General features: G+C 43.2%; 2 protein-coding genes across 5 annotated transcripts in view; both read left to right on the forward strand.

Moving 5' to 3' along the window:
- Positions 1–13737: 13737 nt before the first annotated feature.
- DDX6 (DEAD-box helicase 6) lies at positions 13738–45209 on the forward strand. 4 transcript variants are annotated; one of them, XM_040631152.1, is made up of 14 exons: positions 13738–13819; positions 16640–17112; positions 20128–20191; positions 21095–21199; positions 29236–29365; positions 30246–30392; positions 31337–31431; positions 32473–32595; positions 33066–33194; positions 34288–34404; positions 36207–36270; positions 38929–39030; positions 39535–39717; positions 40824–45209. In XM_040631152.1, the coding sequence occupies exons 2-13, from the start codon at positions 16913–16915 to the stop codon at positions 39708–39710; spliced, it is 1452 nt and encodes a 483-aa protein (XP_040487086.1). In that variant the 5' UTR covers positions 13738–13819; positions 16640–16912; the 3' UTR covers positions 39711–39717; positions 40824–45209. The 4 variants fall into 4 exon arrangements, with proteins under 4 accessions (XP_040487086.1, XP_040487088.1, XP_040487085.1 ...); XM_040631154.1 differs by lacking the exon at positions 13738–13819 and adding an exon at positions 13933–14039 and having other exon boundaries at positions 39535–39741; XM_040631151.1 differs by lacking the exon at positions 13738–13819 and adding an exon at positions 13933–14039.
- Positions 45210–66141: 20932 nt separating this feature from the next.
- Positions 66142–71234, forward strand: part of TREH (trehalase) — a 23768-nt gene continuing 18675 nt past the window's right edge. The window contains exons 1-6 of the mRNA XM_008690006.2: positions 66142–66351; positions 66885–67152; positions 67422–67533; positions 67888–67984; positions 68230–68283; positions 68531–68699. The gene's annotated coding sequence lies outside the window, so the exon portion shown is untranslated. The remainder of the gene's footprint in view (positions 66352–66884; positions 67153–67421; positions 67534–67887; positions 67985–68229; positions 68284–68530; positions 68700–71234) is intronic.

Here is a 71234-nt window from a genome sequence, read left to right on the forward strand (position 1 = left end):
GATTAGTGTCCTTCCTTATAAAAAGATGCTAGCTTTCTTTCCCACCATGTGAGGATACGATGAGAAGTCAACTGTTGTCACAGCCCAGAGGAGAGCTGTCACCAGAATCTGACTATGCTGGCAGCCTGATCTCAGACTTCCGGTCTCCAGACTTGTGAGAAATAAATTTCTCTTGTTGATGAGTCACACAGTCTATGGCATTTTGTATTATAGCAGCCTGAACTGATTAAGACAATGCCCCAGGGGCATCTCAAACTCAGAACTCAATTTATGTATCTCTGAAGTACTACTTACCATCTCCACCTTGAAACCTGATCTGCCATTTAGATTCTAACCATGGGTGTTGCCTCCAACCTCTTCAGGTCCATAGACCTAGACACCTGGACATCATCCTTTCTCCCTTCTTCACTCTTCTTTCCCAAATCCAACCCATCTCTGTGTTCTGGCATTTAACTTACTATTGATCTTTCAAATCTGCTTTCTCTTCCTCAGCCCTTACACTAGGTAGAGGATGGATTAGAGGGACCAAGGAGACCAGTTAGGAGGTGTTTTCAACAGTCTAAGTGAGAAATGATGAGAGCCCTCCTAACTGATCTCCTTGGCCCCTCTAAAATCCATCTCTATTCAGCTTCCAGAGTTATAGCCCTAATGTCCCATTAAGTCACCCTCATCTTCAAAATCTTCAGTGGTTCCCCTTCACCTATAGAATAATGTGCAAACTTTAATGCCCGACATACAGGCTGTTTATAGAGTGACTCCTGACTGGCTCTCCAGCCTCAGTTATTGCCACTTGTCTCCCCAACACATGTGTACCCACCTAAGCTACTTGGGGGACCCCATTCCCCATCCTAGTCCACTTGTTATTGACTGTGCCAGTAACACTCTCCCATCTTGGCCCCTCTGATCAATCCCTACTCAACCTTCACAATGCTGCTCAGAATTTCATCTTGAAATCTTCCTTGAAATACCACACTCCTGCCCCCTTGCAGAATGAATTATTCCCTCCTCGTTAATCCTTCCAGGCTTAGTACATTCCTCCTCCTCCTCCTCCTCCTCCTTAGTACATATTTTCATTAGAATGCATCATTATGGGGCACCTGGGTGGCTCAGTCGTTAAGTATCTGCCTTCAGCTCAGGTCATGATCCCCAGGATCCTGGGATCAAGCTGCATCAGGTTCCCTGCTCAGCGGGAAGCCTGCTTCTCCCTCTCCCACTCCCCCTGCTTGTGTTCCCTCTCTCGCTGTCTCTCTCTAATAAATAAATAAAATCTTTAAAAAATATAGTGCATTATTATTTTATTAATATGTCTATCTTTGCTACTACTAGAGTGCGAACTCCTTGAGGTCAGCCATCTGCTTTCATTCATATTCACTCCCCAGAGACAGGTATCACTGCTGGCACGTGGTGGATGTCCGGTTATTGTTTATTAAACTGAGCTGCCGTTCTGCAGGTGAGGCATGAAGGAGGAGGGAGAGAGAATATTGATAGAATGAAGGTGGGAGCTGAGTTTGGAGAGGCTAGGAGAAGAAGGTACCTTGTATGCCAATCTATGAAGTTTGGATTTCACCCTGTGGGAAACTAGAAGTAGTAGGGTCTTCAAGCCGGAGAGTGACTTGGACAGATTTGTCTGAAGAAGCCAGTCTGGGGCACCTGGGTGGCTCAGTCAGTTGGGCGTCCAACTCTTCATTTCAGCTCGGGTCATGATCTCAGGGTCATGGGATTGAGCCCCATGTAGGGCTCCATGCTCAGTGTGGAGTCTGCTTGTCCCTCTCCCTCTGCTCCTCTCCTACTTGCGCACTCTTTCTCTCTCAAATAAATAAATAAAATATTGGGAAAAAAAAAGAAGCCAGTTCTAAGAGCAGGGTGAAGGGTAGATTGGAATGGGGAAAAGACTGGATATGAGAGGACATTCTGAGGACTGTTGCAGTAATGCAGGCAATGGATAATAAATGTGTACACTGAGATAATGGCAGTGGGTATAGACCAAAAAGCTAAGTTGTAAACAGTATTTCTTTTCTTTTTTTTTTTTTAAGATTTTATTTGTTTATTTGAGAGAGAGAAAGAGCATGGGCAGGCATGGTAGGGAGGGGCAGAGGGAGAAGCAGGCTCCCTGCTGAGCAGGGGGCCCAATGCCGGCTGGATCCCAGGCCCCTGAGATCATAACCTGAGCCGAAGGCAGATGTTTAACCAACTGAGCCATCCAGGTTCCCAACAGTATTTCTTTTTCTTTTTTTTTTTTTTTAAGATTTTATTTATTTATTTGACAGAGAGAGACAGCCAGTGAGAGAGGGAACACAAGCAGGGGGAGTGGGAGAGGAAGAAGCAGTCTCCTACCGGAGGAGCCTGATGTGGGGCTCGATCCCAGAACGCTGGGATCACGCCCTGAGCCGAAGGCAGACACTTAATGACTGCGCCACCCAGGCGCCCCCACCAACAGTATTTCTGCAATAAAGATGATCGATTTAATTCAGAGGAGTAAGATAATGGGAGGAATGAAGGGTAAGACTTCATTCTAAGTGTCTGGCTTAGATGGCTGGTAATACCATTAAACAAGATACACAAGACAACAGGGGCAGGACTGTTGAGGAGTTCAGACACAGCCAGAATGACGAGCTGATGAGACACCCAGAATAGTACAGACTGACTAGATGGGGACACAAGGCTGGGGGCTATGCATCTGAGTGCTTGTCCACACGCTAATGCCTGCTGACCTCGTGATTATGGGTGAAATCATCCTAAAAGGAAGAAAAAGGAGGAAAAGTAGAGTCCTGAGAGCCAAGAAAGGAAAATATTGAAAGAAAGGATTGAAATAGAAAGAAATTGAAAAAGAAAGAAATACTGAAATAAAGAAAGGAGAAATAGTGTGTAACAATATCCAATGCTGGAGAGCAACCCGTTCTAATGTGTGTTTTATAAAATCCCTCGGGAGGTTTGGTGGTATTCTGCTGGGAGTGAGAGAATAAAGAGAGCTATGGGCAATCCAGCTTGAAAAATCCTGTGCTGAACAAATTTGAACACATTTCTTTCATTCAAGGTTTTACATTTAATATATTAATCCACATTGCAAATTTCCCAAAGGGGAACACATTTATTCATTCATTTCGATAAAAATTAAGCATTTTTTATGTGCTGGAATTATGGGGCTAATGCAGTAATAGAGTAGACAGGATTCCTGTCCTCAAGAACTTACATTCCTCAGGAAAGTCAGACATTAACTAATTAAACAAATTAATTAACTGCCATTGCGCTAAATGCCATAGAGTTGAAGTACAGGGTAGTACAAAAGCGTCTAATAGGAGGACCATGACACACTTTTTCACCAGAGCAGTTCAAGGGACTAGTGTTTTGCAGAACAAAATTGAGGAAATGTGGCCACGGAAAGGTCAAGTAGGCTGAGAAGTGGAACGTATGTCCTTGGATTTAATGATAAAGGAGTCATTGATGATACTAATGAGAGCCGCTTCATCAAGTGGGAGTTGATGAAGCCTAGACAGACAATCTACTCTTTCGCAGGAAAGAAGAAACAGGGCAGCAGCTGCAGGGGGAAGACAAAGTCTAGGGTAGCCTGTCTTTAGTCTGGGGACCCTTACACCAATTTGCAAGTTGAAAGAAAGGAATCAGAAGAACTAGACAGTTTGCAATTAAAGATAATGAGGGTATTCATTCATGGATTCACTTGCAAATTCTGTTTGTTGTACTCTCTGCTCTAGGGACTATACCAGGCCCTTGCGGTACAAGGGGGAATAAAATATTACATGGTCCCTGCTCTCCTGAAGCTTATATTCTAAGAGGGAAGGTGACCAGTAAACAAGTCAGCCAATGAAGAAATAATGAACAGAGCTATGATAAGGATTGTGAAGAAAAGGGATCTGGTGGTCCTGTGATGGAGGATGGGGTTGTGTGAGGGGCGGAGGTCTTTAAGGAATGACATTTACTTGGAGATATGAAGAATAAGAAGGAGCCCACCGTGTGAGAAGGTGGGGGGAGAGCTTCAGATAGAGAAAATAGTAGGTACAGAAGTCTTGAGGTGGGAAAGAAGTTTAGGTTATCTAAGAAGTCCCAAGGGCCGCGGTGGCTACGGCAGTATGGGCCGAAGTAGGAGAGGTAGGCGGGATTCAGATCACGCTGGTTCTTGCCGACCAAGGGCTGGGACTGTGGAGCGCACTCTCAGCTCTTTGAGAAGCTATTAAAAATTGATGGTAGTGATGCTCTCACTTACGTTTAAAAATGTATCAGTAAGTCTGTGTGGAAAACAGATTAGGGTAATGCAAGAGGGGGTAAAGAAGGGGCCTAGGTTCGGCACTGCAACAGTCAACAGGCCAAGGAAAGGCAACTCTGTGGATGAAGACGGAGGCACTGGGTAATAAGGAGGAGACGGATACAGGAAATATTTTAAAGGTTGAACCCAGAGGCCTTGGTGATGGACTGGATACGGGAGATGAGGGGAAAATCTCAGATGAGGAAGCAGAGATTGAGATAATATGTGGGCCTTTGGGCAGGATTATTTTTGAGGAGGAGACAAAAGGGAAGGTGCCGTGGACTCAGGAGCCCATTTAATAACCATTTACTGAGCACCTCCCAGATGCCAGGCCATGTCCTAGGTGTTGGGCATACAGAGGACAGTAAGGCACAGGTACACCCAGTCCCTGTGGAAGGCGAGCCTACAGCCAAATTAACTCTGATACCGATTGATTTGCACAGTAATAGAAATTTGCGCGGTGTTGGCATCGAGGTGGGAGTGCTTCGCACCACCTGGGGTACTGGAGGGAAGAGGTGTCAGGGAAGAAGGTAAGGCTAGGTCTGTGGACGATGAGTCTAGAAATGGGGAAGGGAAACTGAGGAACACTGAGCGCCATGACCTTGATTTTTTTCCATGAAGAACGAGGCAGTCATCGGCCGTGCGTACGTAGCAGAGGACTTGAAGGAATGCTATGTATTTCTGGTTGTGCTCTCCATAGGTGAGGAGGCTGGATTTGCAGCTTCAGCCTCCAGTGTGATGTCCTGGGTCTAGTCCCAGGACGTTTTGTCATCCAGACTGATATCTTGGCCTGGGCATATCCCCGTCTACCAAATCTTTTTTTATTTTGTTTTATTTTATTTTATTTTATTTTATTTTATTTTATTTTATTATGTATTAGAGAGAGAGAAAGTGTGTGAGTGACAGGGAGGGGGAATCTGAAGCAGACTCCGCACTCAGCACAGAGCCCTACGCGGGGCTGGATCCCACAACCATGAGATCATGACCTGAGCCAAAACCAAGAGTCAGACCCTTCACCAACTGAGCCACCCAGGCACCCTGCCACCCCTCAAATCTGAATTTCCCCCAAGTTACTTATTATCACTCTATTATTTATTCAACAGCATTTCATAAGCATTTACTGCGTACCTGGCATAGAATAAATGAATGAATAATGAGTGAATGGACAAAAGAATAGTGGTTGAATGAATGGACAAGAATTATAGTTCATCATTGACATTCGAAACAAGGTTTAACTGAAAATTTGATAACAATTATATTTTTAGCCACCCTACCTTTAACATCGAAACAGGCCAGACAGCACACTATAAAAATAAATAGCACTGAGGCTTGCAATGAGTCATGCCCTATGCTAAGCATTTTACGTATGTTTCTCCTTTACTCTTCTTACAATCACCCCAGAGGCAGATGTATCATCCTGATTTTACAGATGAGAAAACAGGTTTCAGGAGGCTAAATGGCTTAGGAATTTAAACCCAGGTCTATTTATTCCGAAGTCAGATCTCAACACTATGTATAGTTTTCATTCTTCCTCACTTCCAAAAGACATTATGCTTTTGCATAAACACTACTTGATCATTTGAACCTACGCCCTTTTAGTTACTGAAAATGTTAGGAGTAAAGGAATCTGGAGCTCCTACTTTTGCTGGCTGGAGGAAGAGGCATGCATCTATAAGTTGGGACAACAATTTTTGATTTTAGGTCTACCGACTGTGGACACCTAACCTAATATTTCCTATCATTGTCATCCTTTCACTCTTTCCTGCAAAATAACACAATTAGTACTGAGCATGTCAATATCAAGCAATTTATACAGAAGACCTAGTTCTGCTATAAGACATGATACTTGTCTTCAAAGAGCTTCCAATCTAGCAGAAATCAGAAGTAAGACCACAAAAACTCAAAGCAAACTAGCCAGAGTGTGCTTGGGGACTAAACTGTGTGGCACAGTCTACAAACAAAGAGGTTGAAAGACATGACATGTGGCGTCATCTGGGGCAAGGAAAAGTAAGATCAATTGAATCTTTTTTTAACCTAACACACTTTGTGTTAGATACTGTACCAGACTCTTCACATACATGATCGCATTTTGATGTATCATCCAATCCGATTCAACAAACACTTTCTGTGCTCCTACTACATTTATACAAAGTGCCTTACTGGGTGTTACTGGTGAAAGAAATATGAACATGACTTTGTTCCTGTCCTCAATGAGTTTAGAAATTAGGCATGTGTACAAATGGCTATGATTCAGGGCTATAAATACAGCGGTTATATAACTTATTGTCCCAATTGTGATACTTTTGAGAATCAACAAGAGCACCATTAATAATTACTGAGGACAAACCCAAGCATAAACCCAAACTGTTCTGAACAACCCAGGTTGTATCACCTTAGCAGTGAAAGACCTTGAAGTGGTGGGAACACAAAAGAACAGTTGGGATGAATTAGAGAAGCCCCAGGGTAGAAGGGGATTTGAGCTGGGCTTGCTGCAAGGGAGGGCACAGGCAATAAGCACGTAAACAAAATAATTTCAGGTAGCTTAATGGGGTAAAGAAAGAGTGAGGTAGGGGGGACTACTTTAAAAAACATGGTCAGGGCGCCTGGGTGGCATAGCGGTTAAGCGTCTGCCTTCGGCTCAGGGCGTGATCCTGGCGTTATGGGATCGAGCCCCACATCAGGCTCCTCTGCTGTGAGCCTGCTTCTTCCTTTCCCACTCCCCCTGCTTGTGTTCCCTCTCTCACTGGCTGTCTCTATCTCTGTCGAATAAATAAATAAAATCTTTTAAAAATAAATAAATGAATAAATAAAAAGCACGGCCAGGGGAAGGCATGTCAAAGGAGGTAACATTTAATCTGAAACTTGAATGATAAGATGGACCAAGAAATTCAAAGACAAAAGAAAACAAAATCACAAGAGTAGTCTTATCCCAGCAGTGATCTGAAGGTCAGTAGGGCCAACCTCCCACTCGTGGGGTTTGGGATGAGCAGGCAGTCACAGCGGAAAAACAGAAACGGAAGTAATATTCTAGAGCGAGAACGGATGTCACCTAGCCTGATGCCTGTCCCTAGGAGGCCCTCAGTGAATGCTAGTTCCTCCCTGATCTCCCACGCTGCACGTAATAGGAGTGAGGGAAGATTGTTTTTGTTTGTTGTTTAGAATGGAGAAAATGTTGGGGGTGAATCCAGGTTAAAGGGAAGAACCAGCTGAGAGGGAGATATTAAAATGTAAGGGAAAGGTGGTAACCGATGGACTATGTTATTTAGAAAGGATAGATGTCAGGGCCCGGTTAGCTTGAGACAGGAGGTGTGATACTTCCTCTAAGATGGGACTAATCAGAAGTCTGTGTGAGGGAGGTGGAAAGTTAATGAAGCTTCTTTGGTAAGGCTTTGATTTGAAGGTGGGCTATGGATAGAAGAGATCTGGAATGCTGCTGTAGGGAAAAAAATGTCCTATAAGAGTTAGTGGTTCTCATCCTTGGCTGCACATTAGGATCTTTTTGGGAGCCTCAAGACAAGAAATGATGCTGGATCCCCAGCCCCAAGGAGTCTGATTTCATTCCTCTGGGCTGGGGCCCCAGCCCCAGTGTTTCCTAAAGTGCCTGTGTTGACGCTCATGAGTAGTCATGATTGGGAACCCCCAGTTAAGGCTTGCAGAGCTGCAGAAAGGGCTCAGCTGAGGTGTGGGGACAGGAATTCGTTGTGGAGCCAATCAGCTTGGTTACACGCCTCTCTCCAGCACCAACACTCCTGGAGAAGAAGCTGTGGGATTAGAGCTTGGTGCTTGTGTATCTGAGGTTGGTAAGGCTCTAAGCCTGGGATCGAGCCCTGTGTTGGGCTCCCTGCTCAGTGGGGAGTCTGCTTCTCCCTCTGCCCCTCTCCCCCACTCATGTTTGCTCTCTCTCTCTCAGATGAATAAATAAAATCTTAAAAAAGAAAGAATAAGAACAGATTCAGACAAAATCTAATAAAATAATAATAGCAATACCAAGTAAGTTTTTAAGTGCTATCTACCAACTACTAAAATAAGGGATTTATACAAATTCTCAGTCACTCTTACATAGCTCTGGGTCCTATTATCCCCATCTTATAAATGGCGAAGATGAAGCTTAGAAGCTCAGAAAAGTTTCCTGGGGAACCTGGCTGGCTCAGTCAGAAGAGCATGTGATTCTTGATTTCGGGGTTGTGAATTGGAGGCCCATGTTGGGTGTAGCGATGACTTAAATAAATATATATTTAAAAAAAAAAGGTTCCCAAGTTTATGGAGTTAATAAGTGGCAGAACTGGGATTTGAACCCATATCTGACTGACTCTGGAACCTGAGGTCTGGTTGGGTAGGAGCAAGGGAGTGGGAAGGTTGGAAGGGTAGGAGTTTGTGGTAATCTACTGGGTTTTGAATGGGTTTTAGATAGGCTCAGAGGAAAGAAAATGGGAGGGTTTCTCAAGGGAAGGTGAGGGGATGGGTCTCCAATCAAGAGACCAGAGCCCCAAATGGATTGGAGGAAGAGTGGGAAATCAAATTGGGTGGGCACATTTCTGGCAGTCCCAATCTGTCAATGGAGTACAGACTCCAGGTGGAAAAAGGAACCAGGAGACATTAAAGGGTTATGTAGGGGGTGCCTGACATGATGAAGAGTAATGGTTCTACTTCATCAAGCAGGTAAAGTCACCAGGGAGACTTCCACACTGATATGCTGTTTTCTCCCCGTGTTCCCTGTCTTGTCCTGGTAGCCACAGATGGTACTTAATCCAACCTTGGCACTCAGGACTGAGGAGATTACCCACTCTTTCACTATCAGGTATCTTTCCAGAGCTCATACCTAAGATCACAATCTATTTTCAAAGACCAATAAAAGGTTCTGCAAGTTGACTAGTGGCAGGAAATCACGGTGGGACACTTGTCATGATTGTTGCTACCCCTGCAAGAGAAGGTTATTCAGGGGCGCCTCATGGTACAGTCAGTTGGACGTCTGGCACAGGCCCTGAGCTCATAGGTCATGGGATCGAGCCTCGTGTTGGGCTCCTTGCTCAGTGGGGAGTCTGCTTGAGGATTCTCTCTCTCTCTGCCCCTCTCCCCACACGTGCAAGCTCTAACTCTAAAATAAATAGATAAATTTAAAAAAGAGAGAGAAGGTTATTCAGAAACATAATTTTGGGGGCGCCTGGGTGGCTCAGCGGTTAAGCGTCTGCCTTTAGCTCAGGGCGTGATCCCGGCGTTACGAGATCGAGCCCCACATCAGGCTCTTCTGCTATGAGCCTGCTTCTTCCTCTCCCACTCCCCCTGCTTGTGTTCCCTCTCTCGCTGGCCATCTCTATCTCTGTCAAATAAATAAATAAAATCTTTAAAAAAAAAAAAAGAAACATAATTTTGTTACAAGGTCCTGGGTACAAAGGAGACATTGTACACATACCAATATCGTGACAATTCCACAGTTTGCCATGGACCCCCGCATCAACGTTACCTGTCCGCGATCACCCCTGCACTAATTCAGAAAGTACCCAAGGGGATCAAGGCATCATAGATGGAATGGTGTAAGTTCTTTCTTTGATCTGAGTCGACCAAATTAAATTTATACCTAAAGAACTGGTCTTCAGATTTCAGTGTCTTCCTAGCCACACATTATTTTCAAATTAATCAGTAAGTTAAAATTGTTGGTGCACCGTAATTTTAGGAGAACCGTAGAGGCAAAATGAATAGCTAGGATTCTCTGGGTGGTGACCAGAACAATGCTGGAACCTAACGAGACCAAAAGAAATCTGGTGAGCTGAGCTAGCTGGTGGTGGTACCCTGGGAATGGAGAGATTTTTTCTGTCAAAGGGAATATGAATTCTGCAACTAAAGCTGGCAGTTTGGGGAAAATGTGTTTAACCCACCCACTTCCCTCTCTGTTTGTAATATTGCTTTCCTACTTTTCAACTTCAGTTTATTCTGGAAGTGGAACATTTATTCCAACAAAATGTGCCTGGTGTGGTCTCTCGGTGATTAAAGACATCTGCTTAGTATGCATTAACTTCTGTGTAGTACTTGTGCCTCTCTGAGGATCGCTTTGCTGAGCCCTCAGTAGGCTGATGCTGCTTCATTTCCTTCAGGTGTATACATTAAAGCAGCAATTTTTACCTGCGATGGGTCCAAAGAAAATGGTACTTGGCATCTTGGGCTCATTAGCTTTTAGTCTTGGTTAGCGAATACCAGATGTTGCTTTAAGCATATTTGGAGAAGTTTATCTGTTGAACCTTCTTTTGGAAAATCAAAATATTATCCTGCAAACCATGAAAGAGAGAAACGCTGTACTATAAAGCTTGGGCAGGTGTGATATAAACATGTTATTGAGGATATGGTATGGACAAATCTTTTTCCTTCTAAGGAATGAAGTAGTTTGAGTTAAAAAAAAACCCCAACTATCATGTTTCCTTTAAAAAAAAAAACTCATAGAAAGCTAAAAGTGTGAAATCCATTTTAGCATGTTGAAAACATTTGGGGTTTTTAAGATAGTATCACAGATGTATATATTCCAGGTTGAAATTACTTGGAATTCTAGATTCTAAATATTTTAAATGGAAGTTTAAATGAAATCAAGTATAAATTAACCTGTGATTTTTTTCCCTTCTGGTTATTTTTAGGTAAATGAGGACAGGACATGAGACTGGCAAACAATATTTGCTGGGAGGACCCATTATTGTGATCAAATTCCAAATAGCATTTTCTAGTCGCAGTTCAGGACTTACCAAAAAAAAAAAAATTCTGTTGTATTTTAAACAGAGATGCTGAAAACCTCAATTCTATGCATGAATCTTTTTTCTTTTTAAAAATATCTTTCCTACAGACCAGTTCTCTAGGAGCCTGCCAGCAATGCAGGCCCAACATTTTAGCTAACAGCTTCATAGTTCAAAACCCAAAAAGTAGGGTACCAGGGAAGAGCGGGTGACTAAAAACAAAATAGAAATGACCAATACATCTTGGGAAGTGCTTTACTACAATTAATAGGTGACCTCCCTGGGAACAACACACCCTCCAGAAGCCATATTTACCACAGATCACCCAAACTATTATATTCAATATTAACTAAAAAGCCAAAGGATTAGAATTGTGTGATTTTTTTTAAAGAGAGGGGCAGAGCAGGGGTGGGGGGAAAAGTGGGGCAGAGGGAGAGGGAGAATCCTAAGCAGGCTCCGCACCCAGCACGGAGCCCAATGCAGGGCTCCATCTCATAACGCTGATATCATGACCTGAGCCAAAATCAAGAGTCGGTGCCCCTGTGTGATATTTTTAAATATAATTCATAAATATAAAGATACTGTGTACATTATCAAAGAATTCATCTGTATTCCTAAAGTGTCATATTTTCTATGATCCTCGTTAATCTGTTTGAACTAAGAAGGAAAAACATGTATTGAGATACTGGGATTGAACATACCAACCACTTAAGTTGAACCCCATAGAAAGATCTGAGGATTCATAGCTTAATTCTGCACCATCTATGCTTCTCACCAGAAAACTGCAAAGGGCTAAGTTGTAAGGATATCTGAGTGTCTTGCAAGAACATTATGCGGGATTAAAGGTTTTAGCCCTGGCAGGATTCCTAGGTGAGAGTGGGAACCGATATTTCATATTTCCTCCTTCCTTTTGTTTTTGGTCATGATTTCAATCAGGCCCCTTTTGAAGATATTCACTTATTTGTGAACGCAAACCCCTTTCCTCTGCCTCGTCTCATTTCTTCAGTGGCCTAGGCAAAGAAACCCACCACCAGGCAGTGGCCCGCTTTAAATCCTTAGGCTCCTCTCCCTCCCACTTACTTCCTACCCTCCTTCCCCTCACATTCCTACTACTTGGAAAGACTGAGGCAAACAAGGCCTCACATTTTAACAATTTGTTAACAACAGCCATCCTCTCTCTAGGATGCGCACAAGGTGCAGGGTTATTCCCTTACGTGAGTGGTGGTGTAAAAAAATCCGGGTGGGCGATGACATGCTACAAGTTTAGAATTTAAAAAATTGTAAGCGGAACCTTCTTGATAGTCTCAAAAACAGGCTTTTCACACTTTTCTACCACCTTTCCATTGGCTGTGTGGAAACAAACGAAGACGACCAAGCAAGAACAGGCTGTTTATTCAGAGCTCGCGAAGCAAGGGAGCCGGCCACCTTCACTTAGTTTGGTTAGAGACTCCAAAGGCAGGCGGTGCGAACAGGAAGTCTCGAGGCACGCTCTGATTGGAGGTTGTTGGCATGAGGAAGCAGGAGGCAGGCTAACTAAAAGCGGGGCGTGTGATGTGATTGGTTTGGGCAACATATTTGGCTTTCTCTGATTGGCCCCGCGTTGGAAGCAGGGGCAAAAATTGGGGAAGCTGGCAGTCAATGAGCAGAGTGTTGCTCCTTCTGGGCCGAGCCCCGCGGAGGCCGTGGTCTGGCTGCCCCGGGCCGGTTGCCGCAGAGATTGGGGGGTCGGAGTTGTGTTGTCACACACGGTGTGGCCATTGTCCTGTACAGTCAGTCTCTCAGCTGGGTGAGATCCAGGTTTTTCTTTTCCCTTGACCTGGCCAGCTTCCTAGCTTCGGATTTTTTGTCTTACCTGGGACCAAACAGCGCTCCCGATACTTCTGTTAAGGATAGCGGAGACTTTAGGACATGACAAGTACTTAATGGGGACAGATTACAGATACACACAGAAGTAGCTTTCTAGTGAGTATCAGGCCGGAGAAAGAATCGCCCTCGGCTGCCTTCTGGTTCCTATTTCCATGAGAAGTGACTCCTCAGCAGCTTTCCCTTCCTGTCGGGGAGGCCGGCTCCCCCCGCCTTGTCTGGGAGGCTGGTCCTCCAGGGCCGGGAAGGTCGCAGCCCCGGGCCCCCACCCTCCCGTCCCGTCGCCCCTCTTCCGGCCCCCACTCCTGGGCGCGCGCCGGCGCCTCCGGGCCACTAGTTCCGCGCCTTCCAGGACCGAGGCCCGCCCGGAGGGGCTCGGCCGCGCCCCCCCCCGCCCCCCCGCGGTCCTGCAGCAGCCTCCGCGGCCCGCGGGGGACGTCAGGTCAGCTCTTCCCGTCCCCGAGCCGCGACCCGGACGCCTCGTTCTCGGAACGCGTCCTTGCTCGGGAGCAAGCAGCTCTTCCTCTGGTCACAACCCCCGCTTTCCACTTGCGGGGATCGAAGGCAGGGTGGACTCTTCCAGGCCACCATTCCCCACTCATTTCTCCTCAGCTGTGAAAAAGCTCGCCCTTCTCCCCACTCAGAAAGGAACCCGTATTTCCCCTTCGAGTCTCCGTCACTGGGGGCCCCCGTCGATGTGAGAGTACGGCCGTCCATTTTCTCCTCAGGGAGGCTCCCCGGCCCACATTCCTCCGGCCGCGAAGCCGGGAGGCCGTGACGCCGCAGCGAGAGCGGCGGCGGCCGCGGCGGAGCTCTCGCCATCTTGCATGGAGGAGGAGCCGCGGCCGCCGCCATGCGGACAGGCAGGGGGAGGGGGAGAAGAGGGGGAGGGGGCGGCGGGCGGGCGGGGGAGGGGCAGAGCAGCCGAGTTAGCTCAGCCCGGGCGGCGACTCCGGCGGCGCCATGAGAGCGGGCAGTGGCGGAGGTAGGGCCGGGCGGCCGGGAGAGCCAGCGGGTGCAGGCGGCCCTGCGGAGCGTTCCCCGGAGTGGGGCGGAGGCGGGGGCGGGGGCGGGAGGAGGAGGCAGAAGCTAGGGGCCGGGTGGGGGCGGGCGGAGGTTTCCGAGGAGGAAGGAGCCGCCGCCATTTTGGGAGCTTCGAGTCAACAATAAAGGACCGAGGGTGCCGAGCGGGAGTGGCCTCGGTGGTAGGACTCGGGCCCGAGCCGCGGGGAGTGGGGTGAGGTGGTGGGGTCGAGGTCAGCAGTGCGGTCGGGGCCGCGGGAAGCCCCTCGGCCGGCGGGGAGGGGTGCTCTCGGAGGTGGAGGCCTGAGGCCTGTCCGGGCCGGGCCCCGAGGAGGAAGGCGGGCGGCGGGCGGCAGCCGTGTGGGGTGGGGGCGCCTGAGAAGACTCGAATATGGGAATGTCGTGTGCGGCGGGGTCCGGAGAAGGAGCGGGCGAAGTACTCAGAGGAGCTTTGTGGAAGATGAGGGGATGTGGGACCACAGAGGCGGCAAGGACTTAGGGGGATGGTGGAGGTTATAGGGTACGAGGCGGCCCTATAGGGGGCGGCAGGGATATGCAGTGTCGGAGGGCTCGTTTTGGAAGAGGACCCACTGCTGCTAGCTTGGAATAAGGCCTCGTAGGTCGGTAACAAGAGGGTGATTTTGGAGCCCCCGAGTCGTGAAGGAAACGGAGGGGCTTTCTGACTTAAGGGTTTCTCTTTGGGGCCTTATAGGGGGAGTCCCTATTGTTTCCTGCCCGCGGAGTTGGTTCCCTGCTGTTGTGGCGCAGCTGCGATTGTAGGGCCCCAACCCTTTTGTGTTTATGGTCACAGGGGTTTGACGAGAAGTGTGTGGTTCGGGGTGGGGGGCGTATTGGGGGAGCAAGAAATTATTGCCCCACAGTTACGGGGCTCAGATCATTGGCTTGTTTCTTTCCCTCATCGCTCACTCCCTTTTCTCGACCACACTCCCCTTTTCCCTTCAGAATAAAACAGTCCCTCCAACTTGCAGACCAAGCTTAGAGAAACTGCGCTGCATTTGCAAACAAAAGCTCTCGTCTGAGATGACGATAGTGCTTTGGGTGTGAAACTGTCAATTGCTAACTACAATCTGGGAAGTGCTGTAATTAACTCCGCAAGGGGCTCCTCCCAACTAGTCTACGTTTCGTTCGTATTTTTGAAAATGTAGAATTTAACTTGCATGTCTAAATTGGGAAGGGGTAGGAGGAATATTTCCCTCTCAGAGACATAAAGCTGCAGTGCAGGTTTCGGTTCAAGTAAGAAGGGAGTAATAGTCACATTTTGGATCTAGGGAGATAGGAGATATGTTAAGAGCTCGAGGGACAATAATGATGTCATTTAATCTTTAGAGGTTGCCCTCTTCATCCTCTTAGTGCTTGGCAAACAAACAAGTCTTGTGCGAACTCCGTGATACTGTTGATCGTAATATAAACATGTCAATACAGGAAACCATTTACCACCTTGAACTGAAATTAGGTGGCTGTTAACCACGGTCTGTGTAAGGCATCAGATTCTAAGAGACTTAGAAATATACAGCTTCGTGTATGTGATAATCAGGATTTGCATCTGAGCAACTATATTTTCAGTTTTTAAAAAAAAGACATAACCAGTTGTCTTTTTGAAAAGATTTATTGCTTTGGAATCCTTGGTGTTTGGGGGGGAAAATTATCATTAATTAAGAAACTAGTGTATTTTTTGGTAAGAAATATAAAGGAGTTAAAAAAGAACAAACCCAACGGAGGAAGAGTAGTCCTTCATTTTGTGGTCTTTGTAAATTATTTTTATTTACATTTCAAAATAAGAATGTGATTTGGGGAATAATTAAAAATGGCGGAGATTGGCCAGTTCTTTTTTAAAACAACTATTAATTAGTACTCTGAGTTTCTTGGAAAGTTTGGTTAAAGTTACTATTGTGTTTTAGTCTTTCACAGATTTTTTTTTTAAACACAGGCAATTTCCTTTTTGTTTTCTTATAGATATTTTTAATAACAGCAAATATAAGTGAGGATACACTTTAGTGTTATTGAAATGTATGTAGCTAATACTTTTTTAGTATTCAAATTTTATTAAGGTAGCTAAAGGTTTTCATGGCTGCTTCTCAAGAGAAAGATTTTGATATGTAGACATGTCTGTATCTCGACTGCTTCAGTTTTAAGGGGCAAAATTTAAGAGAGAAAACAATTTATTTTTCTTCATAAAGTTGAACCTCTATGGTTGAAATTCATAAAGGCACAAATGTGGTTTTTTTTCCTGAAAGCATAAAGTTAAGTCAGAAGCTTACTTAATTTCAAGAATTCTCAGTTGCTGTCAGAAATAGAAGAAAAAAAAAAATAATGAATTGCCTTGTTCCAAGATAGGTAGATTTACATTAATAAAATTGTGTGATACTTCATTGAGTTGTAATGCAATTAAGTGTAATGAATCATTGACTTTTAGAGGTGGCAGGGACTTTGAGAGAATTCATCAGGGAGGAAACTGAAAGGAAGAGATTGCTATTTGACAGCTAATGCTAATTTAATCACAATATCTTTCTACCTCATCTTCTCTGGGTTACTTTGAACTGACAATTTAAAATGTTTGAGATTGGTCTCAGTTGGCTTGGTGTTTTTTTTTTTGAGGCATTTCATCTTTTTGTGTCTCTTCCTAGCCTGGCTAGTGTTTTGGTCTAAGTATATCTGTGTTCTTATTTCCTTAATAGTGATTTCCTTTAATGGGGTTCTTGTAAAAGGGAAAGTTTTTTCTAACTTTCCTGTGTTTGCTAATTAAACTTTCTCTTTGTTTCAGATTGAAGTGAGTGAATTCAGATATATAACTCAACCTTGTTAGAGGGCTTTTTAAAAATAAAAAGTTGATTCGGTGCATGAGAGCAAGTTACTGCTGCTTACCGTTCAGAGACTTACAGGTGCTTGCCTGCATTGCAATAAAGGACTCATATATTGAGCAAGACTTATATTTATCTCTTCGTTTTGGAGAGCCTAATAAACTGTTATTACAGTTTCTCTACTGACTTTCAAAAGTTTTGAAGTTTGAAAGAGACATCTTTACAATTAATACAGCATGAGCACGGCCAGAACAGAGAACCCTGTTATAATGGGTCTATCCAGTCAAAATGGTCAGCTGAGGGGCCCTGTGAAGCCCAGTGGTGGCCCCGGAGGAGGGGGCACACAGACACAGCAACAGATGAACCAGCTGAAAAATACCAACACAATCAATAATGGCACTCAGCAGCAAGCACAGAGTATGACCACCACTATTAAGTAAGTGTTAGAATAAGTAATAAACACACTTGGGAGACCAAGGAGATATCTTTTCGCTACTTTGTTGTTGACTACTTAAAAGACTACTTTAAACCTTATTTTAACCATTTTGTTTGGAAAGAAAAGACAGATGACTGTTTTATGGTGGGTGGGTATTTGCAATTGAATAATGTATTTTTGTCATAATTCAGGTTCATTAACAAACAGATGATATTTGTAGTTTTGTATACATTACTTTTGAAACATATCTGGCTTTCATAATTGGCTTAGATTCATCTTGTTTTTGCCAGTATGGCTTTTTCCCTAGTGTTATAATTGTACCTTACCATAGTTTAAATGGCAATTAAAGCCAATTTCAAGTTTTAAATTTAAAGACTGGCCTAGCCTTCTGAATCCAAACATACTCACTGGTAGAAAATTTATCCATAACTTTTTTTTAAGATTATGAAACTTTAGTTTTCTACTTAAAAAAGAAAGCTTTCTCCTTTTACATACACACAGAATTACAAGCCGTTATATATCATAGGGTTTTCAAGATTTTGAACTCTTGGAAATGCATGGAACTGAATAGTCCCAAGTCCCTTTGTTGACTCTAAAAACTTAAGAGCCTCATCTTACTACAGAATATTTTTTCTTTTAAATGTGCTGTTTGTCATCTAAGTGTACACTTTAAATTATTACTGATAACTATCACTAAAGATTCAGTTAATAGAAAATTAACATTGAAGACTCTTGACCCCATTTCACATTTGGCTTTATTGTTGATATCTAGCCATAGAGACTGATTTATTCTCTTGAAATCTTCATATGATGTTGAAACTGGTTCACTGAACTAAGGTGTGTGTTATATCACAACCTAGGTCTTTTCCGTGCTTAAAAAGCACTTCCTAAAGAAAAGTAGCACTTACAAGCTACCAGAATATCTTATAAATGGTTACTTGAATGTGGTTTGCTAGTAACCTCAAAGAATTAATTTCCATTGGAATTGGTTTGGTCATTGGGAGAATTGGTATTAATGCATATTCTGGTTTTGGGGGTTTTTTGCATATTTTAAGCTTTAATTTGTATAGAAATCAAGAATATTCTCTAAATTGTAGCTTGTCTTGACAAAATATGAATAGGCTAGCAAAACTTAGGCTAATTTTAAGCATAAAGCTGTGTTGCTTCATTATTTCCTACTTAAATTCTGATTTCAGACAATAGGTTTTGTTTTTTCTTTTTTGGTTTGCCTGGGATTAATGGGTTCTTTTTCATTCTGTGGGTTCTTTAAATCTCAGTTTGTCAAAAAAAATTTTTTTTTAAAGATTTTATTTATTTGACAGAGAGACAGCCAGCGAGAGAGGGAACACAGGCAGGGGGAGTGGGAGAGGAAGAAGCAGGCTCCCATCAGAGGAGCCTGATGTGGGGCTCGATCCCAGGACTCTGGGATCACACCCTGAGCTGAAGGCAGATGCTTAACAACTGAGCCACCCAGGCGCCCCTTTTTTTATTTTTTAAATCTCAGTTTGTCATGTCTTCTATGAAGGCTCCTAGATCCCATCACTGTCTTCAGAACTCTTCTAATACTTAATTTCTATCACTTATTTTCTCATTTTAAATAGTTTGGGTCTTTTAACCTCTAAGGTTATAAATTCCTTGTGGTAAGATTTTCCATTGTATTTCTGCATTTTTATTCACTTTATATTGAATTTGATGATGGCAAACTGGCCTACTAGGATGTTCAACTGACATTTTTGCTCAGAAACTTTGATGTGTTAATTACATACGCAGAGGTGAAAGGCTTTGGTACCCTTGGAATTGGTAGCAAATAGTTATCCGTGTTAGAGTATCTTAAATTATGTGGGACCTAGCTTTAAGTAAAATAAGTGCTCATCTTTCTAAATGAAGACTCTTGAGATGTTTTGGGGGCTCTGATTATGTAAGAGTTGCTATAATGAAATCAGTGAAAACTTTTATTTAAAGATGACACAGTTGAAAGCATTATCTGCTTTATTGACCACTTTTTTGAGTATTATTTGAGGTTTTTACCTGACCAGAAAGAATTTTACTCTATTTTCTTGGTTTCAAGCATTCTTAGTAAAAAAAAGATTGAGAGATAGTCATTAACAGCTAATACTGAGTTCTTTTTTTTTTTTTTTTAAGATTTTATTTATTGGCGGGGGAGGGGGGGGTTTACTGAGCACAGAGCCTGATGTAGGGCTCAATCCAGGACCCTGAGACCATGACCTGAACCAAAGCCAGATGCTTGACCAACCGAGCCACTCAGGTGCCCCCCGAGTTCTTATTTTGCCAGGAACTCTGCCAAGTACTTTATGTAAATTATTTGGTATAATTCTCAACCCTCTTTATATATGAGAGAATTGGAGGCTTAGAAGAGTAACTGCTGGAAAGTCACAAAAATAATGAGTAGAGTCAGAGCTTGACCTCGGGTCTGAAACTTTAGAGCCCTCGGTTTTAATTAGTCACCAAAAGTTAGAAACTCAGATGCTTACAGGAGACTGTGCCACGTGAGAAGATACTTGCTTTATCTAAAGGAGTCTACTGCTTTATTTAAGCGCCTAGTTATTAACCTCTATCAAATTGTTGACATGCAGAAGTTTGGAACTAGTGTTGCTAAAGCTTCCTTCCTCACCCCCCCTCCCCAAGAGAAGCCAGAATCTGGACTTTTATATGAAATCTCCTAATTTTTAAATGTTGGCAACTAATTTAAATTAAAACACACTACTTATGTCAAATAAAACACAGGAGTTTCCAGTTTTGACAACAGTTGCACTATATATACTACATTGCTTCTATTTTTTATTTTTTTTTATTCTCTCTAGATTGTTCTTTCGTAAGAAGAGCAGTTTTTCTAATGGTGTTTATTTCTGTTAACTATATTTCAAAGTAAATGACAATATATTAAACTTACTGTGCTTTTACGAACTTAATTATAATTGTGGTGAATCATCTTTGTATTATTAGAATAGTGATGCTATGAATTCTCATGCTTCAATTTTACTGTATTCTCTGTAGACCTGGTGATGACTGGAAAAAGACTTTAAAACTCCCTCCAAAGGATCTAAGAATCAAAACTTCGGTAAGTTGATTGTAAAATTCAAGTGGAAAAATGGTGTGGAAACTAAAAGTGAAGTAGTTATTTAATAATAATAGGCACTGTGTGTTTACTCTTTAGGTTGAAGTGGTTGAAATGGTATGGATCATATATGATGAATTGCCAAAGATTTTCACAGTTTGGAGGAATTATATTAATACAATAATGTGTGTCTATATTAAATACTATATTTATACATCTGTATGTTTTATCTAAGTTATGGAGTATTTTCATGGTTTGCAAGGCATTTTCTCAAAATTTTCTTTTGCTCCCAGCAATATAGTAAGAGTCAGGTTAGGTATTATCCTTATTATGTGGATGAGGACAAGGAAGTTGAGAGATTCTCTTAACCCAGTGTTCCCAAGTGGGGGTGATTTTTGTCCTTTAGTGGGCATTTAGCAGTAGCTAGAGACATTTTTGATTATTACAGCTGGTTAAACTCAACTAGGGGGATTCTTCAGGATGGCTCCTTACAACAGAGAGTTTTCTGGCCCAATGTCAGTAGTGCTAAGTTTGAGAAATCTTTATTTAGAATAGGATATTTGCAGGCAGTGAGTGGTGGAGTTAGGGTTTGACTTCACATCTTGTGATTTGTAGTACACAGCATGATACTCACATAGAAATAACAGTATTCAACCAGTCCTCAGAAGAATATGACCATGGGGTGGCCTTTCTCCAAAACAATTTTTAAGCGGCCTGTGTGTGTTAAAGAGTAGTTATATCGTAGAAATACTTCAAATATAGATCAAGACAGAGAATTCATTTGCCTATATTTATATTTTAAATGGGGTAGAGGAAGAATAAATCTCTCAAACCTTCTTAAGCATAGAAACTACCAAAGGAATACAGTTGTACTTTATTATTTTATTGTTTGTTTTGTTTGACTAGGATGTGACCTCCACAAAAGGAAATGAGTTTGAAGATTACTGTTTGAAACGGGAGTTACTGATGGGAATTTTTGAAATGGGCTGGGAAAAGCCATCTCCTATTCAGGTTTGTTTTCCCTTTTCATCCACATACGATGTTATGAGTAAAGCATTCCATGCTTTTTGATCTTTGTGAATTATATAATTAGTGTTTTTCTCATGTGTGTACACGTGCACAAACACACTTTTTCTGAGCCTTTTAAAGATAAGTCACAAAATTGTGGTCCATTACCTCTCAATATTTCAGTGCGTATTTCCTAAGAAATAGGATTTTTTCTTTTTTAAGTAAGCTCTATGCCCCAATGTGGGGCTTGAACTTACGACCCTGAAATAAAGAGTTGAATGCTATACCAACTGAGCCAGCCAGGCGCCGCTGGGGGTATTTTCTTGTGTAACCATAGTACAGTTATCTTTGGTCAATTTAACATTAATACAGTATTTCTATCTTATCTGTCATTTGTATTCTAATTTTTAAATGACCCCAAAATGTCCTTTATAGCATTTTTTTTTCTTTTCTGTACAGGATGCCTCCTTAGATGAGGTATTGGCATTTGTTAATTATGTCTCTGACCTCTTTTAGTTGTGAGCATTTTCCTAGTCTTTCTTTGGTCTTCTGTGACATTGACATTAAAAATACAGCCCTCTCTTTTTCTAATAGAATATTCCTCATTTTGGTTTTGTGTCATGTCTCCATGTGATTAGCCTCAAGTTATGCATTCTTAGCCAAACTACTATAGAAGTTATGTTATGGCCATCTCAAGCTACCAGATTTGGAGGTGTACATAGTGTCCATCTATATTTTCATTGGTGAATTTAATTTTGATTATCATCTCAAGGTGGTGTCTCATTTTTCTACTACATAATTAATTGCTATTCTCCCCCTTCCCTTGAAACTAATAAGCAGTCTATGGGAAGCACTTCAAGACCATGCGAGTATCTTACTCTTGCGATCAGAATTTCTCTGTAGCCTTAGCATCCACTGGTGATTCTTGCATGATCTGATCTTTATTCTGATAGATTATGATGAGTTTCCAGTGCTAGCTAGCACTCCTTCCACATTTGGCCTTGTAAAGAAGAGCCTTCCCTGGGACTCCTGGGTGGCTCAGTTGGTTAAGCGACTGCCTTCGGCTGAGGTCATGATCCTGGAGTCTCGGGATTGAGTCCCATCGGGCTCCCTGCTCAGCAGGGAGTCTGGTTGTCCCACTGAACACCCCCCCCCCTCAGTGCTCGCTCTCTCTCTCAAATAAATAAAATCTTTAAAGAAAAAAAAAAGTCTGCCTTATCTCTTCATGTATTTGTATATTGTCAGTGTGGACTCACAAATTTCCCCCCAGTGGTATTTTTGTGGTTAGATTATCCCATTTTTGGCCATTGTGAGCTCCTTCAAGCTCGTCCTTGTGTTTTTATAATGTACACACACCTGCTTTTTTTCTGATAGACTATTTTTTTAGAGCAATATTAAGTTCACAGCAATTGAGCAGAAAATAGAGACTTTCCATAAAACCTGGTCCCCACTCATGCCTCCTCCATTATCAACATCCCTCACAAGAGTGATGCATTTATTACAACTAAGAAACCTCTATCAACATCATCCAAAGTCATAATATATATTGGGGTCCACTCTTGGTGTTGTACATTCTGTGGGTCTGAACAAATGTGTGATGACATGTACTCATCATTGTAGTATCATACAGAGTAGTTTTATTGCCCTAAAACCCCTCTGTGCTCTGCTTATTCACTCCTCACCTCCCCCACTCCCTTCATTTTTCTTGAGTACTTCCTTTTTGGTATGTGATAATGCTGAGCTTATGTATACCTATCTTGTCCCAGCCTTGGAATCAGCCGTTTCTCCAAGGAGCCCTGCTTAGTGGAATAGTAGTATTAGAGACTTAAATCTGCATACTGAGTACACTCTTTGCTTCTTGGCCCTTTCAGTGAAAAGAACAAGGAAATACATGTATGTGTGTGTGTACATATATGTAGACATAAACACACATATTAATTAAAACTGTTAAACCCAAGCTGTAATAAGGACAAACCCTATGATATCACTGAGTACCTTTTCATTGAGCAAACATGTAATGAGTGACCTAGTATATGTTAGACACTGGAGATGTTTTTATGAACAAGACAGGGTTCCTGCCCTCACAGTCAGGTTGATAAGACAGCTAATTGTACAGATAATTTCAGTGTGATATAATGAGCCCCTCTCTAGTTGAAATTGCATCTATATGTAGCCATTAGAGGAAGACAGAATAACCTAGAAGTGATCCATATTCCAAGCCGAGAACACTGGGATAGTCGTTGCCTAGGGGTTTTCCTTTTGTGTGTGCCTTTGTGGACAAACTAAAGAAATTTGTTATGGCTGGAGAAAGTATCGAGATAAGGTTATACATCACCAGATAGGCAATTTGAGTGCATATATTGAAAATATTTGGAATTTACCGTTCTGTAATGTAGTTCATGTTAATCTATTTTATTTACAGGGATGAAAAGTTTTATGAGAGTCTTCTGTAGGGAGTATATCATTCAACCTTGTATATCCAGTATTTAGCAAGGTGGATGGCAGGAAATGGGCCCTCAGATGTTCAGTGGTATTTAGAATGCTTTGATGAGATTATGGTTGACATATCTGCAGGTTAACTTGGTCTACAGAACTAATCGAAGAACTAGTCTTGCAGTCAGACTGCCTGGGTTGAATCCCAAAGCCACTCCTTTCTAAGTTGATTATTTGAGTTTTCTCTCTAAGCCTCAGTTTCCTGGCCTATGAAATTGATATAATAGTATATATCATAGAGGAGTTGGGAAGATTAAGGGAGGTAATTCATTTTCATATGCTTGGTATAGTGCCTAGTAGATGAAAAATACTTAAAATTGTTATGGGTTATTATTCCATGTAGGAGTTTTATTAAAGGAGATGGGGAGGCAGGAAGGAATAAATGCCTCTGCCTTCCTCAAAAAAAGAAAAGAAAAATAAAAAAGATTGGTTCATTTAGCAGACTTAATTCATTTTTTTTAAAGATTTTATTTATTGGGGGGTGGGGTGGGGCAGAGGGAGAGAGAGAGAGAGAGAGAGAAACCCAAGCAGACACTGTGGTGAGCATGGAGCCCAACGTGGGGCTTGACCCCACGACCCCAGGATTACAACTCCAACTGAAACCAAGTCGGATGCTCAACCAACTGTGCCACCCAAGTGCCCCTAGCTGACTTAATTCTTAATGGACGTTTGTTGGCTCCTGTTTCCCACCTTTGTACTAAAATTTAAAATTGACTTTGTTATTTGCACTCTCAGTTTTAGTGTAACATATAGGCAGATATCTTTCCAGCCACTTAACCAGTCTCACATTTAGCTTTTTCCGTAAAGTAGAAATAATAAGTAATCTCCCTCACAGGATTTTTGTGAGGATTAAATGTAACGTGTAAACAAAATGTTTTGAAATAGCAAAGCAGTGTACGAATATATAGTATTATTCTAGATATCTAAGATCACCATTCACATTGTCTTTTTCTTCACTATTGTTTTGCCCAAGAATCTGTGGAAAACACAAAATGTCCCTTAGAATTATTCAGTGTATAATAAACCGTAAATAATAGGAATTTAGAACCAAAAAGAAATGTAGAAATCCTGTAGTAAAATCTAACCTCATGACTGGCTGCCTTCTATGCATTCTGTTCTTACCTACTTTGCTCCTTGTTTTCCTGTTGTTTTTAAGGTATTATCTTCCATAGTACTTAGTTTACAGTTTATCCAGGCATTTTTTCCCCCAAATACAGAAGCCTTTTTGATCAGATGGGTGTCATTTGCATTTGAATCTTTTTTAGGAGATGGTGAAATTTTATTGGCTATAAGATTATTGGACAATGAGGCACTTAAAATTATATCTTCCAAAAAGAATATTTTACACTAACAGGCTGGAAACAGATATACTACAGCTTGCCCCCACACATCTTTCTTTGGTGTAGCCATCTGTGACTCTGGTTCTAGTTCTGAATGCTATGCCCCATAGCTAGCATAATCGTTCCACTCTAAGGCATAGCTTTATAGGAGCGCAGACTTACTTGGAAGGCCAAAGAACCTACTGTTTTATTCTGCTTAACATATGAAACCTTACAGAGTTGACCCTTGAACAACAAGGGTTTGAACTGCATGGTTCCAGTTATACACAGATTTTTTTATAGTACTGTAAATGTATCTTCCTTATGTTTTTCTTAACAACTTTTTTTTCTCTAACTTTATTTACATATAATATACAAAATGTGTTAATTGACTACGTTATCAGTAAGGCTTCTAGTCAGCAGGCTATTAGTAGTTAAGTTTTAGAGGAGTCGAAAATTATACGTGGATTCTCCATTGTGTGGATGTCAGTGCCCCAACCCCCACGTTCAAGGGTCAACTAACTGTATTAACTTTGAAATGATTGAAAATGACGACTCTTATGCTTCCAGACCTTAGGCACAACTTTTGAACACTGTTTAGATAAGATAATGATGAACTGGCAGGTAGTCCATTATTGAGGGAAACATGGGAGTTCCTTATTGTTGGCAACAAAATTTCACATCAGGTCAAGAATCTCAGCTATTTTGAGAAATTATTTTGTCAACTAGGTTTAATAAGAATAGTTCATTGTTGATAGTTAGGAATTACAGCATTTTTAATCCTTTATAAATCATTTCTCTTGCTAATGTGGATTTCTTATGATTATAGGAATTGTTTTCCTAAATTTGCACACACACACACAAAAAGTCTTTAAATGCATTTCCTCATTGGTTACTGTGGTAAAATTGCGGCGTGTTCCTTAAGTTAGAGATATTTTTGAAATTATTATTTTTCCATATCCTTTTTTCTTGGCAGCAGTAGATACCTGTGACAACCATTGCTATCTCCCCCATACTCCTATTATTTGTTCCCCTGAAATTAAGGTTCTTAAGGTCAGCTGGCCTTAGGATGTAAAAAGAAGCAACTACTCTAAAAGCAGCAATTTTCAGCTTTTTTAGGTACCACACTCTGTCAAATGCCTCTCCGTACTAGGAAATTGAAAGGTATGCTGTGCTTTGGTTGTAGGCAACAAACCGACTTGGGCAAACTTTAGCAAAGGGAAATTTATTGAAAATATCAGAGGAGTTCACAAGAGTGAGAAAAGTCACACTTGGAATTGACCAAGGACTGAGGCAGCTCTGAAGGGCTTGGGAAGCTACAAATTGTTACAGGATGTACTACAACAATTTAAATTCTTAGAAGGGAGCATGGAGTTGGCCTGGCTTCAGCTGATGTCTCCCGTTTAGCTGGGGAAGTTGCCTAGACTTTCCAGTGGGGTGGGGGACATGTGCTATTAGGAAAGGGAAAATGGATCCTACGATAACCAAAACACAACAAATACTTAAATGGGTCATTTCCACCTTACAATGGAACATGGCCTTGGAGAGGTAAGGTGGCCAAATCAGACCTCAAGTGTCGTGGGTTTGGTAACTTGACTAAGATACAAATCACGCAATTGACACATTTAAAGTATACAATTTAGTGGTTTTTAGTATATTCACAGTTGTATGAATCAATTTTAGAACATTTTCATCACTGTAAAAAGGAACTGCTTTGGCAGTCTCCCGTCATTTTCCCCTGGCCCTAACCAACCACTAATCTACTTTTTGTCTCTATGGATTTGCCTGTTCTGGACATTTCGTATAAACAGAATCATATATGGTTTTTTGTAAGTGACTTCTTTGACTTAGCATTTTTTAGGGTTCATCCATGTTGTAGCATGTATTAGTACTTCTTGCCTTTGTGTTGCTGAATAATAATTCCATTGCATGGCTCTACCACATTTGGTTTAACTCTCAGTTGATAGGGTTGTTTCCACTGCTAGTTATTTTGAATACTGCTATGAACATTGACATATAAGTTTTGTGTGGGAATGTTTTTATTATAAAACAAAAATTTGAAACCTAACTTGAAAGGATAATAAATAACAAAGTATCTGAGTGCCCAGCACACAGTTTTTAAAGTTCTTAGCTTCTAAGAAAGAGGGGGGTAATCAGAAGGGGGAATGAAACATGAGAGACTATGGACTATGAGAAACAAACTGAGGACTTCAGAGGGGAGGGGGGTGGGGGAATGGGATAGACCGGTGATGGGTAGTAAGGAGGGCACGTATTGCATGGTGCACTGGGTGTTATACACAACTAATGAATCATCGAGCCTTACATCGGAAACCGGGGATGTACTGTATGGTGACTAACATAATATAATAAAAAATCATTAAAAGAAAAAAAAAAATAAAGTTCTTAGCTTCTTTCCCTCTTACTTTTCTCCCTGATAGCTCCCGTGGTTTCCTCTGGGGTATCATAGTTGTCTGAGCCTGACTTGAATTCTCTCTCATCATATTACCTAGTCTTCCTAGCAAACAGTGGTAAGAGACACTGTGGATGTGTTGAATTCCCTGACTGCCACTGCTAATCATAATGGTCACCATATGGGGCAAAATACCAGTGAATCTTAACTTAGAGACTAGCCTACTTAGTTTAAGGGGGGAAAAAAGCCTTATCTTTGAACAGTTTCTGTAGAGCATGAACCCTATCAGAGAGTACAAGGGAATAGAAATTAGTGGCCTTAATCTGAGTTAGAAGGTGAACCCAAAATGGGAATTAGGATACCCTTAAGCTAATTGTAACCTGCCTCACTTCATTCAAAGTTTAATTTTTTTAAAGAACCTGACTTGAGAAGTCATTGGGAGACCCTTGGAGACCATCTAGCCTTTTATTCTGCTGTCGAACTGAGTAGTGTGCAAGTAGCTTATTTAAAAACCATAGAAGAAAATGAACCTGTGGGGGTAATAAGCCCCCAGAGCAACTGTAGATGAACAGAGTTGACTCAAAAGTAGGAAGGAAGAGATTAAGACCAAAGGGTCAAACCAGGGATTTTTTCTTTGACCTGCTTTATTTTAAGCAGACTGTTTAATGCTGGTAATAGGAACAGAGGGTAGCAGTGTTGTCATTGGACCATTTTTACAGTAGTTCTGGGAGCTGTGTTTCTTTTTCTGATCATATGGAACCCATGTGACCCCTGTGGTGGGTTCTAGGTAGGATGAGTATTATGGTGGGGTGTGGAAGTCATGATGCTTATTAGATGTTTCTATAATAATGATTTTAAAGTGTTAGAGATAGTTCTTTTGGTCATTAGCTTAGGCATAGAACTGATTGTTACAGTGATTATGAATCTCTTTCCTAATTTACTAATTTTTGGGTTTTAGAAAAAAAATAAAAATTTAGTTTTAGGAATGGAAATGTTCTTATTCCTCCCTCTTTATTCTGCCTTTTTAATATTTCTCTGTATATGTATATTTAATTTTCAGTAATTTGGGGGAATCCTTTGCTATTGTTTAAGTAACTTGTCCTAGTAGGAAATGTTATCTTTGCAAAACACACGTGATAAAGTAGGCTAAATGTGAAAATGAAAAGTCACTTTCTGATGTGACCATGGATTAAGATAACTGGAATAGAATTGAGCCTCCAGTTGAGCACATTTCAGGACAGAGATGTTGGATGTGAGACACTGACATTGTGAGCTTATATGATATAATAAATAAAACCTGAAGTTCAAGCTTTTCCAGCTGATTCCTATTTTTTACAAGGATGGGTTGTCAAAGCCACAATTTTTCATTGTGGTTAAATTGGCTTGTCTCAAAACGTACAGTCTTTCCTTTGTGTTGTTTGTGCCATTTTTTTTCTCCCAGTTTTTCATTCTGAATGTTTTTCACTTTTTTTTCTGTTTGTTCAAGTCAGCCCAGGTTCCTTTTCTTCATTTGTTTTCTTTGATGTAGATGCCCAGCTTCATTAGACCTGCACATTTTCACACATACAAATCCATATAGTTTTTATTACGTTGGGATACGGTTTAATAATACACTGAAAGCAGTTCTCATAAATATGGGTTGATAATGATGGTGATATTGACTGGTAATTTACTTGGTCTCTACCTATTCTTGTAAAATGCAAATGTGGGACACTTGAAAGCCGTACCAAAGAGGTATACCTCCAGTATATTTTAGAGAATAATTTGCTTATGTACTGTTTTTATTAACAAGTAATTTGCATTTTCTTGTCTCTTAGGAGGAGAGCATTCCCATTGCTTTATCTGGTAGGGATATCTTAGCTAGAGCAAAAAATGGAACAGGCAAGAGCGGTGCCTACCTCATTCCCTTACTTGAACGGCTAGACCTGAAGAAGGACAATATACAAGGTTAGTTTGTTTAAACTAAAAATGGCGGTTTTGGAGCTATGTGGAAGATACTACCATCTTTTTTTAGAATTTACGTAATCTGGAGTTAGTATTTACTGTTTCACAGCTTGTGGCCCAGTTGTCTTGTAAAATACCCAGCTCTTTAAAAAGATTTCTAGTTTTCAGAGGACTTTTACATTACACAGTTTTGATAGTGTTCCAGTGAAATAGGCAAAATAAGTATTGCCTTATAGATAGGAAAGCAAAGATCATGAAGTTATCCGACTTTGCTACTTACAAACTATGGAACTGCGTTGTTTCTTGTGGAACCTACATGTCTGCAAGAGCTCATGAACTTTTTCCTCTATAAAGCCTGTGGTTTTGGAATTTTTAAGAGCTTAGGAAGTAGGGAAGAAACAAGTTTTCATAGTTGTACACAAAGTAAGCTAATAGTTAAAATTTTGACTTCTAAATTTTCCTAAATCTTGATCTGTAATGATCATTTCTCCCATCTTCCGTTTACCTGCATTCATGTGCTGTAAATGGAACCTGGGCAGCAGGCGTTTCCTATTCAGGTGTTTAGACTAGTGAATCCCTTACTGAAATATTAAATTAATAAACTTTGAGCCAATGTTGCCAAGTCAAAGAACCCTTTAAAGGTTTGTAACTAAAGAGTAGTACCAGGTTAATAAAGCAGTGTTGCCGAGGAAAAGTTTAAAGCTAGAACACTGTAATAGGTTCTTTTTTTTATAAAGGAGATTTACTTGTTTGATTTTCCAGAATTAGTTAGGCTTATTATGATTCAACTTTTTAATATGTCCTGAGTATTTAGATTGCAAGGGGCAGTATTCCTGTAGCTTATTAAACTCTTAAAATACGTTTCTTTTTTTCTGTTTTCCAGCAATGGTGATTGTTCCCACTAGAGAACTTGCTCTACAGGTCAGTCAAATTTGCATCCAGGTCAGCAAGCACATGGGAGGGGCCAAAGTGATGGCAACCACAGGAGGAACCAATTTACGGGATGACATAATGAGGCTTGATGACACAGGTAGGGAATGATTGATATAATCTGGCCTAGCTCTCCAAGTGTTATTACAGACACAGTGTTTGCTGAACTTACTAAAAATTGTTCTTAAGGACCAGAAACACTGCCTTAGAAAAATGAAATGACCATTTCATTCAAGAAAAGAGACAAATTGATAGTAATTGAAAGGATATTCAACCTTGCTGGTAATTTTTTTAATGTAAATAAAAATAGCAAATTGATATCGTACCTATCCGATTGGCACAGCTAAAAAATACTAGTAACCAATAATAAGTTTGAGAAAAAATAGTCTGTCTTCGAGCATTGGGGTATAAATTGATACGATCCTTATGGTGGGCAATTTGGGATTGTGTTTTGAAATTATAAATGTATTTTCAAGAATCTTTCCTGAAGACAAAACAGGGTTACTGCAGTGTGGTTTGTAGTACTGAAAAATTGGAATATCCGAAGTATCAGAGGAGATTGGCTAAATACATTGGGGTATAGTTTGAGTGGAATTCCATAAAGCTATTAAAAAGTGAAGCTGATCTGTATTTATTTTCATTAAGAATTCTCCGTGATATATCAGTGAGTGGAAAAAGATAAAACACAAGCATGAAATCCACTTACGTAAAATTATACATAAAGTTTGAGTCAATTTTATATATGAGATGCCTGGTATGTCTTTGTTATTGATTGGGGATAGTTTTAAGACAAGTACTCCCCCTTTTTTGGAGCAGGTGATTTGGGAAGCTGTTGGGCTGCCCCATGTGAAGTGAAACAAACAAGTATTCTCTGATCAACCTAAGATGAAATGAAAATCCATATCTTAAAACGTATCTTTTCTGTTTGTATTATTCCTACCTCTACAAGTTTCTGATAAAATATGTATGATAAACTTCTACTGTATCCTCTTTGCCCAAGCTAAAGTGAATGAGAATATGTATATATATTCTAATCTTGTGTAGTGCACGTGGTGATAGCTACCCCTGGAAGAATCCTGGATCTTATCAAGAAAGGAGTAGCAAAAGTTGATCATGTCCAGATGATAGTATTGGATGAGGTAATGTCTCTTCATTTGGAAAGTACTGTTATGTGCTTTGTTTATAACTGCCAGTGAATAAAGCAAAAGCTCTTTTTTTTGTGTGAAAAAAAAGCATACTAGAGGCTTGTGAACCTCTAGTAAATGCATGACTCTTGTCAATTCAAACTAATTCTCTTATAAAAGATGTTTTGCCCATTAAAGACAATAGATGGTGGGCATTTGTAGGAATAGTTCAGCCTTGTGTCTTTTTCTTAGGGATGCCAGATTGTAAGTTTTGTTTTTATTTTTCAAGAAAAGGAGTTGTTGAATATCTCAAAGCCAAGTTCATTCTAAATCTATTTCCAATCAGTGATACATCTTAAAAAGCATCTAATGTCTCTAACCCCTCATTTAGTATAATTCATATACTGTATCAGTGTTAATGTTTTGAAAAAAAGTTATTTTCCTCTTTGGTTTGTGTTTTAGATAACTAGATCAGGTCGATCATAGTCTAATTCAGACAAGTTTTTAAATCTTTGTGTAACAAGAGATAATGTTTATTAGTCACTGTGTGCTACCACTGCGTGCTGTACATGTTTTTTCATTTGCTTTTCACAACAACCCTGTAAGGTAGGTATCCTATAAAGCAGTTACTACTGCTAATTTTAAAGTCGTGAAAACTGAAGTATTGGGTGGTTAAATAACTCGCCAACATAGCTAGTAAGTGAAGGAGACAAGATTTCAACCCAGGTAGTTTGACTCTGTAGCTTGTACTCTCAACCACGTACTGCATCTAATGGAAATCACATTAAAATTTCATTAGGGGAACAAGGATTGTATCTGTCTAGGGTTTTCTCTTTCCTGTAGAATACAGTATTATATCTAGAATATGGTGGTATGTAGATTTTTCCCCCTTCTGAATCATTGCAAATGTGTCTTGGTGCCTTGGGGGGTAGACAGTGTTGTAGAGTACTGTTTACAACCAGGAGTAGTCCATGAATGCTCCTGTGGGATGATGCCTTATTAACCAAAGACCTTGGACACTAATTTTTTTGAAATTGTCTTTCCTTTATGCTGCAGGCAGATAAGTTGCTGTCACAGGATTTTGTGCAGATAATGGAGGATATTATTCTCACGCTACCTAAAAACAGACAGATTTTATTATATTCCGCTACTTTCCCTCTTAGTGTACAGAAGTTCATGGTGAGTATAAATCTGTACTTGGAAGCAGTGCCATCCTATTGCCCACAAGTATACCTTTATTCATAATTACATCTTGTTATCGGTTTATGCTGATTATTTCAAGTATTTGGCTTTCCTGCCAGCTGATCAATTAAGGTTTGTTGTGCATAACTGATTTTTTTAAACAGGAGTTTGATTAAATTCTTCATTCACTTAGCATTTGGTGTCAGGCTGACATACAGCCATTGATGCTGGATAAATTGATTGCAGTGTAAGCCTAGATACAAAATACACAATAGGAATAGCTACATATCTGAATGTTAGATTTTCTATTACATGGTAACTTACTTCTTCGGTCATAGATTATTTATACTCTGAAGAAAACTACATGCCTTTAAAGCAAGAATTTATCAGAATGTATGGGGGATATGTTTCGAGTTTAAGAGATACGCTCTGCTTTTATTTAATTATATGACTCTTATTTTTTTCAGAATTCCCATTTGCAGAAACCCTATGAGATTAACCTGATGGAGGAACTAACTTTGAAGGGAGTAACCCAGTACTACGCCTATGTGACTGAGCGCCAAAAAGTACACTGCCTCAACACACTTTTCTCCAGGGTAATAGGCTTTAGTTGCTGAATATTACCCATTACTTAACCCCAAAATAACAGTTGTGTCTGTTTTTCCCACCATTTTCAATGTAAAAACAGTCCATAGCTTTTCCTAAAAAGTAGTTTTGGTTGTTGATCTGAAGTTGATACTGTATGATTGACATCAAAGACATTTTTAATTAAATTCTAAAATAATTTGACCTTAATTATAGTTGATCCTCATTATTTGCATATTCTGTATTTGCAAATTCGGCTACAGGCCAAAATTTGTAACCCTACAAGCAATACTCATGTGCTTTTGAAGTCATTTGTGGATACTAGTAACACGATGGAAAATACCAGCTGTTGTGCATATTCCCAGCTGAGATTGAACAAAGTGACACACTGCCTTCTTGTTTCAGCTCTCATAAACAAATGTCTTTTTCACAGTCTGTGCCACATTAATGCCACATTTTTTGCATTTTTGTGCCTCTTTTTTTTTTTTTTTTTTTTTTTTGGTTTATTTCATGGTTTAAAATGACTCCTAAGCTTAATGCTAAAGGGCTGTCCATTGCTCCTAAGCACAAGAAGACCGATGTGTTTTGCAGAGAAAATGTGTTTTAGATAAACTTTGTACAGACAGAAGTTACAGTGTTGTTGACCACGAGTAAATAAGGTGTCTTTGAACAATAACACACATAAAACAAGGTTATCTGTTGATCAGTTGATGAAAAAGTTGTGACTAGAGGCTCTTAGGAACCTTCCCCGTATCTTCCCATGAGCAGTGGTTCTATATTCACGTTTTCAGTGTTTGTAGTAACTTTATAGAACAGAATTAACTACAAATAATGAGAATTGAAGAATGTGTTTCAATCATGTTGGCAATTATGTGGCTCTTATTAAGCATACTCTTCTACAATAAAATTTATAACATCTGCAACTATTAAGTAAATGAGTAGTATTTACAAAATTTACAGTTTTGCATCTCTCTTGTATCATGAGATTCTAAGTCTTAGATCATGTTTTTTAGCATTTGTGAGTCAATATTTTTAGGATTTGGCAAAGCAAATGAAGGTTTTTGTTTTTCTTTTTCATGTCTCCCCCCCCACCTCCATGCTTAGCTTCAGATAAACCAGTCGATCATTTTCTGTAACTCCTCTCAGCGAGTTGAATTGCTAGCCAAGAAGATTTCTCAACTGGGTTATTCTTGCTTCTATATCCATGCTAAAATGAGGCAGGTGGGTATAAAACTAGAACCTCATGTGTGGATTTTAAAAATCTTTTTCTAAGTATTTTTTGGATTTTTGTTTTGTTTCAATGCTCCTCCATATGCCCTAAGTTTAAGAATAAATTATTCTTTAGTAGGCAAAAGACCGTTCATTTTAACCGCTGGGATTCAGTTTTCTAACTACAAAGTGGGGGTATACATACTCTTACCTCACAAGAGGAAAATTGAGATAATGTATAAATGAGTACTTTGTCAAGTATGATACAAATAGGAGATTTTATTCCCTTCTTTCCCAAGTAATGTAGATTTGCACTGTTTAATACAGTAACCACTGGTCTCCTGTGACAATGTAAGTGAGTTAAAATTAAGTAAAATTTAAAATTTAGTTCCTCTGTCACACTAATCATTTCAAGTGCCATGTTACATGTGACTAGCAGCTACAGTTTTGGAAAGTACAGATATAGAACATTGCCGTCATTGCAGAAGGTTCTATTGGACAACACTCCTAGAGTTTTAATTTATGTACCTCTTCAGGTTGTATGTTTTTTTCTTCATTTGCCTTTAGGATGCAATCTCTAAATTTCAGAACTTCATTTAACAGTTCAAGTAAATTCAAACTATAAAAACAACATTTGTGTTGTGTGTGGTAAACATTGAAATTTTGTGAAAACGGTTTCTGTAGACTAACAGATAAAGAATTTGAGTTAACTCATCTTTGGTTTTCAAAGAAGCTTTATGATAATGGAACAGATACCACCGGGTAAACCCTAATATTAGAAATTGTCACAGGAAATTGTGTTAAGCTGTAGAGAATATTTCAGAGTGGAAAAACGTTGCTTTGAAAAGAAAGACCAGTTTGCCAGATGCTAGATTTGTCACTTGTGCTAGAATTGTTATGCATGCGTTTTCATTTTTTTTTTTTTTTAATTGAAAAATAGGTTTTTGGGGTGTCTGGGTGGCTCAGTCAGTTAAGCATCTGACTCTTGATTTTGGCTCAGGTCATGATCTCAGGGTGGTGAGATCAAGCCCCACGCTTGGTGGGAAGTCTGCCTGAGATAATTTCCATCTGCCCACCCTGCATGCTCGCTGGCTTTCAAAAGGAAAGTACATTTTTGTTTTTGCATACAGTAACTAAAACAAATAGTCAATGTTTTGGTCAAGCCAAACTTTTGTCATCTTCTGTTTGAAACATTTAAAAAATGGATATACAGAAACATGGTGAAAGTTGCCACTTAAAATCCACTTCAGCAAAAAGGGTAAGAATATCCTTAACAATTAAGATAAATGCTAAATAAAGATACAGGTAGGTGTTTTGGTTTGGTTTAGTTTGGTTTTTTTGAAGACTTTATTTATTTGAGAGACAGAGTATGAGCAGGGGAGCCTGACATGGGGCTTGATCCCAGTACCCCAGGATCATGACCTGAGCTGAAGGCAGACGCTTAACTGAGTCACCCAGGCACCCCTTGTTTGTTTTTTTAAGTAGGCTCCACAGCGAGCGTGTAGCCCAGTGTGGAGCTTGAACCTCAACACTGAGATAAGCCCTGAGCTGAGATCAAGAGTCAGATGTTTAACTAACTGAACCACCCAGGCGCCCCCGTAGATGTTTTAGTTGCTTATTCATTCCCATGGGAAACTAATTTATGATTAACTTTTTTACCTTTTGTTTTTACCTTATGGGTATTGAATTCGTTCATCTCTCATTTGTGTAAATTTGGGGTATACAAAACTTTGGATAGGAGAAATTAGTGGTGAGAAATTTAGGGCTGTGCGTATGAGTTTTTAAACAAATTAAATGCATTGCTTTGTTCCTAGGAACATCGAAATCGTGTATTTCATGATTTCCGAAATGGCTTATGCCGCAATCTTGTTTGCACTGGTAAGTATTTCCTTTACCCATTGTTTTCCTCCTGGTTCTGCTCTGCTTTTTCTGTCCATATCTCCCAACAGGATCTGTGACAAGAGTTCAGCTCACTCTAATGCCATTTCTGGAATTTCTGAAGTTGAGAATGAGCTATAGTTAATTCCTGAAGTTAGTTTCCATATCTGAAACTTCAGAATACTTGTTACTGACACTCATCATACCTCATCTCTGTCTTTTAAACTAGTTTTGGAATTTCTGTGTTTTCTGAATAATTTTAACATACAGGAATGAGTTTTATGTACCGTTTGCAAAATAAATTACATTAAGAAACTGTATTTTGGAAATTATTTACTGTAGTCTTTTAAATTTTTTTTGCCATAAACAGACTAGTCTGTATTTTGGTGTTATTTCAGTACACGAAGAAGAACAAATTGGGGAAGGCAGGTGGACAGTCAGATCAGACAAAGCAGATAGATTTAGTATCCTCCCATCTCTACACTGGAAATAAAATCTTAGCATTGGTATGAGATTAATCATCTAAACTGGGCTTCTGGGTAGAGAGAAGAGCCTGGATTTTTTTTTTTTTTTTTTTTTTTTTTTTTAGTTGAGGTATACACAGAAATAGTGATTATAAGGATATTCAGTGAATTTTAGCATGTGTACACACCCGTATTACTAGCACCCAGATCAAAATTTTAGAATATTATACAATTTTGGATGCTTAAGAATACTGCTATAGACATAAACTCCAAATTTATACTAACAGAATATTGAATTTGCTAATTTATAAGAACCAAAAAAGGGCTATCCGATATCCTGGGTGTTTCCAGTTTATCTCATTTCTCTGCTTTATATCTAAAAGAACAGTTAATACAGCTGTGAATTAATACATTTATGTTTATCAGCACTTCTAACCTTTGTATTGAAGTAATCAAATAGAAAATATCTGATTTGGTGGAAAGGATACTAGACTCCTAGAATTTTAAGATTGGGGTTCAAGTCCTACCCTTTTAACTTGTAATCGTATGACCTTGGACAAATCGTACTTTTCTTTTGTGCCTTTTTTTATTTGTAAAATGGGAATGCGTTAAAGTGAATTTTGCACAAATACCTGTTGTAGTTTATTCATTCAAAAATAGTTTTTGATATTCAACATGTATTTATTTCCTCTTTGCCAGGTATTTACTTAGCTTAGTGCTAAAAAAAAGAAAATGTTACTCCTCAGTTTTATGTTATGTATATTTTAACCACAGTTAAAAAATTTTAAATATATACACACTTCCTGCACTAGGGAGCCTATAAAAGAACTAGTTCATCAGTGAAATGTTGAGTTAAGCAAATTCAGAACGTGCAAACAGAACAGTATTCAGTATATCATCAAGTAAGTCTAAATAACATAGGTATATAAAGCGTGTAAATAAATACATGCAAAGTTTCACCACTTACTTTAAGAAGAGATGGTTTAATCAGATAAAAAAGGTAACAAGAGTCTAAGGCCCTGCAACCTTTTTCTTTAAAGTGTCAGGTAGTAGATGTTTTAGACTTCGTATACCATTTGGTCTCTGTACAAGTTATTCAGCTCTGTCATTCCAGCTCAAAAGCACCCTTAAACAGTACATGAGCAAATGGGTATCGTCCTGTGGCAGTAAAACTTGATTTACAGAAACAGTTTTGGGCTAGATCTACAAGGGAGTAAAAGTAATTTACAAACGTGAGGTATCTGTAGTAAGGAATCCTAAATTTTCATAGGAAAGGAAATTAGCTATCCTGATCTGAGAAGAAGTTGTAACTGGCTCTATAAACTAAGTTTTAGACTTGCAGAAGGAGTTTTAAGTTAGGGGACTGGCATCAAATGTGATCCATAGAGGGCTTCAAGAAGATACATTTAAGGAAGGATAAGTAGATGAATTTCATGGAGAGGAAGGTTTGAGGAAGAGATGTGTTAGAGAACTATGTTAAGACCAAAGTATAGAGTGGAGGACTTTGTATGTCAATTTTAATTTTATCCAGAGGCAAGTTGAAAGAATGAGTTATAAATTGAAAGCAGTAGTTTAGAAATACTTGTCACCATCGTGGATTATTTTGGAATATGGAGCTGATAGAAGCCTTGAAACCTAATTATTAGTCTATTGTCACTTTCTTTACTTGCAGTTTTCAGAGCCTAAATTAGCATAGTTATTGTGGGACTAGAAAAGAGAAGGTGTGGTCTTGTGTTTGCCTCAGACTTGTAAATCACTTAGTAGAATGAAAGGAATGAATTCAGAAAGTATAAATAATTACTAAGAGTGGATTACCTCTTCTTTTTGAGGTATTCTTGGTTACACAACAAAGTCTTTAATCTATTTTAATCTTGGATTACATACTGAAAGATAGTTGAAAATTACTCCTGAGACTCATTTATGAGTTTATAGTTTACCAGTCATTCTGACCTCTTGCATTTGCAGTTACCTTAAACCATTTTTAAAAACTTAATAGGACTAGGAAAGGTAACTTGCTAGCAGAAAGTTTTTTATGATAATGTGCATGAAAGGTAATGCTAGTAATTTGCAAGTGCATTTGAATAACTGAATGAAGTGACTAAAACTTAGGTTGCACTAGAAATACATGTTAAAGGTACCAAGAAACATGCTTAAATTGAAAGATATAATGGAGATTCTTCCTTTCTCTTTTAAGATTTGTTTACCCGAGGTATTGATATACAAGCTGTGAATGTGGTAATAAACTTTGACTTCCCAAAGCTGGCAGAGACCTATCTCCATCGTATTGGAAGATCAGGTGAGGAAAAGGAAGATACTCTTCATGGAAGTGTTTTGAAAGTGTAATCACTAAATTCTGTTCTTTTGTTAAAGTGTAGTAGTGATGAGAATAGTGAATTAAAACTGATTTAGTTGTTATTTAAGACTGATTTCTAATTCTTGTAGAGCATTTAAGAAAAGTTAAAAAACTTCACTGTATGCTTAAATTGAGATAAAATTCACAAGTGAGATCCTCACTTATTAGGTGGTACGATCTAACTATTTAGTGTATGTATTTTGGCAACTTTTGACACAAATGAGCATTTGTTTTGTCATCTGAAAAAGGTAAAACAGGGTACTTCTTTGGGCTGTGAAACCTTAAGTTGTAATGTGTGTATGAGGAGACCGTAAGAAGTGGTTTTATAAGTTCAGAATGGCACTGAACAAAAACATTCTGTATGGTTTCGCCACTGATCGACTTGTACGTGCACATTAGTTCTCCTATTTAACTCAATTTTTTATTTAAAAAAATGTTTTTCATAAGGTCGCTTTGGTCATCTTGGCTTAGCCATCAACTTGATCACATATGATGATCGCTTCAACCTGAAAAGTATTGAGGAGCAGCTGGGAACAGAAATTAAACCGATCCCAAGCAACATTGACAAGAGCCTGTATGTGGCAGAATACCACAGCGAGCCTGTAGAAGATGAGAAACCTTAACAAGCATGTGCGTACCTGACAGAACAGCTAAGTGAGCATAGTGTTTAAATCAAGATCTCTTTCCTGGAAGAAATTTGCTGTTGCACTACATGTAATATCAGTGATAGGGTAGAACTGTTGGCATAAATGACGGTAAACTGGATGTATTGCTTGGGTGAAGTTGTGGTCCCATTAGAGAATCCATAAATGCTGCTCTTGAGTGCAGTCTTCCAGTATAATGTGACAACGAGAGCAGTACTTAAGACAAATCCAGACTTCCAAAATAATGAAAGCAGAGAAGATTCTTTTTCAGCAGTTTGAATATGAAAATATTTTTTGTATTTTCCTTTATCACCCAGTCATTTCTCTGTTGTTAGCATCACACTTAATTTCTACTGGGCATCTTAATCAGGTTAATTACCTGCAGTGCCTCATTGCCAAATGTGTAATCAGGTTGTGAGAATAAATGTCTTTTTTTACCCTCTTATGTCATTGTTTGGTGACTGTTGGACTCTGGGAGTAATGCTCAAAAGAAGGCTCAACATAAATGAATACAGGCTGTTTTGCAGTTTTTTCTAAGGAAAATGAAAATCGGTTTTATTTGAGAGATGGTAGTTTCCAAATTAGCAATGAGCATTTTACCTGTTAACTCTTTTTTTTTTTTAAGGTTTTATTTACTCATTTGAGAGAGAGAACACAAGCGGAGGGAGGGGCAGAGGGAGAGGGACAAGCAGACTCCCTGCCAAGCAGGGACTCTGGGATCCTAGGATCTTGACCTGAGCCTAAATCAGGTGATTAACCAACTGAGCCACCCAGGCGCCCCATTTACCTGTTACTCTTTCTAAGTTCCTAAGTTACTCTCTTCACTTTAGTTTCTTTCTCCTCCCGACCCCCTAAAATGTTTTTTTGTTTTTCTTGATTTAATTGTTTTGGATATCAGCTTTCAGGCTCTCGGTCCATCTCTGGAATGCCTAGCAGAAATTCCTTAATCCTAAATGGATTCTACGGCTGGCAAAGGCTCAGTAGAATCCACTACAGATAGAGCATTTGGGTTGGAGATTGTGAAAACCTAGGTATCCTGGTTCATATTGCTTTCAAAAAAGTTAATTTTAGGTTTCTTCCTTCTTTCTTTAGGCTTTGACAAACTACAGAAGGCTCGTTTGGATCTGTGACACATCGTTTGGGGGGGATGCTCTTCTCTTTGTGGGTTTTTCATCTTCTTTTTATTTTGGAACTATGAAGACTTAAAAGAGCTCAGACATTTTTTCTTTTTTTAACTGGTGAAGAGAAAAAGCTGAAAAGAAGGAATTTACCTTTTTTGTTCCACTTGTTTGCACTGTGTGCTGACTGAACATTAGTTGCACTAACTGCTGGTTTTTAAAAAATGTTTTCTGGGGAAGGGGACAAGGAAGGAGGAGAAAGAAGAGAAGGGGAGAAACCCTAAAAAGAGAAGAATCTTGATGAACACACAAGCTTGTCTGCAATTTCAAAATTCTCCAACAGCTGACTCTTGAGTGCATTTCAACTTCTCCCTAATTGCTCATCCGTTTTTTAAGCCTGAAGAGCTTATTACTTATTTGTGCGAAGTGCCTTATGCTATGAGACCATTCAGAATATCATCTTTTAGACACAGCCCAAGGAATCAACAGTAGTAATTCTTTCCTTTTTTTGTTTTTCTCTTTTTTTTTTTCCCTTTTTTAGATTTTTTGTCTTTTCATTTTGGTTTCAAGTTAAAGTCTCTCTCTTCCCTTTTTACCCGATACTCAAGCCCAGGGCTGGAAGATGACACGTATTAGTAATGTTAAACACCATTCTCTTTTTCTTTATGTGGAGGAGTTGATATGCAACTGCAGTTCATCCGCACTGTAAATACATGTATTTAAAAAAAAAAAAACAATCCCAAGTAAAAATTTCTTCTGGGCTGAGTAGATTACAGCATCATCGCTCCCAAAGGAAAGAGCAGTCTATCATTGCAGGAGCCATATGACAAGCCTTTGTGCTCTATAGCAGAACACTAAAGACTGGTTTACATACGCTTCCATTAGCAGTTATGGCACTTGATGTGTAGACATGTCAGAGCCTTGACCCTCTTTCCTCTGTGGCAAAGCGTGTCCCATAGAAAATTGGGTGTGTATACTTGTATAAACTTTGTAAATAAGTTTTTTTCTGGGTTCATATATATATATATACATATATATATATTTTTTTTTGGATGAAGGTTGCTGGGATTAAGGGGATTAGAATGATTATGGGAGCAGCTAAAGATGAGAGGGGCTCAGTTTTCCGCAACACTAAATTCTAAAAAATACTTTGGCCTCTTAGTGTAGAGAGCAGACCTCTGTGGTGACCCTGTGTTGGAAGAGGGAACCAGAAGTCTGGGATTCACTGTTTGCTGCCACACTGTATCATCTAATACCTTTGGGGAACACCTGCCAGAGAGAGCAAGGAAACTTCAAAAACCTATGACTCAAGATGTTATTTTTGAGAAGCTCTCTCTGATTTTGCTTCTTCCCCCCCCTTTTAAAAAAAGTTTGAGGAACTTTTCAAGCTCAGCAAAAGGGGACAAAGATTAATCTCCCTTGCAGTGTGGGGATTCAGTTAAGTGGCAGTGTCTGAGCAGTGTATGTACAAAGCATGGATTTTGCATTTCAGAATATTAGCCAGTACCAGCTTTGGTAAGGTTAGCAGTTCTGGAGCTTACTTTCTGTGGATCACTTCCTGTACTGTGTAAGAGTGTTGCCCTCTGCCCACCTTGATACATAAACTTGCAGGAATGGGCAACTCTTGAGAGCTGTTAACTTTTCATGCTACAGAAAGCTGCTTGCCATCCTTTTGCTTTGTGACAAGAATTATCTGTCATTTTGCATTGTAAATTGCTGGCAAATGCTTTACAGTCAATAGTGTTGCTTTAAATTGTGCCCCTCCCAACATGCTTGATGTTTGGCCTGATCTCCAGGCAAAAGGAGTGAGATGAATCAAAACCAGTGAACTTTTTTTTAAAATGTTTTTAATTCCCTTTTAACCCAGTGTACTAGGTCAATCAGGAGGCATCTAGGGTTTAAAAAAAAAAAAAACCAAAAAATAAAATTTAAAAAATTTGATTTCCATATTCCATTTTTTCAAAACCCTAAAATATTTCAAGATAAGTCCTGCATATGCTTTCATGCTGAACTCATCTGGATAAAGAAATCAATTATTCAAAGTTGCTTTTTTTGACTCTTGCCTAGTTCTAAGCAAAACTATTTGTGACTCACCCAAAACTCCCTAGGATCAAAATCCTGCAGATGCCTCCTGATCAGACATAGCCCTAACTCCTTAAAAAACTGTAGCAAGAGCTGCACAGTACAAACCCAAAAAGGAATAAGCTCATTTATTTGGTATCCAAGCTATGTTCTATCCAGCCAGTGTTGGTTACTAAATACAAGCCCTAATTAAGGAATAACTTTTTTCCAGGGAGGGGTGGGGGGAGGGAATTTAGAAGGCATCAACTTTTGACCAAAAAAATCTTGCCCTTGTACTGATGCAGCTCTCTCTTTCTCCCCCACTTCTGGCGAGATAAGAGGGATCATTCATTATAGAAGAAAAGAAAGGCTTTTAAATGCAATTTGATATCTCGCTAGAGAGTGTGTGGGTGACAAAACAAACCGCGCAGTCGTCTTTGCCATCCTCAGACTGTGCCTGGTGCCACATGCCTGTGGGTCCCTCTTAAAGCACAGACTTAATTGAGAGTATTACTGAAGTATAGCCTCTGATGAGGAGTGGCACTTAAACTATCTGGGACACCACTATTGGACACAGTCCTGTAGAGGCAGCTGTCCAGTTTTGGTGCTTGACTCTTGAATGGGAGTTGTTGAATGGAAAGATGCTCTAAGGACTAGGTCAAAGCCTAGTCTTTTTTTTTTTTTTTTTAATCCCCCTCACTATAAGGAGAATTGTTATTGGAAATTGTTTTTGTGTTCTTTCCACTATTGGGTGTCCATTTTAAGTAATGGTAATATTTTTTCCAGGGGTTTGTTTGGATGAAACTGTTCCCTATTTTTAATATTTAAAGTATGTCCAACTCATGGTTTTGCCTATGGTTGTAGTTGTGTAATGAGTTATGGACTGTTACATACCTTACTGCCTCTGGGCCTATGTTTTGTTTCTCTCTTCCCATACATTCCAGTGGAGAAACTTTCTTGGCTTTCCCTTGGGAATAGAATAGCTTATTCTAAAATGATTTTCCATGGGAAGAAGCAAGGGAGAAGCAAATCTAAATATATCTCTCAATTATTTTCCAGTTGGTCCCAGCATCATCATATGGCTGAGCCCCAATGGCTGAGGGGAGGGGGGAGGCAATTGGTTATCAATATTTATTTTCAGAATGAGATGGGAGCATCTTTCCTTTGCTGTGTGCTTTGTGTTTGATACCATCATGCTTGGCTTAGAACCAGACAACTCAGCACAAAGCCTTGAGTGTAACTTTGTTGGAATCAAAACATCTCATTCTGATCACTTGGTTTTGTTTTCGTGTTTTTTTTTTTTTTTTTTTTTTTAAATAGGGGTGGGAGGGAGGTTACTTTGCCCCAAAAGGGAGGGTGTCTGCACTAAGGATTTAGAAACACTTTGGAAGCTCATAACCTCATCAGAAATGGCCTTTAGCCACACTCCTGACCTTATAGATGAGTAACAAAAAGATGAAATAATTTTTTGGGAATTAAGCCATGTTATTTTAATTTGCTACTTTTTTCAGCGTTCTGTGTATCTTAAAAATTGTTACTGTGGAATCCTTTTCTGACAAAATGCCTTTTGTCAAGCAAAATTTTTGGCTTCGTGGGAGCTGAAGTCAGTCAGCTTTTTGGTGAAATTAAGTGGACTTTGGTGAGCTTGTAGTTCTACTTTATATCCTTACAGATAGTTTTTTAAAACTCCCAAAGAAAATCTCTGGTCTTAAAAACTCATCTTTGGGGTAAAGAGTTAAGTGTCCAAAGGCTTTAACAGTTCATGAGGTTAGAGGGAGCTAGCCTGGCACCTGGACTCTGCCCCTCCACAGCTGACAGATTCCAGCAGAAGTGTGTTTAAATTCTCCAGTAGACAATACTGGGCAGGGCAAGGGAGGGGGTAGGGCTGGGTTATTAAGATACAGGCTACTGTATTTTAACCAATGGTTGTGGGGGAGGGGTGCCTGGAGAAAACAAAGTCACTTCCCTTTTTTGAAACAACTAAAACTTGAAAAAATGTATTTTTGTTCAGTAAAAATGGGATAGAATTCCAATGTCCCTAGTCACAAGGGACCAGTTCCACTGAGAAGTGAACAGTGGGGACTCAAAATTTTGAAAACATTTGGGGAAAGGGAAAATTGGCTTTCTGTTAATTGGCAAATGTTCCAGTGGGACTCTGTTTTTGTTGGGAACGTGTTATGTTGTATGTACACATATGGACCAGAGTCTGCTGAGTTTATAAGGTTCAGAAAAAATGATAAAATGATAAAATCTTGGTTTTTGTTAATTTATCTCAATAAAAGCCCACTGGAACTCCAAATGTGTGTGTGGTATGTCAGTAGCAGCTGTGCTATTTAGGAATCCTTGCATTTGAGAACATTTTACTAAAGTAATTCACATGGTGAGACGGTAGGACATTCTCAACACTACTGTAAGCCCAGTTGAGTAAAACCTGAGATGGCTCATCTCAGTGCACCCTCATCCAGTGTAGATAATGTCTTACGTCCTCATTCCACTTTTTCAGTTGTCATTGCCTGAACAGAGAACCGAGATAATCATTTGGAGAGACGTTACAAGGAATCACCTCCCAGAACTGTCCAAATGTTTCAGTAAATTGAATATGCCCACGAAAGGTATTTAGCAATGAATCTAATAATATGAACAGAATTTGTGTGCTAAGAAGTATAAAATACTGATGAAATCTAAAGACCTAAGTGAGAAATCCAGACACTTAAAGCTAAACACAGCCCCCTTTGCTCTAACCCCAAAAGAAATACTTAGGTATAACTAGCAAAATGTTCACAACACTTAACATACTGAAAGCTGCAAAATAACACTGATGAAAGAAATTGAGAGGTGCCACGTTCGTGGATTGCAATGCCGTAATTTTGAAAAGATGGAAGGGCTTATTAACCTGATTTCAAGACTCAGCTACAGCAAAGTTGTAAACAGTTCTTTCACTACACTACATTGTCTATGAAGAAACGGGAACATGACTTCAACCTTTCCATCTAAAGAGCAGAGATTGCAGAGGTTAGTGCCACTGACACTTGAAAGATGAGACATTGGTTGTTCTTACCATATATTCATTCAACACACGCATATTTGTGTAGAAGACAAATGGATTATAGAGAGTGATAGTGGATTATCATAAACTTAACCAGGTGATGACTTCCATTGCAACTGCTGTAAAAATTCTTTGCCACCCGGAATGTAGCTATTGATGTATTGAGTGCTTTTCTCCCCCCTCTAGACCTCAGCAATGACAAACCGTTTGCTATTAGCTAGCTGTCAGGACCAACAATACAACTTCATTGTTATATGTCAAGACTCTTATTACCCTTCTAGCTGGTCCGGAGAGACTTTGATCACCTCTGAATTCTACAGGATATCATGCTGGCCCACAATATTATGGACATGGTGAGCAGGAAATAGTATCTACCTGGATACTTTGGTAAAACTCAAGCGTGCTAGAGGATAGGAAATCAATTTCACAAAAAATCACAGACCTGCCTCAGTGAGATTTTAGGGATCCAATGGACCAGGGCATGTTGCAATATCCCTTTCTAGGTGAAGGACAAATTGCTAAATCTGGCCTCTCCTATCACAAAGAAACCTAAGGCTTAGTGGGCCTCTGGATTTTTGAAGGCAATATATACTTTGGATGTGTCACTCTAAATCATTTGCTGAGAAATCAGAATTGTTGCCATTTTTAAGGGTGGCCCAGAGCAAGAGAAGGCTCTGCAACAGGTCCAAGCTACAGTACAGGTTGCTCTGCCTCTTAGGCCTTACGATCTAGCAGATCCAACGATCTTGAAGTTATCTATGGCAGGTAGGGATGCTTGTATAGAGCCTTTGGCGGGCCCCTTTCAGTGAATGACAGCAGAGCAGAGTCCTTTAGGATTTTTCATCCTCTGAAGAAAAAATATTCCTCCTTTCGAGAACGTTTCTAGCTTGCTATTGGGCCTTTAGAAAGGACCAAATGCTTGACCACTAAGCATTATCAAATTACCTGAATTGCCCATCATGAATTGGATGTTGCCTGACTCATCAAGTCATAAGGCAACTTTGGGTTCTGCTGGTCCAGGGGCCTTAGCTCCCAGGAAAGGAATGCCTCCTCCAGAGAACTCAGCAGAAGTTCCATTAAACTGGAAATTGAGATTGCCACATTGGGCTTATGGTAATGAACCATCGGGCTGCTCTCTGGTGATTGATCCAGATTTGAAAAGGAGAAATTGGGTTGTGATCACACAAAGAGGGTAAAGGAGAATATGCCTGGAATGCAGCAGATCTCCTGGGGCTACTCTTACTTTTACCATATAATGTGATAAAAGCTAGTGGAAAACTACAACTCAGTGCAGGTCGTACTAGTAAGAGCCCAGACCCTTCAGGAATGAAGGTTTGGGTCATTCCACCAGGCAAGGAATCAGGACTATCCCAGGTACTTGCACAGGGCAAAGGAAATACGGAATGGGTGGTGGAAGAAGGAAGAAGTTACAGATACCATTTATGACCACATGACCAGTTGTAGAAATGAGTATAATAGTTATGAATATCTCTTGTTATAAAACAATCAACTAATTCTTTTTCTCTCCTCTCATTCTACCATCTAACAAGTATTAATAGAGATCAGAGTGGATATCGACCTACTTTAGAAAAGGCTTGAATGTCACCTGAAGATAATGTGAACTAAGAATTTGTATTCTCTTTGGGGGAGAGGGTTAGCATGTTCTTAATCTTTTTTTTTTTTTTTTTTTTAGTAGGCTCTATGCCCAACGTGGGGCTTGAATTCACAACCTCAATATCGAGAGTTGCATGCTCTACCAACTTAGCCAACCAGATGCCCCTGGTTTTGATTCTTTTGATGAACCATGAAGTGTGTTAATCAGAAGCATGACTTTGCTATTCATTTGGAAGTTAAATATGGTTAAAAGAGGTGTGACCAAATGTCAGGTTAACATAGGATGGAACTTTGTGGTTTTGTAATTTGTCTACAGAGCTAACCTAGACCTACATTTCTCAGAATCCCATTCCCTGTTTGGGTAGGGATCAGAGTTGACCCAAAGAAAATTTGCACAAGATTTGGGAGGTGGGACTAAAGCAGCAAGATCATCATGGGCAGAGGTGACAGAAAGGTGCCAGAAACTTCCAGTTTCCTCTTGCTCTTTTTCCTTGTTGTGCATCCTTGTTCTTGCTCCATGCCCAGCTTTTTCCTTACTGTTGTTCTGCTGAACAACCCCAGACCTATTGCCATACCACTTGGCTGTGAAATTCACAGAGTGTAGCTATGAAGAGACAACAGCTTTCGATTATCTACTCCAGTCCCCTCTGAGATCCTATTCCAGCAGCTGATGTGCCTCACCCCCAGATTTCCCTGAAAGCACTAACTTGTTCACCCAGGGTAGTGTTCAAGAGGGCTGATGAGTGATTTTTCCCCTGGTTTTCCGACACCCTCGTTTGGACCATTACTTCCCCAGTCTCTCCTCCAATTATGTAAAGCAGTGACTCTCAAACTTCAACATACATCTGAATCTCCTAGAGGGCTTATTAACACCAGTTTGCTGAGTCTCACCTTCCAGAGCTTCTGATCAGTAGGTCTGTGTTGGGGCCTAGATATTTACATTTCTAACAAAAATCTCAGGTAATACTGATAATTGATGTTGTTGGTTTAGGGACCACATTTTGAGAACCATTGAAGTAAAATCTAATTCCTGTAATAAATTCTTTGTAATGTCCATTGTAGTTCTCTTTCCTTGATTTAATTCTGGCCAATACAGAGCCCTAGAGGATATAGGAGAAGAAAATAAATTAAAAACTATAAATGTGAATAAAATCTTAAAACTATAAATGTACAATTAGGAACATGCCAGTGGAGGCTGGGGAGGAGGATTACCGCCTTCCACTTCCTGCCAGGATGAAGTAACAGTGACCAGATCTACTTCCTTTCCTGAAACAACCAATGACAAACAATATATGAAGCAATAGTTTTCAAGACAGTGGACACCAGCCAATGAAAGGCAGTGAAACCTCAAGATGAGAAAAATGAGATGAGCCCTATGGTGATGATTACCAAGCTTACTGCCCTGAAGAGTTTCCCAGCCATGATGGAGGAAAGGCAACCCAAGTGACAACTAGCAAACTGAGTTGAGGAAACAGAGCTGATTCTGAGAAGATGAAGCAGATGGAGTTTGCAGGACAGAGTGCCAGAGAGGAGAGAGTAGTGCACAGAAAAAGAACTCCAGAGATGTACAGAGGGTCCTCTTGAGTATTTGGCTGAGTACTGACCAGCCCAAGCATGTGCAGCAACTACTTGAGGCAGAAGAAAGAACCACTCAAAAGAATTAGGGGGAAGAGTGCTCAGCGCTCACATGGGGTTGGGAATAGTGGCCTCTTCCACCAGGCAGACTGGAAAACCTCATGATTTATGGGGCATGGGATAGAGTACTCAGAAAGGTCTTGCCTCAGTGGTGGAAAATCGAGTGAGCATGGATATGGTCCCATTTATCAAATTTTAAAGAGCAGTACCTGACAGAATCAAACACTTTCCAAACAACTTATCCCAAAACAAAGTTCAAGAATATTGATAGGAGGGGGCGCCTGGGTAGCGCAGTCGTTAAGCGTCTGCCTTCGGCTCAGGGCGTGATCCCAGCGTTTCAGGATCGAGCCCCACATTGGGCTCCTCTGCTGGGAGCCTGCTTCTTCCTCTCCCACTCCCCTGCTGTGTTCCCTCTCTCACTGGCTGTCTCTCTGTCACATAAATAAATAAAATCTTTAAAAAAAAAAAAAGAATATTGATAGGAGTATAAAAACTGCAGCACCCAACAAGATGAAATTCATAATATCTGGCAGCTGTTTTTTTAAAAAGCATGCAGAAAGTATGACCCAGAATGAGGCGAATAATCTGTCACTCAGAACTGACCCAGATATTAGAATTACCAGACAAGGACATTAAAACAATTATAACTGTCCCAGATAGTCCAAAAGTTAAGTAAAGAAAAGATGTTAAGGGGCGCCTGGGTGGCACAGCGGTTAAGCCTCTGCCTTCGGCTCAGGGCGTGATCCCGGCATTACGGGATCGAGCCCCACATCAGGCTTTTCTGCTATGGGCCTGCTTCTTCCTCTCCCACTCCCCCTGCTTGTGTTCCCTCTCTCGCTGGCTGTCTCTCTCTCTGTCGAATAAATAAATAAAATCTTTAAAAAAAAAAAAAAGAAAAGAAAAGATGTTAAAACAAAACAACCCTCAGACTTCTAGAGATGAAAACTACAATGTCTGAGATGAAAAATATACTGGAGCAGATTTTGACAGCAGATTAGACACTGCAGGAAAAAAGATGAATAACCGTGAAGACATAGCAATAGAAAGTATCCAAAATGAAAAAAAAAAATTCTTTTGCTTAATGAACAGAGTATCAGTGAGCTACAGAACAATTTCAAATGGCCTACTATCTGTGTAATATGTGTCCTCAAAGGAAGGGAGAAAGAAGGGACTGAAAAAATTTTTGAAGAAATAATGGCCCAAATTTTTAAAATTTGATTAAAACTATAAACCCACAAATCCAAGAATCTCAATAAAACCTAAGCACAAGGCATAAGTGAAAAACTGAGGAAATCTGAGTAAAGTGTGGACTTGAGTTACTAATCATGTTTCAATATTGGTTCGTGAATGGTGACAAATACGTCGTATGAATGTGAGGTGTTAGTGACAAGGGAACTGAGTGTAAGGTACCTAGAAAGTCTCTGTACTATCTTGGCAACTTCTCTGTAAGCCTAAAACTATTCTAAAAAAAATTCTTTTTAAGATTATTTATTTGAGGGGGGAGGGGTGGAGGACGAGGGAGAGAGAGAAGCTCAAGCAGACTCTGTGCTGCGCACAGAATCTGATGCTGGGCTTGATGTCATGACCCTGACCTGAAACCAAGAGTCGGGTACTTAACTGACTCGGCCATGCAGACGCCCCAAATTAAGCGTATTTTTTTTTAATTGAAAAACCTCATAAATGGCTCTCTCTTGGAATTAGGTAGGGGTGGGGACGCTTTCAGATTCTAATGGTATAAGGCCAATAAAAATCTCTCAAAGTCTTAAACAAATTCCTGGGCCTCCAAATTCCCCTAAAATACCCCCCACACACACACACACTTTCTCAACCTTCCTGAACCCCACCTGCCAAGGAGTAAACTTTTCTCTATATAAAAGCTTTTAAATGGCCACGTTGCGATAGCTGATTATCTCACAAGCAGATATGACTCTCCTCAGGCTCCGCCTCTCATTGCCTCTAGGCCCATGATGACCGATGACCGTCAGACCCCAACCTAACTCATTCAGAGAGGTACAAGGTCTTGCTAATCTGTATTAGCAAGAATCTGGGGGGTTACATGTGGGAGGAACTTCTCAGCATATCAGACTAAAGTGGATGGAATATAAGACTTGATCCAGCCAGTTCACTGATATGGGTGCAGACCTCCAGTGGTTTGGCTGGAGCAACCCTGAGTCATTTGTAATTTGCTCAACTGGCTAGTGAAAGCCTGGACCAATTAGTGGCCTACAGCCGTGGCTCTTAAGAGCTTTGAAGTGGGGTTCCTGGACTAGCAGTACCAGCAATACCTTGGAAGCTGTTAGAAATGCAGATTCACTGACCCCAACCCAGACCTCCCAAATCTGACACCGCGGGGGGAAGGGCCCAGCAATCTGGGTTACAAGTACCCTTCAGGTGATTGTGATAGACACTGAGTTGTGAGAACCACCGGCCTACAATCAGTGAGGTCAAAATGCCAGGTGTTCCCCAATATAAGGTCATCAAGAAAGAATTCCTAAGGCTCCAGGTAATGAGTATATTGGAATGGATCCATTATATGCAACCTGCTAAGCGTCCCCTGCCTCTACTCTCTAGGAGAACTGAAAGACTCACCCTTTACTAACATTTCAACTGGTGAGGCGAGGACCAGCTCCCTGAAGAACTCTGTCATAGCCACTGGAGGTGACAGCGGGATGCTGGAATTGGTTCCCTAATTTCAGTGGGAATAATGGAGGCCAGGTGCTTAACCAGCAGACGGGTAAGCGTAGTTACCACAGTAAGCCACAAAGCCTACATGGTATGAGAGAGTCTCAGTCTAACAGAACTGGAGGAGGGCTTAGTTCCAGAGCAAGATGGCGACGTAGGCAGGCCCTGAACTCACCTCCTTCACGGACAGGCCAATTTACACTTACTTAGTAAGCAAATCCTCCCAAAGAAGACCTGAGGGTTGACTGAACAGCTTCTGCACAACAAAAGGTAGAGAGACGTCACAGAGAAGGACAAGAGAGCAGGAGACAAGGTAAGGGAACCCTACACTGAGCTGTGAACCACAGCAGGGCGGAACAGGACTGAGGGACCTGCCCTGGGGCATAGATAAAAGCCTTGGTTTAAAAGGGCAACTAGAATATACAAGAACTAGCCCTAGGACCCTGTCAAGAGATGGGGGAGCTGCTAGAACTTTCTCTGGGTTGGAGGGGCTAAGTGAGTGCCACTGTTTACCTTGATCACACATGTGGAGGCAGGGTTTGGACACCAAAGCTCGCTTGCCTTCTCAGTGAGCCCAGGGGGCCCCTGGGCCACACCATCCCACCAAGGCGGCCCTAGCTCAGTACACCGGGCCACCCCCAGTCAGGGCTCACTGCAGGTCCAGCCATCTCCCCAAGGTGACACAGGTGCAAAACATCCCAGAACACTCCAGGCTCACATCTCTTCAGCTCCAGATGTCTTGCCATGGCACCCCTGGAGCAGAGCACTCTGGGACTCCCAGCCTACACCCACCTTGGCTCCAGCTGCCCTGCCAGGGCACCCCTGCATGGAGGACCCTAGGGTCCCCCAGCTTGCACCCACTTCAGCTTCAGCTGTCCCACCAGCATGGCCCCCAGGACCCCCAGCGCATGCCAGCCGCAGCTCTAGCCAACCAGCCAAAGTCACCAAGCACATGCGGTCTCCACAGGGGCAAGCATACACAAGATTATCCGTTCAAGTTTAGGAGGAGTATCTGTACCCACCTAATTCATAGACACAAACGCACAAAGTCACACCAAATGAGGAGTCGAGCCAAATTTGGAAGAATATGCTCTAAAGGAACAAGATAAAACTTCAGAAAAAGATGTAAATGAAACAGATATAAGCAATCTACCTGATAAAGGGGTCAAAGTACCCGTCATAAAGAGTCTCAGCAGACTGGAGAAAAGAGTGGATGAACTCAGTGAGAACTTCAACAAGAAGATAGAAAATATGAAAAAGAACCAACCAGAGCTGAAGAATACAATAAAATGAAAAATATACAAGAGGGAATTAACAGATTAGAGGGTGCAAAAGAACAGATGAGTGATCCAGAAGACACGGTCATGGAAAGCACCCCAAGCTGAACAGCAAAAAGAAAAAAGAAATTTTAAATGAAGATAGGTTAAGGGATGTCTTGGTCGACATCAAGCAAACAAACATTCGCTTCATAGGGGTCCCAGAAGGGGGAGAGAGAGAGAGAGAGAGAGAGAGAGAGGAAGAAAGAAAGAAAGAAAGAAAGAAAGAAAGAAAGAAAGAAAGAAAGAAAGAAAGAAAGAAAACTTGTCTGAAGAAACAATAGCTGAGAACTTGCCTAACCTGGGGAAGGAAACGGACATCCAGGTCCAGGAAGCACGGAGAGTCCCAAACAAGGTGAAGCCAAGGAGGTCCCCACCATGACGCATAATAATTAAAATGTCAAAGATTCAAGATAAATATGCTGGTTCCTCACCTAGAACTAGGAAATTAAAAGCTCTGAAAGTAGGCATGGAAATCTGCCTTCAGCACCAAGTTCTCTGGTGTGACTTTACGCTTACTAAAGTTCTTAAAGAGCTACTCGATCTTAGAAGGACAGATTAAAGTTCCTTGAGGTTGCTTGATGCAGGTGCCAATTTGTAATGAAGGGTGTGTGTGGTGGGGAGCTGTGGATGGAGCAGGAAGAGTGCTGATGTTTGACAGACCCCATAGTCTGGGGAGTGGTTATGAAAATGACAATCTTCTTAAGGGTGGAGAGTGTGGCAATCAGATGGGGCGACAGAGAGCCCGTGTAAGGTCCAGCGCGATGACTTCTGTGTGTGATGTTTGATGGCTGTGGTTCCACTGGGTAAGTCCCTCTGTGAAGGAAGCCCTGTAATGGTGATAGTTTTTCAAAAACTATTATGAGCAATAGACTAGATAGACTGAAACATATAATGTAAAACTTGTATTAAGACTTGATCAATTCCCAAAAGATAAAAATTGGTTATTTTTAGGAGCGTAGTATCTTTTTAAAGCTCAAGTATCTCGTGACTCATTATTTTGGGTAATTTTTATCACCACCCATCACTCTCAAACCAACATACAACTTTATCTTAAGCCCATAACCACCAGGTTAAACAATTTGAATACATTAGCAGGTTGTCTTTAAAACTAAGTAAACAGGGACACCTGGGTGGCTCTGTCAGTGAAGCGTCTGCCTTTGGCTCAGGTCGTGATCCTGGGGTCCTGGGATTGAGCCCTGCGTTGGTCTCCTTGCTCAGTGGGGAGCCTGCTTCTCCCTCTGCCTGCTGCTCCCTGCTTGTGCACGTGCTCTCTCTCTGACAAATAAATAAAACAAAATCTTTAAAAAAATAAAACTAAATAAAAATACAATAAAACTAGAGGGTGTAATATGGAGAATCTCACATGCCCTCAGAAAGACAAAACTTAGGGACTAAAGGATTGATTTCCTGTAAATGTCTGCTTTTTTTGGGTGGAGGGAGGGGGGGTGCCTTGAACCCATGACCCTGAGATCAAGACCTGAACTGAGATCAAGAGTCGGCCGCCTAACCCATTGAGCCATCCAGGCGCCCCAGTAAATGTCTGATTTGAAGAAAGTAGATAGTGTTGGAATTTTCTTGGGTGATGGCAGGTTGATTAGAGGTTGTTTCATTTCAATCTTGGGACGTGTTGCCAGAGGCACGAACAGGAGATGATCCAGGTTGGGCTGGTCTTGCCAAGTGGGCTGAATTGAGGTTTGGTTATGTGACTGACCGATTCTGTCTGCTTAGGAAAATTTTCAAGGCCGGTCCCCATTTGTTTTTTATTTGAACTGGCTCAAACTGAGCTCGCCCCTCTTTACATTCCCTGCCCATAAAGACAACCTACCCCAAAACCTCAACAAACTCATCAGTAGCTTGCTACAGTTTGCTTGTGCTGAATTACAGTTCCTCTGCTCGTCCCGAATAAACTTGTTTTTCCGGCTTACCTCTGTTTACCTCTTTATTGAGGTCAACAATGGCCATGGAGTGTTTTGAAACATATGGATCTGTGACCGTGGCTAGATGACAACACGGTCTCTACTAAGACACCTATGGCCTCAGGGTGTTCCTTGTGACCAGGTAATGGAGGAGGCCTGGAATTGGCCTGAGCTGTTTGTTTAGCTAAAGTATTTGCAGGGCACCGCCCTTGGTCGTGGCATGAAAAATGATTAATAGTGTTGCTTTATAACCATGGCGCTCATGACTTTCAGGGAGGTTTCTACTGGTGGTTAGCATTGCTTTTTGATTACAGTGAGATTCATTATTTGCACTTGATCTCATTGAGACCCCTGAGACACTCTAACTGGATGGGGTGGTGGAATTATCTGCTGAGAGACAACCTTCTGCAAGATTGGGGTGCTGTCCTATGAGCCACAGGATGTGCCTTAAACCAGTGGCCAATATATGGTGCCCTACATAGGTCCAAGGACCATGAGGTGGAAGTAAGAATGGCCTCTTTCACTATTCCTAACAACCCACTAGAAAAATGTTCACCTCCTGTCTCCCCACAACCTTAAGTTTGATGAGTTGGAGGTCCTGGTACCCAAAGAAGAAAACTTGTTACCAGGGAACACGGTCATGATTCTGATGAATCAAAATCTGAGATGGCCCTAGCTCATTTGGGGTTCCACATGCCACTGAACCAACAGGCAAAAAAGGGGTTCACAGTACTGGGTGGAGTGATTGGCCCGGGCCACCAGGGTGAAACAGGGTTGCTGCTACTGAATGGGGGCAGGGAGGACAGTGTCTGAAATGAGGGGCATTGGCATTGCTGGAGCACCCCTGCATCCAATAGTCCTAGTCAATGGAAAACTGGGGTAACCCCAAAAATAAGGCAACCAAGGACTCAGATCCTGCAAGAATGAAGGTTCAAGTCACTCTAGTTGGTTACGAATCCTGTCCAAAAAAGTGCCCGCAGAGGTGAAAGAGAACAAAGAATGGGAGCTGTAAGAAGGCATCTAGGATTACCGTGGCCTTGGAGACAGCCGTAGGTGGATTGTGGCGGCCATATTTCTTTTTCTCCCTTTCACCTGTTACTTTGTCTGAGGAACACCAGTGATTTCAGCCGGGAGTATGACCAGTTAACTACCCCATGATGATATGATAGCTGGTGGGACCTTGTGGGTCCCCTGTGTTGGAGAGACGAGATTTTCACCTGGAAAGGGGTCTAGGGTGGATGCTGAGGAGCCAAAGGGGTAGACTGTGCCATTGACCTTTTCTTTGCCCTTTAGATACATCCTGACCCCTGACCTTTTCCACTCTGCCCTCTGCCCCAGGAGGCCAACCCATGTGGGCCACATCTAATGTCTCCTGTGTCCTGGGAGAGCCCCACAGGAGATGGGAGAGAGAGGGGAGAGGTCAGGTCATTTGCTTCCTCCCCATGGACAGGCTGTGTCCCTCAACCAAGGTCACCTCTTCTCTCACGGGCCTTATGGTGCAGTTCTCTCCCTGTGGAGGCCAGTGGCCATTCCCTCCCTCATTCCTTCCAGCCTCGCGGTGGCAATGCTTGGCCGCTACTGAACTTGGGTGGCTGCCCTATCCCTTGTGGTTCCCTGACACCCACATCGTTTTTGTAAATAAACCCTCCTCATTATCCTATTTTGAATGTGCCATCTGTTTCCTGTTGGGAGACTGACTGAGGCAGTGGGTTTGATGCCAAAATTACTCTGCTAACAGTTTCATATTTAAACTTCAATTTGTGGTGTCCTGGCATTTCCCCCTGCCCCCTTACATGGAAGCTGTTTGAGCCCCCTAGGAGGGTCTACCCCATGCCAGGCAAAAGGGTGAACTAAGACTATGTAAGCCCCCAGCACAGGGCCTGTACAGTCTCAGTAAATGCTAGAAGGATCCCCCCACCTCCCACTGCCCCATCACCATCCTCAGTGTACCAGGCTCCACACTGCAGACATCTTTTGTGACCTGTCATACATCTTAGCAATTTGGGTAGGAAGGGTTAAACTAGAGAAATTTGGCCCAAAATGACTATTTTATCAAATAACTATTTTATTGCTCAATTCTTAAATTTTCATACACATGCAAAAGGCAAGAAGGGAAAATACATAATTTAAAGCATTTGGAAACAAACAAAAGTAGACTCCTAGGCAGGGCAGACCCAGTCCCGGCAGGGGAGCAGGGGCAGATTGCCCACAAAGTTAATGGCACTTCAGCCCCAGGGCCCCTCTTGCATGCAAGGCCCCTCGACAGTCCCATACCTAACTTCACATTCTTAATTTGCTTCTTTTTCTTAAAGAGAGCCCCCCCCCAATTGTTTAAGCTTCAGGCCCCACAAAACCTGGCGATCCGCCCTGCGGGGAAGTTATTATATTCGGTGGCTTCTCCAGGGCACAGTGAAATGCTGTTGGGACACACTAGAGGCCTTCTTGTCTGCCAGCTCACGCCAATAGAAGTCACGTGTGTTCTGCAGGAATCCAAACAAAACAGGGGCTTCCGGCAGATGTGCGCCATGCCGTGTGACGGGCAAGGCCGCAGCCAGGCACACAAGCACCCACTGCCTCTCCGCTTCCCCCACAATCCAGAACGTGTGGGATTACAGACTTGTGTCCAGGGGCAGCTCCGGGGGCCTCAGGCACACACCTCCCAGAGCACCTGCTGTGACCTGATCTCCCCGGGAGCACTTGGTCCATCACGACAACCATTACCCATGACCTCTGGCCACTGCTGCTTTACTTTCCGGCAGGAGAATTGTCCTCAGCTACACATTGCCAAGGCCAAAGGCCTCCACCCTTTGTTATTCAAAAGACTGTCATCTAATTTGTATCAAAAGCCTAATATCTGTGAATCCTCTGACCTTGTGATTCCATGCCTAGGAATCTTAGCCATAAGAAAGAATGAAATCTGGGGCGCCTGGGTGGCGCAGTCGTTAAGCGTCTGCCTTCGGCTCAGGGCGTGATCCCGGCGTTATGGGATGGAGCCCCACATCAGGCTCCTCCGCTATGAGCCTGCTTCTTCCTCTCCCACTCCCCCTGCTTGTGTTCCCTCTCTCGCTGGCTGTCTCTATCTCTGTCAAATAAATAAAATAAAGTCTTAAAAAAAAAAAAAAGAAAGAAAGAATGAAATCTTGCCATTTGTGACAACCTGGATGGACCTAGAGGGTATTTTGCTCAATGAAATAAGCCAGACACAAAAAGACAAATATCGTGTAATTCCATTTGTATGAAGGACCATAGGGGCACATGGGTGGCTCAGTCAGTTACTCTTGGTTTTGGCTCAGGTCATGATCTCAGGGTTGTGAGATCGAGCCCCACGTTGGTCTCAAAGCTCGGCGTGGGGTCTGCTTGAGATTCTCTCTCTTCCTCTCCCCCAACCCCCACTTGCATTCTCTCTCTCTCTGTCTCTAATAAATAAGTCATTAAAAAAAAAAAAAAAGAACCATGAATTCCCAGAGACAGAAAGTAGAATAGAATGATGGTTGTGAGGGGCTGTGGGGAGGAGGAGTGGAGTTATTAATGGGCACAGAGTTTCAGTTTCGGAAGATGAGAAAGTCCTATGGATGGATGGTGGCGATGGTTGCACCACACTGAATGTAACTCGATACCACTGAACCGTGTGCTTAAAAATGGTGAAAATGGGGGCGCCTGGGTAGCGCAGTCATTAGGCGTCTGCCTTCGGCTCAGGGCGTGATCCCGGCATTCCGGGATCGAGTCCCACATCGGGCTCCTCTGCTGGGAGCCTGCTTCTTCCTCTCCCACTCCCCTGCTTGTGTTCTCTCTCTTGCTGGCTGTCTCTCTGTGTCTAATAAATAAATAAAATCTTTTAAAAAAATGGTGAAAATGCTAAACTTTGTGTTATGTATTTTTTACCACAATAAAAATAGCATGCAAAGCAATCCTATACATAGTTCGTAGGTGTATACAGCAAAAGCATACAGACAGGTACGAGAATGGTAAACTGCCCCATCAGGAGAGCAGTTACCCCGAGGGGGGCAGGAATGCTGGCACGAGTAGGCAGGGTGCTGTACTTGCACCTGGGTGTTTCCATTCTGAAAACAAATTATGAAGAAAATAGGACAAAGCTAGGTGGTAGGCATATGTGTTTCTCATCATTATACTCTAAAATATTTTAAAGGTTTATTTTATTTATTTTTGAGAGGTGGGGGGAGGAGCAGGGGGAGAGAGAGAATCATCAAGCTGACTCCCCGCTGAGCGCCACGCCCTGCCTGGAGCTCAGTCCCACGACCCTGAGATCATGACCTGAGCCGAAACCAAGAGTCAGACATCAACTGATGAAGCCACCCAGGCACCCCAATATACTCTAAATTTTTTTAATTTTATTTTTTTAACGATTTTATTTATTTGACAGAGAGCGAGCACGAGCAGGGGGAGCGGCAGGCAGAGGGAGAGGGAGAAGCAGACTCCCCACAGAGCAGGGAGCCCGACGTGGGGCTTGATCCCAGGACCCTGGAATCGTGACCTGAACCGAGGGCAGTTGCTTAACCAGCTGTGCCACCCAGGCGTCCCAAGATTTTGTTTATTTATTTGAGAGAGAGGGAGACAGCGAGAGAAAGCACGAGTGGGGAGGACAGGGAGAAGCAGGCTCCCCACTGATCAGGCAGCAGGATGTGGGACTCGATCCCAGGACCCTGGAATCATGACCTGAGCCGAAGGCAGACACTTAACTGTCTGAGCCACCCAGGCGCCCCCTACTCTAAAATTTTTAATATGCTTTGAGTTTTTCATAATCTGAAGGAGCAAGATACCATGTACGCCTGGCAAGTGGAGTCACACCGCAGCCCTGTCCACGCCACGTGCGGCAGTGGCCTCTTGGAAGACCCGACCCTGAGAATAAGCACCCACCCTCCTCACGTCCCCTGAGCAGCCTCCACCTATTTGCCGAGTCTGGAGCAGAGCCTGGAAGTTCCAGGCCGCCCCCTTCAGGCTGACCAAAGCACATCCTTCTTGCAAGAAGCCCCAGGAGTGGGAGGACAGAGAAACCACCTGAGGAATCGAGCTACAGCCAAGCCTTGTGTGTGAGCTAAGGGCGCGAGAGGCCGCCTTGCTGGGGAAGTGGGGAAGTGATACTCTCCAGCGGGCCGTCTCACGTCAGGGCAGCCTCACTGCGTGAGGGGCTGGTGGGGAGCAAGTCAGGGGGTCTGCAGTTGATTTCCACACTGACAAGGCTATTCAACGTCGCCTGCCAAAGACCACTCCTGCCCCATGAGGAAGGCTGGGAGCCTGAGACACACATGGAGACTCTGCTGNAGGTTTCTGACAAGGGTCTCGTGGCTGTGCTGAGCTGAAGGCCTCTGCGGATGGGTGTGTGCTGAGCAGTCCTTCTTGTCCCTCTTCACTGCCATGCAGATGGCAGAGCCAGGAGGCTCAGCCGGACTCCAGCCCAACCACAGTCCTACTCTGTGGCTGGGAGGCCTGCCTTGACGCTGATCTTGGCTTCTCTGACCCCCCGTTATCCTTGGAAGCAAGGCTCAGGTGGTTGCCGGCTGTCCTACCTCAGGCCACAGATGGGTGTCACACAGGGTTCCAGCAGGGGTGACTGGCGACAGGCAGCTCCTGCAGGGGAGGCCTGGCCTTGAACCACCTTCTCTGGAGCGCTGGGGAATGTCTGTGGACTCTGCCCCATCAGGCCTGCAGGATGGAGTGAAGGGAGCGGTCATCCTCCTGGCCTTGAGCTGCTGGGATGGGGTTAACTGGGGGCATCTCCACCCGTGAACAAAACAGGCAGGATCCTCGGCTGTCCACCTGCATGCCTCAAACACATCCTAATTCTTACAGCAGCCTCTCCAAGATACCATCCCCACTTGACAAACGAAGAAAACGGGGCTCAAAGAGTTGACATGAGTCGCCTGCACTCCTGGACACCAGGTGTGGCAGAACCAGGCTCAGAGTCTGCGGACCCAGGCGGGCCGGGAGGCCGGGGGCGGGGGTGGGGGCTCCCCCTCAGCACCGGGCTCGGTGCCTGGGGCGCAGGTGCCCGAGGCCCCGGCTGGCAGTGGCGGCCAGCGAGCCCGGGAGTGGGCGGTGTTCGAGGCGGCGGAGTGGTGCACAGCTGGGAAGGGCTGTCGTGTTACACACCAGCGTGCGCCTCGCCTGCGCTTTTGTTTTCTTAACTCCTCGCCACAACAGAAACTGCTCATGTGCAGGTGGGCCGCTATTCTGGGAGCTCGGACGCGGGGCGGCTGCGAGTCCCGGCGGCGGATCAGTCAGCCCCGCTGCCACCCGTCCGCCTGCGCTGGCCCGAGGCCGCATTGCCGCTGCCACGGTCCCAGCACCGGTCACCACGGGCCCTTTCCCCTCCTGTAACCCAGTGGGCCACACTAAGCAGGCTGATGGCCTCTTGTTTAAGCTTCCAAACGATTTTATTATGAACTAACACACAATAGAGGAAAGTGCCTAAAATGCCTCCGGCAGCGTACAGGTCATTGTAGAGCAAACAGCTGGTCATTGGGTCATGAAATGGAACCTCACCAGCACCCCAGCCCCTGGATGTGTTGGTTTCCAGCCAGCAGTCACACCCATGCTGGCCTCCCCATTCTCGGAAACTCCAGGAATCATTTGCACGCAGGCTGATGAGAAGTCCAGGGGTCTGGAGCTGATTTCCAGGAGACAAGGCTGGGAGGAAGGGGGTCATTGCGTCTGTTCAGCATCACCTGATATGTATGGCTATATGGATCCAGGTAGGCAGGCAGGGAGACAGACAGACAGACGGATGGATGGATCTGTCTGCTCCTCACACCTGGATTGTGGCCAGGCAGACAGAGCCCCACAAGACTGCTGGGCCATTAGGACAAGGCTGGACATGTGATGGGAATGAAGGAATGTGTCCTGACCGGAAGGCCTCAGCAGAAGGACCTGGTTGAGACTTTATCCAGCCAGAAGTGACACAAAACTGAAAACCAGTGGCTTAAACCACGAAGGGGTTTGTTTTCCTCATATAACGGGGGCCCGGGGCTGTCATGACTCAAAGGTGCCACTGACAACCCAGTCTGTCTCCAACTTTCTGCTCTGCCATCTCAAGCATGTGGTTTTCAGCCTCAGGTTCATGGCCTCATCGTTGCAAGGAGGCTTCTCCCGTTCCTAGGACTTCGTCTGTGCTCAAGGCAGGCGGGCAGGAAGGGGAAGGGCAAAGGGCAAAGCCCGCTGAGTCTTTCCCCTTTCGAGGAGCGTCTTCCAGTGACCTCCACGTGCCTCTTACTTGTCAGAACCGCATCCCTGGCCACCCCTAACTGTAGAAGAGCCTGGGAAAGCAACTTTTTAAAAAGAGAGCTGGTCACACCACTGACCCGAGGATAGATACAGAGAGGGGAACTTGGAGCGTTCTTCCTCAAAGAAATATTTTGGAGTTGGGGCAGTGAGAACCACCCGCCCCCCTCGGCCAGCTGGCTCCCAAGTTTAGTGGGTCCAGTAAGAGGCAACAGGGCTTCTGTTCAGTGGCGCTGTGAGTCTGGGCACAGAGCTGGATTACAGAGGACTAAGAAAGGCTAAGCAGTCTCCCAGGGCCCCTTCTCACACACAGCCTGCAACCTCACTGCAAAATCAAAGCCGAATAAATATTTTAAAGTGTTGTTTCCCTACCAGTGACGCACCAGCTTATAAACGCGTTAAGACGAGCTAAGCGGCGGGGCGTCTGCCTTCGGTTCAGGTCATGATCCCAGGGTCCTGGGGTCAAGCCCCACATGGGGCTCGCTGCTCAGTGGGGAGCCTGTGTCTCCCTCTCCCTCTGCCCCTCCCCCTGCTTGTGCTCTTTCTCGCTGTCAAATAAATAAAATCTTATAAAAAAAAAAAAAAAAGACAAGCTGAGTGGTAAGACTTGAGTGAGGGCACCCAAGAAGGTTAAGGCACAGACTCCCCAAGGTCAGCCAGGAGTTGCATGCTCGTGGGCTGAGGCCCAATCCAGATCCAGAGAAGAACAATCAGAGCGTTGTGTTTATCTACCATCCATAGTTATTCTATAGCTTTTTTCTGAGTGTGACAGTATTATTTTTTACTTTTTGATTTCTAAGAGATACAGAGGGTTCAATATGTACAGAGTACCTCAAGGTAAAGGGGCACCGATGGTCCAGAGTCAACAATGCAGGCTGAGAGGTCTGACGGGACGGAAGGGCCCTGAATGCTTCAGGGAGAACAGGGGGGCCCCCCTGTAGTGGGGTCAGGTCTTCTCCTCACAACTCCTCACTCCCACAAGGAACCACTCCCAGGCAGAATTTGGGACACTGAGGCATTTAAAAATTGGGATATTTCGCATCAAAATGTGGGTTTCCACCTTTGGAAAAATCAGGAGGTCTAGCAAATAAGGAGCCTGCATAGCCTTGGGTCAACCATCTTGTACAGTGGATGGCGACCTCATTCACACAGGAAAGCGCGTCCAACTCACCCTAGCCCTCCTCACTCCCCAAGATAGTGCTCTTGTACTGTTGTTCCCTTAGCCCCACATGTTTCTGCACGTTTGTGTTACTAGAGTTTGAGTTTGCAACCCCTAATGGAGAACAGAGCCTTCAATTTCTATACCAGCGGCCTCGGATGAAAGAGTTGTCCAGAACACAGAGCCTGTCATGGAATAGTCGAGTCTGCAGTCAGGATCTCCTGGGACCCAGTTCTGACTTAAAACCTCTCTCATGGACATGTACAAACATTGCCAACTCCATTGCTCACAGGGCCGTGAGTTGGGGCCACCTGGGAGCATCTGAATGTTGCCAACACCGGGCTGTGTCTGTGGAACTCCTGGCCGGGCAGGGAGATGCCCAGTCGGCTGGGTGCGGCGGGAGCCCCTGACCCTGTGCCCTGTTCCCACGGGGAGCGGAAGCCCCAGCGGTTGAGGTGAGAACGTGAGGCTGCCCTGGGTGGGCAGAGGCAGCCACAGGCAGCTGCAGCGGGCTGGTGCCTGGCCCACATGCACCCTCTTAACCCCTTCTGCAAAAACTGCTGCCCTGTGCGGAAATAGAGAAACGTGCAAAGTCTGAGAGCCAGCGCTCAGGAGTCGGCCCCACCCTCCCGGGTATGCAGGCAGCCCTCGTGACTCAGCCCCAGCCCAACCATGCACATCTCTCAGGCAACTCAGGGTTTAAAAAAAAAAAAAAGAGAGAGACAGAGAGAGAGAGGTGTTTTTGATCCCCAGATGGCTGTGGTTTGAGCGGGAGGAGGGGGAGGAGCCTTGAGGCTCCTGATCTTGCTCCAGGCCTTGGCCAGCACGTGGGTCTCACCTTGGGAGGCCAGGGGGGCGCTGCGGTGCAGGCTGGTGGCCAAGCTGTAAAGAAGCAAAGCCTCCTCCGTGTCCTCACTCTGCCAGCTCCCCCTCTCCTCTTGCCAGGACAGAGCTCTCCCACAGCGGCCCTCTCTACAGGCCCCAGCCCGCAGTCCTGGGGGGGTTCTGCCTGCTGTCTTCGTCCTCTGGGGCCTCTGCTGCCCCAGGGATGGCCCAAGAGAGTAGGGATGCAGCCACTGTGTCCCCAATACGTTGGGGCAGGTTTCCTCTGCAGCCTTCCTGTGGTTGGTAAGCAGCCTAGGGGAGGAGGGAGCAGGGAGACACCTGTGTCAGCGTGGGGCCACATTGCCCTCCTGGCTCCCACTGGCACCCCTTTTCTGACAACACAGGCACCCACCCCCTCAGTGTCAGCATCCGAGAGGTGGGGCTGTCATGGCCCTCAGAGCAGAGTGAGTAACAAGAGACAGAGGCTGGCAGGCGGCTCCTTACCTGGGTCCCCCATAAGGGACAGCATAGTGATTCAGGACGTAGCTCTTTCCCCCCGAGCTCACAGAGATGGTCCTGTTCTCCGTCCAGAAGTCCAATTCCAAGGCTAGGGTCCCGATGTTGTCCCTGGGGTGGAGCCAGGCACCACTTCAGCCCAGGCACGGCCCCTCATTCCCGCCCTGGGAGGTCCCAGGCAGGGGGCCTGCGGGGCAGCAGGGGGACCGGGTGCCCACCGGAGGAAGGCGGTGTCATTGGTGTGGGTCAGGTAGCGGTCCATCATGAGCGTCAGGAGCAGGGGCTGGCTCCGCTGCAGGTAGTACACGCGGGCCCCCTTGGGGACGTGGCCGTAGCTGCCGAGAAGGACACCGGCTGAGGTGCATCCGCCCAGCGGCTAAGGCCAAGGCCAATCTAGCGCCAAGCCCATGGCTTCTCCGCCCCAGCCTTGAGGGGCCTGCCCCCCTTACATCCGCACCAGGTCCAGGAAGTTCTGCAGCATGCCCTTCACCATCCCGGGCATCTCAGAGAGCAGCAGCCCCTCCATCACCCAGTAGGAGTCCCTGGGGACAAAGATAGCTTAGGCGACGAAGCGCCCGCCAGGCACGATGAAGGGGTGGGCCGAGTAGATCAGCGAGAACTGCTCCGGGTGGCTGAGGACCTCTGGCTTCACCTGCAGTCAGGACAGAGGGCACAGAGAGCCCGCGAGCCCCGCCGTGTGGAGGCCCTGGCGGCCGGTGCAGGAGTGCTGGCTCTGCTGCAGGTCAGCCGTGTGGCTTTGGGCAAGGCCGGAGCCGCCGGAAGTCGGGTCTGCTCGGCCCCCACATGCTGGCCTCTGGAGTCCCTGCTAACTCAGCCCGGCCCTGGCAGGTGCTCACCAGGCAGCGACTAGTATTAGGACCAGGACCGTTTCCTCCACTCCCCTTCCCCTGTCTCTGCTGCCACCGCCAAGCCAGGTCCAGAGACGCAGAGCCCCATCCTCCAGCCCAGGTGTGGAGTGTGAGAATGAATGAAAGGAACCCTCATTTAGAATGGAGTCGGGAGCCCGCAGGTGAAACTCTCCCGCCCCACCGCTCTGTCAATTGCAGACCGGAACTTGCAGGTGGAGGTTACCTTACCGTCCCAGCAGGAGGGGGAGGTTTCTTCCTCCCCAGCAACAGCCCAGCCAATGAGAGACAGCCACAGCTCAGCCAATGAAAAGCCGCTATACTCAGATCTCCCAGTTTACTCCAATGGACTTTTTCTTTATAACAGCCTTCCCGACAGCCCCTTTTACCTCCATAAAAGGGCGCGACTCTGCAGTGTTGTCCGTGGTTTTGCTGTAGCGTCGTTTTCCCGTATTGCAGATCTTTGCTGTTCCTAAGTTAACCTGTTTTTGCTGGCGAAATAACTGGCAGTTTTATTCGAGAGGAGGAAACCCCGAACCGTTTCCCCAGTGAGACGGATGTGCATGATCGTGGTGTCGGGAGAGCGACTGTAGGACCCGAGTGGAGCTCGCTGGATGCTTCTGCCAGGTACTTTCTCTGTTTGTTGCCTCCTGGTTCTGTACAGGTGGGAGAGGGGTCAGCTGTCAGTTATTTTGAGGAGTAGTGGAACAGAGCCTGTGTTTATTCCTGTGGGGCTGGGTGAGGAAGGAGCCTGGAGCACCACTCTATGCCAGCCGGTACCAGGGCCCTGGGGCCTGGCTGGGAGGACAGATGCTGTGCAGCCTTGGGCAAACCACTGCCCTCGCTGAGCCTCAGACAAAGGAGAGAAAGTGTCTAACGGACTGTGCTGACCACAGGCCGTAATCAGCAGTGGCAGTTATTCCCGAGCGGAAGCTTGGCCCGGATAGCCCAGGGAAGGGAGAGCCCACCTGGGGAGTGAACAGTTACCACTGGTGTAAGAGGCAGGTCTGGGTAGCCTACAGGTGGCAGGACGGGCTAGGTTTGCCTGGGGAGAGGCTGGTCCTGGGTCCTGGGGAGAGGCTTCAGGGAAGAGGTGAAGAATTATAAGTACTCTCCCCTTATTAATCCTCCTGCCCCCACCCCCCTGAATTTCTTTCTAGAGAGCTGCAGGAGGGTACTGAGTTGGGGACTTGCGTCTAAAACTAGTTTCACCCCAGACTATGCCTCCAAAGCCATGAATTACTGAAATTTGCAGAAATAGCACTGGGCTGTTTTGAAGGTATCCTATGAAATGAGAAAGGTGCCTGGTTTGACTATCACCTTGAACATGGGAAGACCTGGGACTTTGACCCATTCAGCCACACCTCTTTTGGAGACAGCTGCTACTCTGTTCTGGGTGTTGTGGACAAGGCCCTGAAATATCTGGAGGTGACGGGGGCAGCAGGGCTGGTATATTGGGGTAGCACCACCTGCCGTCTCCCTGAGTCTGAGCTAGGGACCTCTGGCAACTGGCAGCCACCCCCTCCTGTTCCAACCCTGGGCCTGAGCCTGCAGGTCCTGCTGCAGCCACCAGGGGGCAGCTGTGAGCCAAGAAGAGAAAGCCCAGGAAGGGGGACATCTGGCTTGAGGAGGGCCCAGCCTCTTGGCTCCTCATCCAGCCCCCGTCCACAGTCCTAGAAATGTCTGGAACCTTCTAGGACAGCCAGATCTTGACCTACCAGTACGGGATCCCGACTTCTCTCCAGAACACAGGCCAGCAATGGGACTTCCCCAATGCTTGGGCCCCCCTGCAGGACTTGGTCATCAGAGGTAAGGAGTAGGGAGGCAGGGATGGGGCATATCCCAGGGCCTTCCCCCCCTTGCATCTGAAGGGCCAGCCTCCTGGGGCTGGGGAGGTGTGAACAAAGCACGTGGGGTCTTTCTCTGGCTCTTCTGTTCTCTTGGCTTCCCACTCGGCAGACCTTTGATAGAGGGAACCAGCCCTCCTTTCTCCCTCCAAACCTGGACCCTGGGGAAGGAGCACATTGGCTTTTCACGTGGCTCACGATGGAGGTCTTAGGGCCCGGGACTCTCTCCCTCCTTGAGGAGAGTGAGGCTCAGGCCTCTGCTCCCCCTGGGACGGGGACTCAGGAGATTCAGGGTCCTACCTGGGGTGGGGTCTAGGTCTGGCCAAGTCTCCTTCACCTCAGGCCCAGGAAGTGGCTTTCCAGCTGGCTCAGAATTTGAGGTCTACTCCCAAAAGTCAGCCATGTTTGAGAAGGTGAGCTGCTTCTGAGCCCCGAGCCTCCTGGTGAGCTGGGCGGGTGGGGATGGGGGTTGCCAGGCTTTGCCAAGCCCAGGGACAGTGGTGACGCCCAGTGGCCATTGTTGGGCACTGCAGGGGTCAGAGCTGCAGGCCAGAGCAGCTTCTCCCAAAGGGGCTCCCATTTCTTGCTCCCCCTGGAGAGCTGAGGTGGGGAGCCTTGGGGTAGTGCCCACCCTTAGAGCCTATTCTTTTGTTTCCAGTATGACATCAGCAATGGTGGTCAGCCAGGTGGTGGAGGGGAGTATGAAGTTCAGGTGAGTGAGCCCACATCCTACTGGGAGCTGCAGGGTTCTGTTGTCCCCACAACTGGTTATGACCTCCCCTCTCTGGGCCTCTATCTCCTCCCATGTATGTGGGTCCACAGGGAGGAGGCTGACTGGAGCTTCTTTGTACCGCTGGGTCTAGGCAGTTCTAGAGTCTCTGTGTGGGGATCCCACAGCCCCTAAAAGGATGTGGGGCCTTCCCCAGAGATCTTGCCTCACTGGTCCTGTCCCTCTCTAGGAGGGCTTTGGCTGGACCAATGGAGTGGTCCTGATGCTCCTGGTGACTGGCTGAGCTCGGGGACCCAGACAGCTTTCCTGGAGCCCCACTGCCTCGCAGCTGCCCTTCTCCCCAGCCTCCTGCCACAGTGATGGGCCTCCCTGCCCCATCTGCCTCATTAAACTTCTGCGTGAGTCCCTGCCTTCTCCTGCCTCTTCATCCTCCATGCCCCAGCCAGTCCTTGGGGTGGGGTCAGGGTAAGGACCCAGAAGTCATGGGTTGGGCCCTTGTCCCTCCTGGAACATCAGTAAGGAGGAAATCCTCTTTTGTGAGGACACAGTCCCATACCCCATGCAACCTGGCCTCCCAAACATGTACTCCAAATGCTTTATTGTTCTATTCAATGGCATACAAATACTGAAAATCACCCAGCTCTGGTTTCTCAGATACAGTGGGCCCAAAGTGCTGTGAAGGAAGGCAGGGAGGTGGGTTCAAACACTGCCTCCCTGAACTATCCTTTCAAAAGAGTCCAAATTTGAATGTATTAGTCTAGATCAGTTTATGCCCCTGGGCACTTTTGAAAACAGTACAGGAATACTGACACTTATTTTGTAAGCTTTGTGTGCTCAGAGAGGAAGGGAGCCCTGCCAAGACCACTGGCATCCCAGGGTGAGAGTGTAAAAGTTGACAGAATTGAGGGATTAGGAGTTCTATGTTAATAGTTGAAGCCGTCAGTGCCACTTTAATGGGTAGAACATCTAGAGAGAGGATCATAAAGGAAATTGAAGAGCAGCACTGTAAAACATAGACCTAGTGTAGACAGAACTCCGTACCCAACAACAGTAGGATACACATTCTTTTCAAGTGTACATGGAACATTCTCTAGGATAGATCATATGTTAGGCCACAAAACAAGCCCCAGTAAATTTTAGAAGATGGACATTATAGCTAGTATCTTCTCCGACCATAATGGAATGAAGCTGGTAGTGAGTAACAGAAGGAAAACTGGAAAATGTGGAAATTGACGCACTTTTAAACAACCAAAAAGTCAAAGAAGAAATCACAAAGGTCAAGATCTGGCTGTCCTAGAAGGTTCCAGACATTTCTAGACTTAGAAATTAGAAAAGACTTAGAGATGAACGAAACAAGGAGACAACATACCAAAATTTATGGGATGCCGCAAAGGCAGTTCTCCGAGGGAAATTTACGGGAGCAAGTGTCTACATTACAAAAGATCTTAAATCAATAACCTGTCTTATACCTTGAGGAATTAGAAGCAAGCTAAACCCAAAGCTATCAAGAGTAAATAAAGATTGAATGTAAGGAAATAATACAGAGAATAGAAAATCAAGAGAGAAAATCAAACCTGAAGTTGTTTCTTTGAAAAAAAAAAAAAAAGAATCAAGAAAATAGATCTTTTTTAAGTTGTGTGGTTTGTTGTTTTTGTTTTTTTTGTTTTTTTTTTTAGATTTTATTTACTTATCTGACCGAAAGAGAGCACAAGCAGAGAGAGAGGGAGAAGCAGACTCCGCACTGAGCAGGGAGCCGGATGCGGGGCTCAATACCAGGACCCTGACATCATGACCTGAGTGGAAGGCAGATGCTAAACCAACTGAGCCACCAGGCGCCCCAAGAAAATAGATCTTTAACTATGGAAAAAAGTGACAAAGACAAAAAGAAGATACAAATAACTAAAATCAGAAATGAAAATGGAGACACCACTATGGATCTTACAAAAATGGAGAAAACTGTGAACATTGTCTGCCAACAATTGGATAACCACTACAAAATGGACAAATTCCTAGAAACACACAAATTATCCAAACCGATGCAAGAAGAAATAGAAAATCTCCACAGATTTATAAAAGTAAAGAGATTATAATAAAACCCTGACAATGAACACTCCACGTGATGGTTAATTTTATGTATCAGCTTGTCTAAGCCAAGGTACCACAGTATTGAGTTAAAAATTATTCTAGATGTTTCTAGAAAGGTATTTTTAGATGAGATTAACCTTTAAATCAGGAGGCTTGAGTAAATTAGCCTTGTCAACCTTAATAAAATAGCCAATTAGCTTACAGGAAAATGAGTTTATTTGGAAATAGCAGAGGAATTGCAATTCAGGGCTTGCAAACCACAGGCAAGTCCAGACAACAAAGGAGAGGAGGAGTGTTCTTTAACAGAGGAAAGAAGGAAGTTGGGAGGGGCAGTTTGGAGTGAAACTCCATTCCAAAGAGCAAGAATTCATAGTTGTAGTGACTTTTCATTGGCTGAGCTGTGGTGGTTCTCATTGGCTGGGTTGCTGGGCAAAGAAAAAAACCTTTCTTCCTGCTGGAATATAGAAAGTTAGCTTTGAAGAGTGGCACCTCTGTAAGTATGCCCCCTTCAGGACTTCCCAACTATATTTTGAAATGAGATTTTCCTTTATTCGTTTCATACCCTCCATATTATGAATGGACCTCATCCGATCACTCGAAGGCCTTAATAGAAAAACACTGACTTCCCCGGAAGACGAGGGAATTCTGCCCACCAGACTGCCTTTAGACTTCTCTGGGTCTCCAGCCTGCTGACCTAGCTTGCAGATTTTGGACTTGGCGAGCCTCCACAATCATGTAAGCAAAAATTTAAAGAAAACTCTGTCTCTCTTTCCACACACACACATTCCACACATTCTATTGTTTCTGTTTCTCTGGAGAATCCTAATACATTCCAAGACCAAGGTCTT

Source organism: Ursus maritimus, unplaced genomic scaffold, assembly GCF_017311325.1.
Source record: "Ursus maritimus isolate PB19 unplaced genomic scaffold, ASM1731132v1 scaffold_16, whole genome shotgun sequence".
Taxonomy (NCBI): domain Eukaryota; kingdom Metazoa; phylum Chordata; class Mammalia; order Carnivora; family Ursidae; genus Ursus; species Ursus maritimus.

Bases quoted from the DNA above. Each gene is read 5' to 3' on its own strand.
- DDX6 (XM_040631152.1), top strand. From the start codon at position 16,913: ATGAGCACGGCCAGAACAGAGAACCCTGTTATAATGGGTCTATCCAGT. The intron at 30,393-31,336 runs GTAGGGAATGAT...AATCTTGTGTAG, and splicing joins AATGAGGCTTGATGACACAG to TGCACGTGGTGATAGCTACC. The intron at 33,195-34,287 runs GTAATAGGCTTT...CTCCATGCTTAG, and splicing joins TCAACACACTTTTCTCCAGG to CTTCAGATAAACCAGTCGAT.